Source organism: Bolinopsis microptera, chromosome 7, assembly GCF_026151205.1.
Source record: "Bolinopsis microptera isolate Bmic1 chromosome 7, MBARI_Bmic_1.0, whole genome shotgun sequence".
Taxonomy (NCBI): Eukaryota; Metazoa; Ctenophora; class Tentaculata; order Lobata; family Bolinopsidae; genus Bolinopsis; species Bolinopsis microptera.
This window is the reverse complement of record NC_087078.1, coordinates 3,079,878-3,140,062: the sequence shown is the minus strand read 5'-3', so window position 1 is coordinate 3,140,062 and position 60,185 is coordinate 3,079,878. Positions and strand designations below refer to the sequence as shown.

At 38.9% G+C, this 60,185-nt stretch overlaps 6 protein-coding genes and 1 long non-coding RNA gene across 7 annotated transcripts; 4 read left to right on the top strand and 3 right to left on the bottom strand.

Moving 5' to 3' along the window:
- Positions 1–4,304: 4,304 nt before the first annotated feature.
- Positions 4,305–7,163, bottom strand: LOC134818147 (uncharacterized). Its single transcript, XM_063827580.1, has one exon. It carries the CDS (start codon positions 7,161–7,163, stop codon positions 4,305–4,307), a length of 2,859 nt encoding a protein of 952 aa, XP_063683650.1.
- A 1,349-nt stretch (positions 7,164–8,512) lies between these two features.
- On the bottom strand, positions 8,513–11,956 carry LOC134818282 (uncharacterized). The gene is made up of 4 exons (XR_010160623.1): positions 11,870–11,956; positions 10,381–10,477; positions 9,982–10,193; positions 8,513–9,581 (listed from the first exon to the last, which is right to left on the bottom strand). It is a non-coding gene; the product is annotated as an uncharacterized LOC134818282 (long non-coding RNA).
- Positions 11,957–28,696: 16,740 nt separating this feature from the next.
- LOC134818146 (uncharacterized) lies at positions 28,697–30,166 on the top strand. The gene has a single exon (XM_063827579.1). It carries the CDS (start codon positions 28,697–28,699, stop codon positions 30,164–30,166), a length of 1,470 nt encoding a protein of 489 aa, XP_063683649.1.
- Positions 30,167–32,572: 2,406 nt separating this feature from the next.
- LOC134818523 (probable tRNA(His) guanylyltransferase) lies at positions 32,573–33,460 on the top strand. Its single transcript, XM_063828136.1, has one exon. It carries the CDS (start codon positions 32,581–32,583, stop codon positions 33,340–33,342), a length of 762 nt encoding a protein of 253 aa, XP_063684206.1. The 5' UTR covers positions 32,573–32,580; the 3' UTR covers positions 33,343–33,460.
- A 390-nt stretch (positions 33,461–33,850) lies between these two features.
- On the top strand, positions 33,851–38,861 carry LOC134818251 (PIH1 domain-containing protein 1-like). Its single transcript, XM_063827739.1, has 6 exons — positions 33,851–34,064; positions 35,903–36,000; positions 36,333–36,438; positions 36,570–36,707; positions 36,907–37,101; positions 38,095–38,861. Exons 1-6 carry the CDS (start codon positions 33,942–33,944, stop codon positions 38,410–38,412), a joined length of 978 nt encoding a protein of 325 aa, XP_063683809.1. The 5' UTR covers positions 33,851–33,941; the 3' UTR covers positions 38,413–38,861.
- Positions 38,862–41,717: 2,856 nt separating this feature from the next.
- Positions 41,718–49,793, top strand: LOC134817905 (coiled-coil domain-containing protein 15-like). Its single transcript, XM_063827275.1, has 7 exons — positions 41,718–41,832; positions 42,295–42,397; positions 42,537–42,734; positions 44,835–45,070; positions 45,201–45,357; positions 48,316–48,434; positions 48,988–49,793. The coding sequence occupies exons 1-7, from the start codon at positions 41,750–41,752 to the stop codon at positions 49,154–49,156; spliced, it is 1,065 nt and encodes a 354-aa protein (XP_063683345.1). The 5' UTR covers positions 41,718–41,749; the 3' UTR covers positions 49,157–49,793.
- Positions 49,794–55,919: 6,126 nt separating this feature from the next.
- Positions 55,920–57,769, bottom strand: LOC134818144 (uncharacterized). Its single transcript, XM_063827576.1, has 4 exons — positions 57,590–57,769; positions 57,376–57,477; positions 56,607–57,219; positions 55,920–56,401 (listed from the first exon to the last, which is right to left on the bottom strand). Exons 1-4 carry the CDS (start codon positions 57,767–57,769, stop codon positions 55,920–55,922), a joined length of 1,377 nt encoding a protein of 458 aa, XP_063683646.1.
- Between the last annotated feature and the right edge of the window lie 2,416 nt (positions 57,770–60,185).

Below are 60,185 nucleotides of genomic sequence, written 5' to 3'. Positions count from 1 at the left end.
CTTCGTGGAACAAGGAAATTAATGAGGTCTTCGTTGATTTCTTCATAACTCGTCACTGACAGGATGAGTATTGACGAGATCCACTGATTACTTCATAGCTCGTCATTGATAGGATCAGTATTAATGAGATCGAATGATTACTTGATAGCTCGTAACTAACTGGATCAGCATAACATGACTAACGACTAACGAGGTCTAGTGATATCTTGCTGATTCGTCAAGGTCAGTAAATAACTATAAATATCGAAAAAAATTTGCTTACAAATTACAGAGTGCAAATGCCTTCTTCACAACTATCGGCTATGAACGGAACAGATGAATCTCTTCTTTGGCTTCATCTTTTAAAATGACTCAGTCCCTCTGAAACAAGATAATGCTTAGGACTAGGAGGAACTTAGTTAAGTTCTCGTAGGATTCGCTAAGAGGAAAATTACTTAGTAAGCTAACATTCTTTTGTAGGATGTTACCACTCATCATATCTGTTATCCAGTATAATCCCACAACTAGACCCTCTCTTTTTTGACTCTCGACAATGACTGCAGCAATGTGTACTATTTTGATGCTCGGTCCAGGTAGTCTCCAAGAAAGCCTCCTTTTTGTATACTCTCATATTGTGTGTTAGTTTGGTGTGAAGTAAATTATTTCCTATTTAAAAGCTAACAGTGTTAAACTAAATTGATATCAGTTAAAGATGATATATTTTAACAGGTAAAATTCATATAATTGACGATTAAGTGATATAGGAATGTGTTCAGGACTCTGAAAGTGTCACACTCCTATAGTAATGGTATGAAAAGGTTAACTTTAGTCAAGGTCTCATGTCTCTACGACCTTCACTTTTGGCGCAGTGAATCCTGCGCTTCAGCGCAATGCGCAAACTCCTGCAGGAACTTCCCGACATTGTAGAGACCTGAGACCTCGACTAAAGTTAACCATTTTCTACTGTTTATATTAGAGGAGCACACATTCAGAACTCCTTCCATACTCCTTCATGACTAAATTGACGATTTAGACAATTTTACCTGTATAAGAAACGCTATAAAAATGGGCGTGGCATGTGCGGACCATATCCGGAACACTAGAGTCAAAAATTTTTTTTTGGTCGTTCCTGACCCTATAGAGCAACTAATAAGATATGATTTCTAATTATTTGAACAACTTTTGGTAAAATGAACCACTCTAATATAAATAGCACGAGCCGCTTTATTTTTGAAATAGTACTTAAGGCAAAGCAAAGTGCTGCAAAAAAGTTAAAACGCAAACCGCGGGTCTGCAGTCCATTCACCATTAATAGTGGACAGTTCAAATATAAAATCGTTAATAAGGTTCGCATTGGATATATAGATAACCAATGATATCGTGGTTTAAAGTCATGTGATACCGCGATGAGCTAGCTGGCGTCTGCCTAAGATCATATAATATCGATGCTTTCTCCTCGTTTATCACTCGATAGCGGTAACTCTTTACACATGCTTTTTGTTCAACCTGTTGTTCAATTTGTTTAACATCTCTCTGGTTATTTCAAACCACTTCAATCCCCAAATTTATACATCTAACCATCTCTCTGGTTGCTTTCATCTCGTTAAAGCCAAGGCTCGACCGGGACCCGCTTTTTTATCCGGGACTGGGAAAAAGTGCCAGGACCGGGATTAAGACCGGGAACGGGATTAGGGATCAGGATTAAGCCGGGATCCTGGTCTAGCTTACCACAAGTTGGGCTCTCTCCAGTACTGTTTGGCTATTATGGCTAATCACCTCCAATCCAACCTCATGTAGTAGAATCTACTTCTAGTTTTCTTCAATTCTGCTACCTCCATTCTAGCTCTTTCTAGCAATCTCTGAATGCTACTTCCTGCTCTATCTAGCTTCCACCAACGCTCAATAATTGTTGTATTGCTACCACTAGCACTTGTAAATGTAAGCCCTATCCAGCAACCTCAGACTTATTCCTACTCTGTCCAGCTATCACCAGCACCAGCAAATTACAAAAATCATATTTTTGCACCTGAGGGTAATTTAGAAATTTCCCCCCTTGGGTTGGAACTACTGATAAAATTTGCGTACATTATCAATTCTGATCCAGAATGACCATACATTGTAATATACTCGCCTTGAAAGCACTGAAAATGAACTTCTCTCCGCTTCATTTCACGAGCAGATTATGCTGGGCCTTCCTTGGTACACCAACATCTCTAATCTTCTCACCAAATATAACTTCCCCCACTCATCCTCTTCAAAATCCAAGCTCTCTACCCAAATCAGTCACAACATGAGGGAAGAATTTGTGGATACCTGGAAATCTGCCAAGGCATCCTCACCTAAATTAGAATTCTACAATCAAATTAAACATGATTTTGAACCAGAAACATACTTAGGAGTGGTTAAGATCCCCGATGCTCGGAAAAGCTTAACAAGGTTTCGTATTAGCTGCCACAATCTTTACATTGAGAGGGGCCGTTACGAAACCCCCCTAGTTCCAAGAGAACATCGATGGTGCACTTTTTGCTTTTTCAGCAAGGGGCTTAAGCCTATTGAGGACGAAATTCATGTTCTAACTGACTGTTTACTCTACTCCTCAGTTAGAGAAAAATTTAACTTCCATCCCAAAAATATTACTGACCTAGCCGGTTTGCTATCCGATAAAACACTAGACCCTACAAAATTTACTGCCACAGCAAGAGCAATCCATTCAATTCTCTCTGTGAACGAAAATTTTACAGCCTACTATAAGAGCCCAGATTTCCACTCAAATACTGGCCAATGCATAATGCTATAGGACCTCAAAAATAGTATTATATTAAACATTTCTATTTTATCCCTACACATCTGTAAATAACTAGAATTGTGTAACCTTAAATTATTTCAGAATTATAACTATTGTGAATTCAATAAAATAATTATCACTTTTGTATCCTTGTATCCTTGTATCCTTGTATCCTACAAAGGACCTGGTTTCTAGAAAAGTTGTAGACACTAAACTGCATACTTGATTTCAATTAGCTTCTAGAGTAGATTTTTTTTCACTTTCGCTCGAATGTTAAGGCCACTAAGTATTCCGAGTTGTGTTCTATGAGTAAGCTAGATGGTAGCATATTTATTTTAAAGGGATTAAATTTATTTATGTTTTGTTTTAGAACCATCTACTTCTGAGCTGCCCTGTCAAAACTAAAAGGGCATATAGGTTGTCCCGGCAAAAGCCTCGTTAAATTATTAATATCGATCCTAAAGACCGTAATATGGTCATGAACACTTCAGAAGAATTGAATGAAATAAAGGATATTGCCTTTAAACTTGTCATACGTTGTATGACCCGCCGCGCACGAAGTGCGCGGCTCCCCCTGCAGCGACCCTGGGGGTCGCAACGTGATACAACTGTACAGTGGCGTAACGTTGCCTGTTGGCGCCCCCCTGCCGAAAAGGCGCCCCCCTGTTGGCGCCCCCTCTCCTTTTGGTGCCCCTCCCTAAAATTGAACAAATTAGGCGATTTAAGAGGATACGCCGGTAAAATCTCTAAAAAAGTGTGTATCTAGAGCAAAACGCGCAGTTTTGCTAGTACTTTAGTTAAGTTTTCGAAATTGTCCCACATTCAAACGACGATTTGGCGCCCCCCTAAGACGGCGCCCCCCTGCACAGCGGGGTCAGCAGGGCCCTTCGTTACGCCACTGCAACTGTAGCGACCCTGGGGGTCGCAACGTGATACAACTGTAAACAATGTTGGAGGAACCGTTTGAAGCTTTTGCACATTTTACGGTGTGAAGATGTTTTTACCATGGTAAATTCGGTACACGTACTCAAGTTCGACGAGAACTCTAGTTCGTCACCTACTGTAGTTCGACAAACCCTGAGGTTCGACTCTGTCGAGCTAAAGTGCTCTATCTGGACTCAAGTTCGACACGCACTAAAGTTAGACAAGAGAACTTTGACTGTCGGACTACAGTTTTGAAATATCCAATATCAAGCAACGATCCTTTATGAGCTTGAAATCTATTCGTTTGTTTGTTTTCCACTTGTCTCATGCTGTTCAATTATGTGTTTATATAATTTCTATAATCCATATTTATGGACATTTAATTTTTTTTTTTTTTTTTTTAAAAAAGGAAGCAACTCACGGTATCACTCTCATAAGAGACATGTTTCATCATTTACCGGAGTTGCAACCAAATATACACAATAAGGTTTGGTACTTTATCCGTACCTCCCCTTCATAGAAATAATAGCAAAAATATACACCTATCTTTAAGAAATCAACATCTGATATAAAACATTCGCTCAACCAAAATTAAAACAATTTTCCTGTTAATAATTTAACGGCACTCATAAGAGGTCATACTAGGTATAAGTCCAAATGCTGTGTCAGCAACCGTTTTTGTTACTTTCTTTTCTTCTTGACTCCTCACACCATGAACTGATACCACTATGCTTTTAAGCATAGCAAAGCATATCTTGGTCCTGATGTAGTTGATAACATCTGTGTAGCTCTCCTTTCTCTTCTTTGATATCAATCTAGCAAGACGTTTGTGAAATCTGTCACATTCTGGTGCTGTAGTCCCTGCTGTAGAAAATACTAGAGGAATGAAAGACGCTCTTTCAGTGTTGATGACTCGTGAGTTATACTTAGTTTTTTTTTCTTCCTCATTTCTCTTGTACAACTTGTCCAGGGGAACATTAAGGTTTGATGGTGCATTTGGGTGTGTTATTCTTACATCCATGAAAGTCCTGGCATTCCTGCCATATAATGCAGTTGCAACAATATCTAGCCTTGCTCCGCTGTCAGTAGTAGTTCCTTTGGGATGAAGTTCTGGAGACGTTGGTAAGAGAGCTGGCTCAGTATAAACGTTTCTACATTTAGCCTCACGTAGTAGATCTGCTTCGGTTTCTACAAGCACTGTATGTCTAAAGGAAACGTACCCTCCTTTTTTACAAGAAAGGGCATGATCGACGGAGTTTCTTTCTCCACACGCACAGTGTTTAGCAATATCTTGTATAGGCCAGCCATATCGTAAACATATACCATCTCTAAAGTCCTTCTTGTTCAAGCAGTAACCATAAGACTGCATTGGGAGGGCTGACAGCCAGGATGAACTGCCTTTTTGTGTAGCCAGTGAAAACGATCTTTTCTTTGCTGGAGAACTTATTGCGTTTTCTATTCTGAGTCTCTCTGCTGCAAAATCTTTTTCTTTTTCAGCTTTCAGTGCTGCTTTGGTGTTTGCAATAGCTGTGAGGTCAAGTTTGCCTAGATCATGATCTTGGTTATAGATAAGATTAGCCAGAGGTTTTGTGATTTTCTGTGACGCCTCATATTCTCTGTCTGCTGTATGAACAGGATTTTGAATTCCTAAGCCACCGTGTCTAAGAGGTAGTGCGACCATGTCTCTCTCTAGGTCTGTTACTGGGCGATTGAATATAGAAGGAAGAAGTATTGTTCTAATTGCTTCTTCAGGGGGTCTAAACAGCTCTGATATCCCTCCAATTGTTCTTTGAACAAAAGACCATCTATGACTCAACCCTTTAGTGTAAGCAGAATATGCTATTTGAGGTTCTTCTTTGGCAATCTCAGCCAGTTGTTTAACATCTTCAATCCAGGATGAAACTTTATTTTTCACATAAAGGTCTCTGTAGTTTTCTGATCCAATAACAGCCCCAAGGTGTCTCTCTCCGTCCCTCTTTATGTGAACCCCTGAATCTTTGAAGATAGCATTAGCTGCAGGAAGATTTACTAGGTCCTTGACTATTAACACAGTCTTTGTAGCATTTGGGAAATAACCATACTTTGGTCCTAACTGTTGTAAGGTGTCCCAGAGCTTCTTAAGCTGAAGAAGTTTTCCCCCTGCTGTTCCATCATCTGCAAACCAGGCTTGTTTTGCTAAGGGTAACACATGGTCTTGGTTTCTGGTGATGTCATCCATTAATGGTCTTATTGATATTGCATATTTAGCCATGGCTGCTGGGTCGCCTTGGGTTGAACCATCTTCTCCCTTGATGATTTCAAGCTGTCCCTTTTCATCCACTATGTATAGATCTGTTGAATCTTGATAACAGTTTTGGAGGAAGCAATGAAGAGATGGACACAGTTCTCTTATGTTGTTTAGTGCTACCTTTCTATTGAGGGAGTTAAAAGCATTCTTGGCATCGATCAACAACACTGCTTCGCAGTCTTCGTCCTCGAAAACTGCTTTCATTCCGTGAATAGCAGCTTCTATGCCCGACTCTGTCCCTGAACATGTTTGAAGACTCCCAGCAGCCATTTGGATGTCCAACTTGAGTATTCTTGTGACTGCTTTGGCAACGATTCTTCGAAGGACTTCTCCAATTCCTATTGGTCTTATGGCAGGAACTATAGAGCCAGGCTCTTTGTCCAGGGGTATAAGTCTTCCTGCAACAAACTCTTTTAGGTAGCTAGATGGAGTTTGTTCTGTGCAGAGCTTTTTAGTCAGATCAGCTACTGTCTGGGCAAGCTTATCTGATTCAGTGCTGTGGAATCTTGAGCATATCATATGCTTGAAAATATGGGCACTTATCTTTGTTGGACCTCCTGCCCCATCTAGATCTTTTGCCACTTTCTGAATCAGGTCAGCATCAATACTTTCATAAATTACTTGATCAGGAAGCTCTGATTTGACCTCTAGCATGACCTCCGGATGTTCAGGGCTAGCTTCTGGGTGCTTTTTCTTAAGCTCATCAATAACTGCTTGTGTAAGATTATGTACACCACTGCTAAGTTTTTCTTCATCATTGATGTACTTAAGGGCTTTCTGGACTCGCCCTTGTAGCATCAATCTGCAGAAATCTTTCTTATGATTCATGACCCTGTCTTTTTGCTTTTTGTCCAGATGAGCCTGAATTTGACGGCATTGTTTCATAATTGCATCAATTTCACCGTCTGCCCACAACTTAAGCCTTTCCTTTAGATATTTGGTGTTCTGCTTGGGTTTCGATTTTGGTGTTGGGCGCTGGAGCATCAAGGGCATGAACACATGGACGAGCTTTAAGGAAAAAGGTTTCCATTTTGTGTTATATGTAAACTCACTGAGAATCCTAGACACCTCCTCAATGTAGTCTTTCCCGGCTCTGCCCCTTGGAACTTCAAATAAATTGCTGCGCCAAGTTATCATCTCAGTATAGACTTCATCTAGTTTTGCTCCTATCTCCTCTTCCCCTATCATCTTGCCCCATCTTATAGATTCTTGAAGTCTGTGTACACATTCTTTGCAATGCCATGGTTCTGTTGACTGGTCCTCAAAAAACTTAAGTTGTTCCTCTTCACTTAGCACACATCGATCATGGAACCATCTGGAACACATACCTTCACAACCAATAGCCTTATCCTTCCCCTTAAGGACTTTTGTACACTTCCCACATAACCATTTGCCTTCAGCATTTTCTGAACATTTAATTGACCTCATGACATTTAATTGACCTCATGGACATTTAATTGACCTCATGATACTCAATTGTTAGTTATTAGAATTTTAGACAGAGGTGCGAGAAAAAACATTATTGATATAAACAGTCTAGGTCTAAACTTGGAGCCACAAGGCCAAGGGTAATTTTTGATTGTTAAGGGAATTTTTTGAATTCTTAAAGGGTTGATTTTATATAGGGTCATTGCTATATTATGTGTATATTGTTTGAATAATTTTATATTTAAAAAAAGAATTGTAGGCTTAACGTTACTGGGCCACGCTCAGCCTGTCATTCCGCCAAATCTTTATGTTAATGAACATAATAGCCTGGGGTCCTCAGGTAAGCTTAACGGAGAAATAAAAGAGTAACGTGGTAACTCTTACTTCCTATTATAGATATAGATTGTAGATTATGCTAGTTAAGTAGTAAAATAATTAATGATTCACTCCCGGCGCGAGAACAAAGCACCAGGAAAACAACACAATTTTTCGCGCGAACTTGTAAATTTACTTACGCCGCGCAGAAATGTGCCTTCCTGGTGTATCCATAATATCTCTGATATTTGGGATACGAAACATGTATCAATGAAATTTTGTAGGTTTACAACCTACCAGGACGCGCACCGAGTTGAACTCGTCGACGGTCCAATATATGGAACAAATATTTTACGAGTATCACCCGTTAAATGAAATTCACAGCCGAATTTTCATTGACAATCGTGATGCCAATGGGTCGCGCGCGATTAAATTCAAAATTATGACTGTTTTCCTTGTATCATGTCGAGACCCCCAATGTCGTTTCACTTCACCTAACCATGTGCTTTCGCGCCACTTCGGGCGCGCTTGTTTCACAAGTCAAGAGGCGGGCGAGCGCTACTGCAAGCGCAAGGGCTCTGGATAGAATAATCGTTTCATTATAATAAATTGACACACGCTGTAACCCCTTTTGAGCGCGCGCCGGCCGGACGGCGTGCACGCTTTGCGGGTAAACGTTAAATACTAGTGGAGCCGCGGCAAAGTACTAAAATGCGCGGGCAATTCTAAAATTTATAATGTCGCCGCGCCTCACGTCTTGTATTATTAGACAACAACATCAAATTCACTGTCCATATTTTGTAACAAAATCTAAAATTTCATAATACATGGTGTTGTATATGTTTTAATATCACTATAACTAAAGCGGACAAGCTTTTTATTTTACAACAATATCATTCGGTCTCCTTGTCACTGTAACACTTTGAAAGAAACACGAAGATTGAACAGCGAGACAGAGAATGGACAGTGAGACAGAAATTGAACAGTCAGACAGGGAATGAACACCGAGAAAGATTGATAGGTAAGACAGGGAATTGACTCTAAAATAGAGAATGAACACTGATGCAGAGATTGAATAATGAGACGGAGAATTAACGTCGAGACAGAGAATGAACATTGAGACAGATTGAATAGTGAGACGGAGAATGAACGTCGAGACAGAGAATGAACATTGAGACAGATTGAATAGTGAGACGGAGAATGAACGTCGAGACAGAGAATGAACATTGAGACAGATTGAATAGTGAGACGGAGAATGAACGTCGAGACAGAGAATGAACATTGAGACAGATTAAATAGTCAGACGGAGAATAAATGTCGAGACAGAGAATGAACGCTGAGACAAAGATTGAATAGTTAAACAAGAAAATGAACACTGAGACAGAGATTGAATAGTTAAACAGAGAATGAACGTTGAGACCGATTGAATAGTGAGATGGAGACAGATCGAATAGTTAGACGGAGAATATCATAATATGGTTAGTTTAATATCTAATATCTAAAATGATTGCACGGCTTTTAAAGTAATATATTATCAAACATTATCTTATCTATGTTATCTAATTTAGTTTCTTTTGTAAATATAGGATGCCACATCATTGACGGTATCTGACAGTTTCTTATATAATAATGCACGGACATCATCGTCCATCACGTCAAACTCAGGATCATTAACGAAGGAAGTTATTCTGTTTGAAAGCTCCCGCCAATCTCCTTTATAGTCTATGTCCCGTTTCTTCTTTCTTTTATCCCCATTTCCTCCAACCTCATCATCTTCTACTTCTTCATCCTCGTCTTCTGATGCTGGATAATCGCAGCATTTGTTTACATCTGCATCAGCTGGCCATATCCCAATATCACTTCCTGCAAAAATAATATCGGATTTTATATTTTGACTATTATAAGAATTGGAAGCAAAGCAATAGGGAAAACCTGGCAAACCCTGCGGAGATGTGATTTATGAGTCTGATGGCAGAGAGTGATAACCCACTTTAACAGACAAAATTATCTTTGTCTTTCCAACCCTGATAACAACCAGGGTCCACACGGATACCTCGCCTCGGAGGTCGAAGTAATGCCCTGCCTTTGATATTGATAATAATATTTACTGTTGGAAACTTCATATTTTCTCTACTAGCAGGCTCCACACCTCCTACATCGACGCGGACGCACTGCCATAGCACATGAACGAGTTATGAACCTCAATTTTGTCTTGTCTATTCAAATTGGAATGTAAACATGCATACAGATCAATTTAACAGACCTTTATCTTTTACGAAGAACAGTATGTTTCTGTAATCTTCAGGTAGGTCCTCCCATTGCATTTCATTAAACCATCATCAATAGCTTGAAAAATATGTCTGCAGGTGCAAGTTGGTCCTCTGATGTTCAGTTGGTGGGGCTCAGACCGGTGAGAGGATTTCACATAGAATACTCCATCAACGACCTTGCACACTTTGCTTGACCGTTTACCTTCTAAAATTACTGGCTGTTGTTCAAAAAATCAAACCAAGAGAGAACACATAATATTTTGTCGCTTTATAATTCAAATTATTACAAAAAAATACTCGATTCTCCAGAAATTTGCCTTGCACATATTATGTAGTGATATAGCACCAAGTTAGTGTCGTCGTTTTAAGCGGGTTTGAAACTTTTAACTCACCCTTATCGTATTTCAGTCGAAGTTTTCTCTTCTTTTTCCACCAATCCCAGAGAAGTTTGAGTGGAAGAGTAATTAATGAGGGAAACGTAGAGTAACACTGATGAAGACAGAGAGTTACCACTAAATGGGAGAGTAACTACTGAGCATGAGGGAAATGTATCTAGTATCACTGACGAAGATAGAGAGTTAATACTGAGTGGGAGAATAACTTCTGAAGGAAATGTCTAGAGTAACACTGATGAAGATAGAGAGTTAACACTGATTGGGAGAATAACTACTGAGGGAAAGACAGAGAAGTTAACAGAGAGTTAACTCTCAGTGTGAGAGTAACTACTGAGTACTGAGGGAAATGTAGAATAACACTGATGAAGACAGAGAGTTAATACTGAGTGGGAGAGTAGCTACTGAGGGAAATATAGAATAACACTGACGAAGACAGAGAGTTAATACTTAGTGGGAGAATAACTACTGAGCATGAGGGAAATGTAGAGTATCACTGACAAAGACAGAGAGTTAATACTGAGTGAGGGAATAACTTCTGAAGGAAATGTCTAGAGTAACACTGATGAAGATAGAGAGTTAACACTGATTGGGAGAATAACTACTGAGGGAAAGACAGAGAAGTTAACAGAGAGTTAACTCTCAGTGTGAGAGTAACTACTGAGTACTGAGGGAAATGTAGAATAACACTGATGAAGACAGAGAGTTAATACTGAGTGGGAGAGTAGCTACTGAGGGAAATATAATAGAGTAACACTCACGAAGACAGAGAGTTAATACTGAGTGGGAGAATAACTACTGAGGGAAATGTAGAGTAATACTGACGAAGACAGAGAGTTAATACTGAGTGGGAGAATAACTACTGAGCAAAATATAGAGTAACACTGACAAAGACAGAGAGTTAACTCTCAGTGTGATAGTAACTACTGAGGGAAATATAGAGTAACACTGACGAAGACAGAGAGTTAATACTGAGTGGGAGAATAACTAAGATGAGAGAAATGTAGAGTAACACTGATGACGACAGAGAGTTAAAACTGAGTGAAAGAGTAACTACTGAGAGAAATGTAGAGTTACACTGATAGAGACAGAGAGTTAACTCTCAGTGTGAGAGTAACTATACTGAGGGAAATGTAGAATAACACTGATGAAGACAGAGAGTTAATACTGAGTGGGAGAGTAGCTACTGAGGGAAATATAATAGAGTAACACTCACGAAGACAGAGAGTTAATACTGAGTCGAGTGGGAGATTAACTTCTGAAGGAAATGTCTAGAGTAACACTGATGAAGATAGAGAGTTAACACTGATTGGGAGAATAACTACTGAGGGAAATATAGAGTAACACTGACGAAGACAGAGAGCTAGAGTTAATACTGAGTGGAAGAATAACTGCTGAGAGAAATGTAGAGTAACACTGATGAAGACAGAGAGTGAACAATGAGTAGGGGGACATAAAATATGAAGTGCATGATAGTTGAATTACTCACACTGTAACTTTGATGTTATTCGATGAACCAACAAATCTCACATAGGCACAGAATTTAGTGATCGTTACATCGTTTGCAACACCAATAAAAACCTGAAAAATGGAAGTAATGATGTACTATTATCTCTACTATAGTTCAGAGAATTGTTTCTGTCTGTACGACCGCCCACGTGCAAATTAGATGAGAAATAGGAAGTTGCATAGTAACCATGGTAACGAAGATTGTTGTTCCCACGTGCACGTGCAAGGATTTGAGAGAGGCATTTTGATCGGTTTTTGTTATTACGTGGTGTTAAGTGCGAGCTATATTTTAATTGGCTGTATCTTCGGTTGTGATGAATATTTTTTTGATGCGATAGAAACTGACTACCAAAGAATAGTATTAGCTTCCTCCCTGTGACCACGGGTTTTCTAGTATAATTATGTAGGGGACAAGGTTACAACGAAACAGAACATCTTACAATCATCAAAAAGCGAAGATTTTATATCAAGATTAATATACAATGTAATATATTATATTTTATATAATATATTGATATTATATAAAGGATCATAGCAAGTATGTTGAACCTGATCATAACAATTTGAGGTTTCAATACTTACGTCTCACATACCTAAAGCCAGTCAATATTTGTTTCAATGTTTCTATCATGGCAGTCCAGAGTAACTATAGCTGTATTCTCTTGCATGTTTATTATCAGTTTCGCATCAATGAGGCAGAAGGAAGTCACTGACGAAACGTATGCATTCAGCATTGCACAACTTGCAATGCACCTATTATGTTGGTAACCGTTGATGCTGTCTGCCAATTCATCACAGCAGATGAAAAAGCACTCGAAACAACAACCATGTAGCTCTTTCAAATTCAAGCTGTATAACTATAGTCTATAATGCATATTATAATATGATCTACTGATGCAGGCGAAGCTAGGTCAGGAACGCAGCAATGTGAAGTGTGAACCGACGAAACCGGAAACAGGTAACCAAAGATCTCTGAATTCTCTGGTCCATTATTCAGTTCTGATGTTTCACACACACATACCTAAAATGAAGTAAATGTTATGAACGGCTATTTTTAAAAGAATACTAGAACTTGTATTATTTTTCTTCCCAATATAAAGATATACCAGTAGTTTGGCTGTTCAATATATTTTCATATTATATAAGATACCCAGTGACATAAAGTGAGGAATCTAAGAATCTAATTCCTAGCCATATTAATTTCCATAGCCACGCCGACTAATTTTTGTCAACAAAATTATTAAATCAACTTTAAAATAGTCGCTCTCGGTTGTTACACACTGTAACGCCGCGCACTGTACTTTAATTCTATATTTATCCGAGAAGATGTTCGAATCAAGCGCAAATGCCAGATTCCCAGCAGATTCCTAGTTCTTGCGCTTAACTTGCGCGTTACCAAATAATCCAAGATATTCCTGTCAGGATCCAAGATTTTCCTACTACCAGTATGGTAGTATGGACTGTTTGGTAGTATGGTAGTATGGTAGTTGCAGGAACGCGCGAAGATCTATATGTAAATATTACAAAAGCGTACATGGAATCGTAGCCTAGTCGGTTAAACCGTCGGTACTACATTAGCAGATCGCGAGTTCGAGACCCGGAAAGGAATTTTTTCACAATCTTTTGGCAATTATGAATAACTATACTAATGAATTAATAACTATACTAATGAATAACTAAACCTCTGTAATATAACTAGCAAAGTAAAATGAAATCGTTATCCGGCCGCGGAGCGGCCGAAAAATTTATGGTAGTCGTTTTAAAAATATATGGTAGCCGTTTTTTCTTTCCAGACTGGATTCCTAGTCCCTTTTTAAATTTATGTCACTGGGATAAGATAACTGTATCGAGTGTACTTCTATATAACAAGAATCAGCTCTACAAAAGAGAATTGGAGTTGCTAAAAATAGTAAAAAAAACAAATACATCTAAGTTGAGGTCAAACACAATGAAAAGTTTTCCAATGTGAAATTAATAGAAACATTTCCAACGGAAGTTTTTTAGAGGGTGAGACCTTTTTTAAATAAATTGACTGTCTAAAACAGAATTGCATATACTGCATAGGCTCAATAAAATGTGACCTCCAGATCAGTAAAATTAGGGGTGCTGGGAGAGCTGCATAGAGCCCACTAGTATTTAATATTAGCCTGTACTGGCTCAATAAAATGTGACCTCCAGATCAGTAAAATTAGGGGCGCTGGGAGAGCTGCATAGAGTCCACTAGTATTTAATATTAGCCTGTACTGGCTCAATAAAATGTGACCTCCAGATCAGTAAAATTAGGGGCGCTGGGAGAGCTGCATAGAGTCCACTAGTATTTAATATTAGCCTGTACTGGCTCAATAAAATGTGACCTCCAGATCAGTAAAATTAGGGGTGCTGGGAGAGCTGCATAGAGTCCACTAGTATTTAATATTAGCCTGTACTGGCTCAATAAAATGTGACCTCCAGATCAGTAAAATTAGGGGCGCTGGGAGAGCTGCATAGAGTCCACTAGTATTTAATATTAGCCTGTACTGGCTCAATAAAATGTGACCTCCAGATCAGTAAAATTAGGGGTGCTGGGAGAGCTGCATAGAGTCCACTAGTATTTAATATTAGCCTGTACTGGCTCAATAAAATGTGACCTCCAGATCAGTAAAATTAGGGGCGCTGGGAGAGCTGCATAGAGTCCACTAGTATTTAATATTAGCCTGTACTGGCTCAATAAAATGTGACCTCCAGATCAGTAAAATTAGGGGCGCTGGGAGAGCTGCATAGAGTCCACTAGTATTTAATATTAGCCTGTACTGGCTCAATAAAATGTGACCTCCAGATCAGTAAAATTAGGGGTGCTGGGAGAGCTGCATAGAGTCCACTAGTATTTAATATTAGCCTGTACTGGCTCAATAAAATGTGACCTCCAGATCAGTAAAATTAGGGGTGCTGGGAGAGCTGCATAGAGTCCACTAGTATTTAATATTAGCCTGTACTGGCTCAATAAAATGTGACCTCCAGATCAGTAAAATTAGGGGCGCTGGGAGAGCTGCATAGAGTCCACTAGTATTTAATATTAGCCTGTACTGGCTCAATAAAATGTGACCTCCAGATCAGTAAAATTAGGGGTGCTGGGAGAGCTGCACAGAGTCCACTAGTATTTAATATTAGCCTGTACTGGCTCAATAAAATGTGACCTCCAGATCAGTAAAATTAGGGGTGCTGGGAGAGCTGCATAGAGTCCACTAGTATTTAATATTAGCCTGTACTGGCTCAATAAAATGTGACCTCCACATCAGTAAAATTAGGGGTGCTGGGAGAGCTGCATAGAGTCCACTAGTATTTAAAATTAGCCTGTACTGGCTCAATAAAATGTGACCTCCAGATCAGTAAAATTAGGGGCGCTGGGAGAGCTGCATAGAGTCCACTAGTATTTAATATTAGCCTGTACTGGCTCAATAAAATGTGACCTCCAGATCAGTAAAATTAGGGGTGCTGGGAGAGCTGCATAGAGTCCACTAGTATTTAATATTAGCCCGCTTTGCGTGCACGAGAGGTATACAACGTGTAGCAAATAATAAAGTTTTTACGATACAGGGGGAGTTGCCCACTCGTCACAGGAGGAGCTAAGTGCAAAGAAACTGTCACTAACTGCTACAAACTGCCACTAACTGCCACAAACTGCCACTAACTGCCACAAACTGCCACTAACTGCCACAAACTGCCACTAACTGCTACAAACTGCCACAAACTGCCACTAACTGCCACTAACTGCTACAATCGCGCCCACGCATTTGCGCGCGACAGCAGCAGTTAGTGGCAGTTAGTGGCAGTTAGTGGCAGTTAGTAGCAGTTAGTGGCAGTTTTTATGCGCGTCGGGATTTCAAATCGAGCGCTCATCAATTTTTATAATAGCAAGTCCGCAGCGTTTAGAGCTGCATTGTTGATTATAGGGCAGCGCTCAGCCTGTCATTCCGCCGAATCTCTATTCATTAATGAACATGATGGCCTGAGGTTCCCAGGTAACATTGTTGACTAAACCAGACTGTGCACGTTGTGCTTTTTTATAGATGTCAAATGTTGCAGATAGCGTATACGTTTTTTAAAACTATGTTTTGATTTGATTTGACTTGACTTAACTTGTAGTAAACGGTCGGCCGTTTTACAACACGGCAATATGACTGCTTGTGTTAGTTTCGACACTAAATATTTTGTTCTCGCTGCATGAGTATATAAATGTTTGATATGAATTATGAAATGAGAAGTCGTGTATTATGTAATATAATAGATTCAGAAGACTCGTAAATGTGCAAGTATATGAATATTTATATTATATCATATCCATTGAATTATATTCATGGGACCAGCAAAAGCTCACAGCTAACAGCATTTATTTTTATTTATGCATTATGATAAGATGATAAGTTCATTATGAGCGATTTTTAATTTAGTTCGTATCAGGCTAGGAGTCTAGTAATCGAGTTTTATTTGTTAATAAAAAAAACTTCTCTACGGTATTAGGAAAACTGCTGTGATAGACCGGAGCGCAGCAAAAAATTTAATAGCTTGTCCTGGACCGAATTCTACCAAATATTTACTACAAGTATGACACTTTTCGGATTTAGAAGGGTGCTGTCCAGACTATGAGTATGTTAACGGTGCGCGGTGATATCATTGAAGCTAAAGTCGGCACTAAAAATTAAAGTAAATATACCTCACGCCACACACTAATTGCATACGTTTGTAATTTTATTGTCTCTTATCAGCTTGCTTATTTCTCCTACCCGAACGCCTAACGGAGAGATTACTTTGTTATTTTACGTATCTGACAGGTAAAAATTAATAACAATAAATTTCACCTACTGAACGTATTCATAATAGAAAAGTTGCTAGTTTGGTTCTCCACCGTGCAATAGGATCTGTTTCACGTTCCGGTTCACTCTTTAAGATAAAAGCCTCTAATCGATGATTTTGCCCTTATAGCTTAGTTGTACTTGTAGTGAATTCGTACGGAACGTTCACTAAAAATAGTTTGTGAACGCGTTCGCTAAAAGATTTTAACGCTTGGAACATAAGGAACGTTAAAACAGGGCCTCCCACGGATTAAACAGTTTTGTGCGGAGAAAGAAGTGAAGAGAGAACGAAGCCAAAGAGTTCTCCGACAATTGTTCCAGCCAGCCTCACCGCAGCAACGCCAACAGCAAGCAGGAACTTATCCTAATCCATGCAACCTATACAACGCTGACCAAGAATGGACATGCCACGGTACCACTATAATATTTGCTTTGATTCTCCGTGATAGCACTAGCAGTAGCAGAATTTGCTGCTTATAATTCCTGGGCGTTGCTAAACCTGTCATTCCGCCCTATCTGCTATAGACATATTTTTAATCGCCATAATATGTTCAATGTTAAATCAATGTGTTTAACTTAATAAATGCAAAAGCCTGAGCGAGGTACCGTACCCAGGTAAATTGATCTTTGCAAGTTGAATTTGCGTTTCTGAAACCACTCTCTGCACTGGTAATTGTATTTAAAAGGGAACACAAAATGATGAACGTGACCAAAATTATTCCCCGCGCGACGCGATAGCCGATAACTGATAAGATTCTCTTTCAGCATTCAGTTTCAGTTAATTCTGGGTAATTCGCGCGTAAAATCATATTGGCACGTGTGCGTTCCATGTTCTCAGAATTAGGCAACGGTAAGTTTATAATCTTTAACTTTAACTGTTTGGAAACAGGTGTTGTTATTTTATGCTGGGAATCCCAAAAAGTGCTTGATCGGCCAGTTCATCATTTGTCTCGCTAAATACTTGGCTAGTTTCATTATGCTTCGACTAATCATCACTGTTGGCTTGGGGATGGTATTCAACTGTTGAGGACCTACTGTAACAACCATTGATACGCTTATAGTTATCAAACAGCAACTAACCGATATCCAATGGGTCTCAGCCATAGATTTAGAACAATATAGGCTCAACGGTGGCTCGGAAAAGTATAATCTTCATGGTATGGTCTTATATAATTATATGATTTTGGTCTATTAGAACGAGTTTTAAGTGAAATATATCCTCCAGAGATGATTATGAATAAAAATAATACTTCAGTTCGTGAAACTGACTTTTTAGATATTAGTCTTACTATCACTATCAATATTTATAAGGGAAAATTTTTTTTAAAACTTTACGACAAGAGGAACGATTATAATTTTGATGTCATTAATTATCCCTATTAGATGGGAATAATCCCAAAAGCCAGTATTATGGTAAATTTATTAGTCAGTTAGTTCGTTTAGCTCGTATTAATAGTTCTTATAACAGTTTTATTTTGGATTGTAAAAATTTAGTTCGTAAACTTGCACGACAAAGTTTTAATATTGCTGCACCTTGCGCAAACGGTTTGAAATCTTTGTCGACAAGTATTTTAACATTTGGGGAAAATTTGGGATTAATTTTACTTCGGAATATGTATTTTAGCATGACGTGTCATTCTTTTTTTTAGTTCAGTTCGTTTTCAATTTTTAATCTTAATTTTAATTTTCAGTACGTTTTACCTAACAAAATCATTTTTTACTTTTAGCTAGCAGAATGGTTTTCAGACTGCATTAATGAACTGTGCTATGAGCTGGTCCCAAGTCCAGACGCCATTTTATTCTTTGTAATTTTCAATAACCCTGTCTAGTCATTGACTACTGATTTATGAAATCACTAATCCTTTCGTGCCACTAACTGCCTTGATTTCATCAGTCCCTATATTGATAGGTTCATGCGCAAATTTACCTAGTTTAGCCGTCATTAATTAGGTACAGACCACTAAAAATAGTTTGTGAACGCGTTCGCTAAAAGATTTTAACGTTCGCAACATCATAGATGCGGAGTTCGTTGATTTTTGGCGTAGAGTTCGTGGAGTTCGTTCAAAATTTGGAGTTCGTTAGAGTTCGTTGGAGTTCGTTAGTCAATTTTTCAAAAAAAAACATGGAAAATGTTTTTTTAAAAAAGTAATCAGCTCAGGATTTCTCGCATGATCTCAGATATTTATTGGATTTGGGGTAAAGATAAAGAATAAAACTATAATATTTTTGTATAAATAAATAAATAACGAGCAATACAGAATGTTAAATTTTACTAACTTTCAGCAGACATAACATCGGAAATATACTTCAACAGACTTGTTGAAGCATGTTTATGGGAACAGCGAACTTCCTGTTTTGACTTACAATAACGTAGATTTCCATGAACAGTCCTTGTACTGTGAAATGTACAGTGTACACGCGACGCGTGGTAGAAGTTTCGAGTACCAATATATTTAGTTGTTTTACAATCGTATTTTTTTTTTTTTTTTTTTTAAGAGAGGCTGGGCCAAGATAGCCCACGAGAGGATAGCATTGAGATGCTCTGCCTACCTCTGGGTTGTGGCAACCTTGGGGAAGGTTGCCGGTGAAATCAGAGTGATTGGTGGAGGATGGTGTAAGATGATATATGAGTCAAAATGATACGCTTAAATGCCAGCTGGGTTTGGAAAAGTAAAACGAGACGAGACAGCATATGAGCTAATACTTTAAGTCACCCCGGTCTGATCCAGCTCTTCCGGCACAATTAAGCGTTTGGTGCGGTTTGCGAAATTGACAATTGTGGTGATGTGTTGGTTGTCGAATATGTCATTGACAGAGAGGTAGTAGTCCTGGAAATATTGACCTCTAATTTGGGCAATAGCTGGACACTGTCCAAGGAAGTGTGAGACAGTTTCCTCTCCATCGCCGCACATAGGACAAGCACTGGTGTTTGATTTGCAAATGGTGTGAAGGTGTTTGTTTAAGCCGCAGTGACCCGTGATGAGGTGAACTGCAGTTCTGTAATCTTGTCTGTTTTTGCTGAGTGTAGTGTTGAGGTTTTTGATGATTTTGGCATGCTTGTGGCCGAGTGTCAGTTTGGTGTGTCTGGGACCGTCAGTTAACCAAGTTTCCTGATTCAGTCTGTTGACTTTGTTGTCGATTTGACGCTTGATGTAGGATTGTGGAATTGGACACTTCAAAGTGGATTCACTGGTTGTACCAAGCTTGGCCAGCTCATCTGCTTTTTCGTTCCCCCACAATCCGATGTGTGCTGCAATCCATCGTATCTCTAGCGTGTTGTTGGATCCGAGTGCATTAAGAGAGTCGTAACAGTCTCTTGTAGTTCTACTTCGCGTTGAAAGCGCAGAGATAGCTTGTATAGATGAGAGACTGTCAGACCATATGATGATATGTGTGTTGGTATAGGTAGAAAGATATTTGCAAGCTTCAATGATGGCGGTAAGCTCTGTTTGGTAAACAGTGCAATAATCAGGGAGCTTGAATGATCTTTCTTCAAGGGTGGTGTTATTGTTGTCAGTTGTGATGATATAGCCAACCCCGCATCCTGAGTCTGTGAGTGACCCGTCAGTGTAGCAGGTGATCGTTTCACTGGTAATGTTGTCGATGGTGTTTTTAAGTGAATTTCTATATTCAGTGGTATCGGTAGGGCCTGTCGTGATATCATGGATCGCTTAGGTTCCACCAGGATCTGGTAGTCCTCATAATTCTGCGGCCTCTATGTGTCGTCATCTCGCACAACTCCGAAAAACCGTTGTGAGTTTGGCATGTGAAAATTTGCAGCCTTCCAGACATCGATTGGGTTAACGAGTTGCCGTACGTCACCTCAAGATCGGGTGACAGGGGGCTGAACAGGCCAGAACCCAATTGATTGGGTCTGAGGTCACGTGATTATGAGCCTGAGGTCACGTGACTATGACGTCATCAGAGCTCGTTCTCCGTTTCCCGCTCTTTGGACCAGGTGAGCTTGCATGCTTGTGAAAGTGGGTGTAAGTACAGCTGTACTGTAGTTACATCCAATTACCCCTAATAGAACGAAGATTTATTTTCTGACAGAAAGCTAGAAATTTACCAAAATATCGACTTTGTTCAAAATTTATTTTGATGACCACTCCTGACCTAAAATTGCACGAGAAATCGATTAAACTTGGTTTCAGAACTCAACAATGCTTCCTTATGCCTTAAAATCCATTTTTATCGATACAATAAACATTTTGATCCTGTGGATTAATTAGTAACAGGTAACAAATGCACAGAAAAAACCATCGCACTTACATTGCATTCTTAACGGGTCTATTTCGAGTGACCAATAATCGTCGTGATGATATTTATACGTCATGCGTTCCTGATCATCATCAGCAATCAAGAGACAGGAGCGGCGATTGCTTTAAATCAACCTGGTTTGGAGCATGGTGCTGTGCACCTGTTCAAACACCTGCAATACGCCACCGAGATACAACTGACCCGGAAGGAGCGTGAAGTTGTTTATGCCCGGATCAGTCATAACAGCTATTTCGGGCACCCTGAATCGGTCATTCTGGCTAAACTAGGTATTTATTTAACACCATAGTACAGCCTTTAAATGGTGTTTTATAAAAAACACCGGTACTCTTTAAAATATTCATGAAACTTATATATGATAATATACAAAAACATATATAATATTGTATAATTATATACATCAGATTTCCATTTTGTGTCCTACGTAGCACTTTATCAGTTTATGTATTTGAGAATCGTGCAGCTATGAAATTTAGAACAATAAGCATATTATTCATATTATTCGAAATCTTTTAAATTTGATTGAATGATGAATTTCAGCCGATGATGAACAAGATGTGCGGAGGGAGGGTGTGGCCGATTGTCTGAAAATCCTTGACTGGGAGGAGAAGGTGCCACCCTCCCGACGTGTGAGGGTTTTTTACAAGCCAGATTTGAACATGACCGCAAGGAAGTTCACCGAGCTCCCCATCTATAAGGAGGATTCTTGTGGATGGTGGTTTAAAACGGGAGTTGGTAATAATAATTATTTTCAAAGATACCTTTTTTGCATAATTTATATCATATGTTAACGAGCTTAATCAATCATTTATTCAACATATTATACTCGTACTAATGTGTTCGAGTTAAGTTATAGTTGCTTCAGTCTCAGTACATGATTTAAATACAAAATAACACAATTATCCTCAGCAAAGAAGGAGTATGCTCGGGTAACCCTACCTCCCTTGCTACGTGGTCTGACGAGAGCCGCTATCATCTCCTATATAAGAATGCCTCTCAAAACGGCATTTGTCAACAACAATCAAGCCGTTGAGAGGCAAGTGGCTCTTATGTCAACCTGTGGTAAGAAAGTGGTAGGGGAGGATAGGAAGTCTGGGCAACAAATTGCTGTCGCAGAGCACAGACAGGAAACGAAAAAGCAGAAGAACTAACTGCTGATGGAATTTCATACGATTCGTTGATTTTTTGTAAAAATTGAACTTACATTTTATAAAATTCCGATATTCTTCAACGGTTGAAAAATTCCGAATCTCATGGTTAAGTAAGAATTTTCATTGTGTCTTATCGAAAGTGAGTGAGAGAAACACTTGTGGCAATTTTATTTACTGGTCCTCTTATTTGTAAAGCTATCATCAATACATTCAATTACAAAGTGTAATAACCGTTAAAACAGGGGTCGAATTCACAAAATTAACGTAAACCGTTGATTTAAAGCAATCGCCGCTCCTGTCTCTTGATTGCTGATGATGATCAGGAACGCATGACGTATAAATATCATCACGACGATTATTGGTCACTCGAAATAGACCCGTTAAGAATGCAATGTAAGTGCGATGGTTTTTTCTGTGCATTTGTTACCTGTTACTAATTAATCCACAGGATCAAAATGTTTATTGTATCGATAAAAATGGATTTTAAGGCATAAGGAAGCATTGTTGAGTTCTGAAACCAAGTTTAATCGATTTCTCGTGCAATTTTAGGTCAGGAGTGGTCATCAAAATAAATTTTGAACAAAGTCGATATTTTGGTAAATTTCTAGCTTTCTGTCAGAAAATAAATCTTCGTTCTATTAGGGGTAATTGGATGTAACTACAGTACAGCTGTACTTACACCCACTTTCACAAGCATGCAAGCTCACCTGGTCCAAAGAGCGGGAAACGGAGAACGAGCTCTGATGACGTCATAGTCACGTGACCTCAGGCTCATAATCACGTGACCTCAGACCCAATCAATTGGGTTCTGGCCTGTTCAGCCCCCTGTCACCCGATCTTGAGGTGACGTACGGCAACTCGTTAACCCAATCGATGTCTGGAAGGCTGCAAATTTTCACATGCCAAACTCACAACGGTTTTTCGGAGTTGTGCGAGATGACGACACATAGAGGCCGCAGAATTATGAGGACTACCAGATCCTGGTGGAACCTAAGCGATCCATGATATCACGACAGGCCCTATGGTATCGGCTCCAGGAGTTGTGACGGTGAAGTGCCGTCCCAGCATCATGGTTGGTGTTGTTAGGTCTCTCGTTGCTCTAGGTGGGATAATGAGGTCTGCCATGAATTGTTTGTTGATAGTGGTATGATTTTTGATAGTTCCCTTCCTGAAAGCGATAGTTTCAAGAGTGAGGCTGCCATAAGCTTCTATGTGCGGCGATGGAGAGGAAACTGTCTCACACTTCCTTGGACAGTGTCCAGCTATTGCCCAAATTAGAGGTCAATATTTCCAGGACTACTACCTCTCTGTCAATGACATATTCGACAACCAACACATCACCACAATTGTCAATTTCGCAAACCGCACCAAACGCTTAATTGTGCCGGAAGAGCTGGATCAGACCGGGGTGACTTAAAGTATTAGCTCATATGCTGTCTCGTCTCGTTTTACTTTTCCAAACCCAGCTGGCATTTAAGCGTATCATTTTGACTCATATATCATCTTACACCATCCTCCACCAATCACTCTGATTTCACCGGCAACCTTCCCCAAGGTTGCCACAACCCAGAGGTAGGCAGAGCATCTCAATGCTATCCTCTCGTGGGCTATCTTGGCCCAGCCTCTCTTAAAAAAAAAAAAAAAAAAAAAATACGATTGTAAAACAACTAAATATATTGGTACTCGAAACTTCTACCACGCGTCGCGTGTACACTGTACATTTCACAGTACAAGGACTGTTCATGGAAATCTACGTTATTGTAAGTCAAAACAGGAAGTTCGCTGTTCCCATAAACATGCTTCAACAAGTCTGTTGAAGTATATTTCCGATGTTATGTCTGCTGAAAGTTAGTAAAATTTAACATTCTGTATTGCTCGTTATTTATTTATTTATACAAAAATATTATAGTTTTATTCTTTATTTTTACCCCAATAAATATCTGAGATCATGCGAGAAATCCTGAGCTGATTACTTTTTTTAAAAAACATTTTCCATGTTTTTTTTTGAAAAATTGACTAACGAACTCCAACGAACTCTAACGAACTCCAAATTTTGAACGAACTCCACGAACTCTACGCCAAAAATCAACGAACTCCGCATCTATGCCTTACCCCGAAATACTAGGTATCGACCCGAACGCAACCCAAAGAGATTTTTTACAGCATCTGATTGATGTAATCAATCGAAACTTATTTATACAATTCGTAAGCCGTGAATGAATGGGAAAAGCGAGCGACCGATTTCATTCTCGGTATCATTTTGCATTTGAGAACGGTCAATCAAATTAATATCATTTCCTTTTGTTTGGGAAAGAGAGACACTGGCAGCGGTCCACTCTACCCATGATTATGGGTTTTGGTAAAATAACATAAATATAATAACATAAATAATAATATTAATAAGGTCTCGCTGCTTGTTAACTGTGAGGCGGTTTCTTTTTTTGTTTATCACCCAGTCGTACAAGCTCCAATTCGTCTCACAGGGTGAGGCTGATGTCGATTGCGACAGCGCTTTCATTGAAAAACTCTGTAGTTCGGGTACCTCTCAACCGAAGTTGCTCCACCAAGAGACTGGACCGTCAGAATCTTGGCTAAAACTTGAGGCAGCGTCAGTAGAGAATAAGCCTCTTTTCTCTCGGTAGAACGTGTACTGCGAAATTAAAGTATCTTCTTCTTTGTTGCGCCGTCACACCACGTGTCCATGACATCTAGAAACTCCTTCCAGAGATCCTGATTCGTGTGTTTATCATATCCCTGATATATAAGCCGGGTGAACACAAAACCCTACTGAATGTTTATGTAGGGGGGAATGGAGCTCGAGCCACCTTTTGTTGGCAAGACTAATCATATCGCTTTTATAGTTTCAATTGCGAAAAGCAAAATTTGCTAACTTTAAGGTGAACAGATAATATTTGTAATAAATTACACCGATGAAACCAACAGGAATCTTAAGACTATTGTCTGAAAATCTAAGCAAGACTATTATCGGCTCGAGAATTGAGCATAAATAGTCGACTTCTATCCAGAAACCTAGGAGAATCAGGGGACATCCTGTTGTCAATTTATGGGAGGTCGACTTTACTGCTTTGATCACAGACGTCCGATACAGCAGCGGAAGCGCAAGATCTGCTGATGAGCAATTCCGTCGGTCTGTACCTAATCAATGACGGCTAAACTAGGTAAATTTGCGCATGAACCTTTCAATATTATAGATTATACTTTTCCGAGCCACCGAATTGAGCCTGTATTGTTCTATGGCTGAGACCCATTGGATATCGGTTAGTAGCTGTCTGAAAACTATAAGCGTATTAATGGCTGTTACAGTAGGCCCTCAACAGTTGAATACCATCCCCAAGCCAACAGTGATGATTAGTCGAAGCATAATGAAACTAGCCAAGTATTTAGCGAGACACAATGATGAACTGGCCGATCAAGCACTTTTTGGGATTCCCAGCATAAAATAACAACACCTGTTTCCAAACAGTTAAAGTTAAAGATTATAAACTTACCGTTGCCTAATTCTGAGAACATGGAACGCACACGTGCCAATATGATTTTACGCGCGAATTACCCAGAATTAACTGAAACTGAATGCCGAAAGAGAATCTTATCGCGTCGCGCGGGGAATAATTTTGGTCACGTACATCATTTTGTGTTCCCTTTTAAATACAATTACCAGTGCAGAGAGTAGTTTCAGAAACGCAAATTCAACTTGCAAAGATTAATTTACCTGGGTAACCTCGCTCAGGCTTTTGCATTTATTAAGTTAAACACATTGATTTAACATTGAACATATTATGGCGATTAAAAATATGTCTATAGCAGATAGGGCGGAATGACAGGTTCAGCAACGCCCAGGAATTACAAGCAGCAAATTCTGCTACTGCTAGTGCTATCAGTATCACGGAGAATCGAAGCAAATATTATAGTGGTACCGTGGCATGTCCATTCTGGGTCAGCGTTGTATATACTTATAGTTATATATGTTGCATGGATAAGTCCCTGCTTGCTGTTGGCGTTGCTGCGGCGAGGCTGGCTGGAATAATTGTCGGAGAACTCTTTGGCTTCGTACTCTCTTCACTTCTTTCTCCGCACAAAACTGTTCAATCCGTGGGAGGCCCTGTTATTCAAATAAAGTTCTGAACCCTCAATCAAGCGTTTAGTTCTAAAACTTTGGTAATGGAAATTGTAGTTTTGTAGCTTTTCTCATAACTACCGTCCTATCGAACTGATGATCAATAAACATCACGCGGTTTGCTACAATCAAGTTAGTATAAGGAGTCGTTTACATATCAGCAGAGGAGTCTTCCAAATTGCAAATGATTACGATTGACCATATAATATTGTAATTTTGGCACAATAGCACAATACTAATAGCGATACCCGGATTTAACATTTAAACAATTTGTAATCGTATTGCCATGCAGTGTTTGTGTAACTGTAGTACTAGTTGGTAATCGCTTTTCTTGTCAAAAAGTTAATATTTGTTTCCTTCGATAGTAAATTATTTTGTCCCAAATTCATATATTTTTCTAATAATACAAAATTGTTTTTAGACCAATTATACAATGTCAATAAGTCATGTGGCATGTAACTGTAAGGCGCCAAAGACAAATTGCTAAAAGGCTCGGCGCAACTGCAGAAAACTGCCACTAACTGCCACAAACTGCCACTAACTGCTACAAACTGCCACTAACTGCTACAAACTGCCACTAACTGCTGCAAACTGCGCGCGCAGTGCGTGGGCGCGATTGTAGCAGTTAGTGGCAGTTAGTGCCAGTGGCAGTTAGTGGCAGTTTGTAGCAGTTAGTGGCAGTTTGTAACAGTTAGTGGCAGTTTGTGGCAGTTAGTGGCAGTTTGTGGCAGTTTGTGGCAGTTTGTAGCAGTTAGTGACAGTTTCTTTGCACTTTGCTCCTCCTGTGTCGTGTGTGGCGGGTCATACAACGTATGACAACGTTTTCCTACATGCTTATACGTTTTTGTTTTATGAGTAAGCGGTGGGATTGTAAACGTAAACTATATCATTGTATTTTGTACGCTAATTTCGAATCAGACCTATTACATACATAGTATAGTGAAACAAATTTTAGTGAAACAAATTTAAAATTTTATCCTTTATTTTACAATCATAGTATAATAATATTTATAAGCCTCCGTTTTGAAAGTTTTAAATTTTAATACATTCACATTTCTATTTAAAATTCAATTTTATGTACAAGTCAATAACTGGCCGCCAAAGCCGCGCATTCTTGAAAACAGGATTAACTTGATTATAGTTATACGACTATGTAAATTTACAACTATCCGTGGTTTTTTCTTTTAAATAAATACGTTATTATTTTACCTAAGTCCAAAGCCAGCTTTGAAAAATTTACTATTAAATCATAATATATCGTCAACTTTAAATATTTACAATGCAAAATTCATTAATCTGTAAACACGCTACTCCAGCCCCTAAACGCATAAATTGTTATGCGGCGCGGCTCAAGCCGCGCACGCACGTATTATTTTATACTGTTTGCTTTCTAATAAATATCGTGCCAATGTGTACGTCTAAATTGTAAACGTTCATGTTTTGTGTAAAGTGAATCCAATTGGGACTAGTGACAAGGATAAGGACCCAAGTGCCTGTACGGCTTTTTCGGACCCCTGTGGACCACTACTCTTGAAATCACTCTACAACATTGAACATCTATATCTACTACGTCATTTGGCAATTATTGTCATTAATCTAACTTTCTAATTAATTGCCGAGGGGGAAGAGTAAACGCTTCACATTAAAATTCAATATACAAAATTCAAAACCATCAATACGGTATTAAATATTATGGACAAATCTATAGATCTATTTCGTAGTCATATATTCACATGATTTGCTTTATATTATCTTAATACTGTAATGAAGTACAGTAGGATTTGTGTTTCGAGAAAGAAAGGTTGCGGTCAAATTATTAACAAAAGTAAACAAAAGTCCATCAGGGACTCCGTGGAGTCGAAAAAGGTACACGGCTGCTGTCTGGTGCTGCTAGGCATTTATTGATCAAGATGTTTTGTTGTATTGATTTATAATGATTCTATTGTTCGTGACTAATCAAGTTCTAAGTGGAGGTATAAAGTGCTGCTCAAGATACTTCGTCATCTCATGTCCAGTATAATGATTAAGATAGTATACAATGCAGTTTTAGTAGTTGACCCATACAGTTAAGTCCGTCATAACTCACAATCGTTAAGTCGTCGGTCAACATATATAACATAAAAATCATTTCTCGACAAGTTGTGAGCAAATAAGCATTTTCTGAGACGCGCACACGTGACAGGCTTGTAAAACGATATTTGAGCTGCTTTTGCTGTACATCACAATTTAATTACGTTTTCTTATCCTTCAAAATGAAAAATCATTAAAGTAAAGTAAAGTAAAGTAAAAATTATGACGTAATATCATCACTAATATTTACAAAGTATCATCGCACTACATAAAAAATAACTATTTCTCCATCAAATTTAAACGTAATAATTTATCAAATATTAATCATGAATAAAATTCGGTCCATGATCAAGAAGAAGTTAGAGGACCTTTTGGAAACAACGTCTAATGATGAAATCACCGGTCCAATGAAGGCGTGGGTGTATAACCACCTCATCATTAGTAAGATGTCATGGGGGTTTACTGTTTATAACCTACCCATCACATTTGTGAGAGAGCTTGAGGCACTGTGTAACAGATACCTTAAGAAGTGGCTAGGGATTGCGCATCCTTGTACCACCACCGTCCTCTACAGGAGTAGAGACCAGAAAGGATTGCAGCTGAAAAACATCTGCACTGAGTACAAAGTCATCCAACTTATTAAGGGACACCAACTTTGTAACTCAAGTGACCCCTACATCAAAAAAGTGTACTCTAACCATAAGGCTATTGCAGACACACAGAAGATGTGGTCTTATCCCAAAGAGCTGAAAGACCGTCAGCGCCAACTTTACTTCCAAGAGTTAGTTGGAAAACCTGCAGTTGGTACAACTGGCCTCGGGTATGGGACAAGATATGAGGACACATCAGAGAGGAAACTGCTAACCAACATGGTGAGGACCTTTGATGAAGAGACACTTATTTGTTCACTTTTTGACAAAAAGCGGCAAAACCTCTTTCTCACATGGGAAAATACAATGACATTTGACACCACGTGGAATAACTTGATCTATCAACTTAGTCCGGAACTGTTAAAGTTTCATGTCAATGCTATTCATGACACTGCGTCAACACCTAGCAACCTAAAGCTTTGGAATAAAGCCGTTTTAGGAAACTGTAAACTCTGCAGCAAACAAGGGACACTCAATCATATCCTGACGTTCTGCAAGGTTGCACTAAGACAGGGACGTTTCAACTGGCGCCATGATCAGGTCCTACGTGAAATCATGAAGACCGTTTCATCACAGATTGAAGAGTTTAATTCCGACATCGCCAAGGAATCGAAGAGGGCACCGTCGGTCTTTCACAAGGCAGGCAATAAGCGCGAGAAGGTTACCTTAGCTGACCCAACTCATCATAAGACCCAAAGATATTTCTTTTCAGATGCCAACGACTGGAAGATAATATTTGATGAGGATGAGAGACAGAGGAACTTCCCGCAGCACATTGCAGCTACACCACTAAGACCTGATGTAGTGATCTATTCAGATAAAGCAAAGAAGGTTTATCTAATGGAGCTGACTTGTGGAAATGAGCAGAACTTTGCTGATCAAGAGAAGCGAAAGATGAAGAGATATCAGCAGCTGACAGAAGAGATAGAAGCCAACGGATGGGCTTGCAAGCTCCAGACAGTAGAAGTGGGAGCTCGAGGCATTTACAACTATAGCCTCCCAACCTTTATGAACCACCTGAACGTAAACAACAAAGAGAAGAAGAAGGCCTGCATGAAGATCGCTGAGATCAGCCTGAGGGCATCGTATACCATCTATTTGTCCAGAAACAATACCATATGGACAGATGATTGGGAGTTAGTCAAGAGACCAGTAATAGCATAGTAGGAGCGTAGAATGTTTGGGCCCAGAAAAACATGTTTAATACCGCTATGAACCCGTCATAAGCCGGGGACTACTATGAAAGTGATGATGCTGTGTTGTTGAAAGACCTTCGACCAATCAAAGATGTACCTCATCACGCCAAGCAGTTATGCTTGTAGGTGAATATACACTTATAGAGTACAACAACTTTATAACACTCCCCAACATTAAAAATTTTAATTTATTCATACTTTCCAGTGGAGTAAAGATTTATAAAACATTCCAAAAATGAAAGTCATTTACAATACATTTAGAAATCATATTCTTTTTAAAACTTTCCAATCCAATTTTGAAACTCAAAACTGTAAGCAGTTCTTCACCTCTGAAGGGAGTTTGTTTCAACAACTATATAAACTTGAATTTAAATTGATAAACAATTACTAAATGACACATTTAAAATTGTGTGATGTTTACAATTTATAAAATTTGTTGTGTTGTCATTTAAATGTTTAAAAAAAGTTCAAATATAATTATACATGAATTGATTGCCATATCCTTCAACATCATCACTCAAAAGCTAAAACGAGCTTTTAGGTCTCCTAGATTTGTTAATAGTTTATTTGTTATTGTAGTTTTTATGTTGTATGCAAATATTTGCTCTAACCAGAGCCCTCTCGCTTGCAGTAGCGACTCATGGCAATACACATTTTACGGATGGAATGATTGCAGGGGGACTCCCAACCCACTGCTTCGACGGGTTACACTCCATCCATAATATAATCAACTGATGGGAGAAGTGCTTTAATTTCATTTTGCACGAAAAATCTCCCAGTACAGTAGGATGTATTCTGTGTGACATCTTCTCAATAATTTGGACTCGATGGTAGACAACCCTCGGGATGTCGCAGTCCATAATAATACAAGACTGAATCCAAAAAACTGAACTTAATCCAGAATATATGTTCAGTTATAAGCTTGATCAATGGATCAGAGGGATCCCATTAGACCTCAGCCAAGTAGGTGGACGTAACATTCTCCCTTAGCCCTTAGTTATTGAGTTAGAGCCACCGACCAACAATCATATAATAGAGTGTACTTTACAATAATAATAATACATTAATGTTATCTTTATACAACACCCAAAAGGTTAGATAATTTAAATTTAATCCTTATGCTCAGCTGTAAATGACACTATGTATGTACTACGATTAACAGTAAATTGCATGTCAATGATTTCTCAATCAAATATTTCCCAAACATTCGGCCAAGCCGACTGCAGCATAAAAATTAGAAGTCCAGAGAGCACCCATAAAATATTCTTAATGTCTTACACAAATCGGACGTTTTTTCTTTGATCAGACTCCTTTTACATATAAGAGTTATTTGAAGTAAAGTAAAAAGAGAGGAGCTCCTCAAATTCTGTGTCCTCATCTCTTCTTTTCTTTATGTTGCATGTCTTTCTTAAAGTTAACAAGTTAAGGGGGCAGGGGGGGTCTTTATGAAATTTCTCTCGAAATTGATTTTATAGTTGTTTCTGATAGAGGGGAGTGATATCTATATGCTGCTTTTGGTCCCATGGAAAAATATTTTTCCTAGCTGAATATATTGCCGGTCAAAGGTCAGCGTTCATGTGTAATTATATTGCGTGAGCAATTTTCAATCGCGCGCCCTGAAAATCGAGTCTAAAATTCTATCTTCTCCTACATTTTTCGGTTAATCACCTTGAAACTTTCAGGATACGTTCTAAGGACCATTAAGAAGATTCCATTCGATCAGAATTTTAAGATAGGCCTTAGAAATTTTTTTATTCGATTTTGAAAATCTTAGACCTGGAAAAATCGTCAAAAAACGAGGTCCAAGATTTTCAAAATCGAATAAAAATGTTTCTAAGGCCTATCTTAAAATTCTGATCGAATGGAATCTTCTAAATGGTCCTTAGAACATATCCTAAAAGTTTCAAGGTGATTGCTTAAAAAATGTAGGAGAAGATAGAATTTTGGACTCGATTTTCAGGGCACGCGATTGAAAATTGCTCGCGCAATACAATTACACATCAGCGCTGACCTTTGACCGACAATAAATTCGGCTAGGAACAATGTTTTTCCATGGGACCAAAAGCAGCAGATAGATATTACTCCCCTCTATCAGAAACAACTATAAAATCAATTTCGAGAGAAATTTCATAAAGACCCCCCCTGCCCCCTTAATAGTAAGAATATAGTTCCGTGTCAGGGTAGATAAATAGATTTTTAGATAAATAAGTCACGGGAGAGGAAAAGAATAAAACTTCTATGTACATTTCTTAGTTCAAGGTTCGCCAAATTGTTTAAATTTAGCTATTTTTATTTTTTTAAATAGCTGCAAGGAATTTGATCTGTCCAATATCGATTAATTTATGCGTGATACTCAAAATAAATATGCTTTAGTGATCAATAATGGCTAAAAGTAAGTTTGAATATGTTCGACTGTACGAGCTGGATGATAAACTGTTAAAAAACGTGTGGATGGTTGTGAGAGTTGATGGAAAAGGATTTCACAAGTTCACCAACGACCACAACTTTGAGAAACCCAACGACTTGGCTGCTCTGAACTTAATGAACGATGCTGCTAAAGGGGTTATGTCAGAGCTACAAGACATTTTCATGGCATATGGACAAAGTGATGAATACAGTTTCATTTTCAAACGGTCCTCAACGCTGTATGGACGTCGGAGCAGCAAGATTCTATCTACAGTTTGTTCCATGTTCACATCACATTATTTGTTTAATTGGAGCAAGCATTTCAATGATCGATTGTTGTATCCCCCTAGTTTTGATGCTCGGGTTGTTCTTTATCCAACAGTAAGAGATGTTAGGAACTATTTCAATTGGAGGCAAGCGGATTGTCACATCAATAATTTATACAACACTTGCTTTTGGGCACTTGTTCAAGACGGTAATTTGTCTAACTCTGAGGCTGAGAAGCGTCTTAAAGGCACATTTTCTGCAGATAAAAATGAAATACTTTTTGCAGAGTTTGGAGTAAATTACAATGAACTTTCTGAAATTTACAGAAAGGGATCAACTATAATTTGGAATGAGAATAAAAGTGAAGATGGTAGAAAGAGAAAAGTTTTGAAGTTGTTGACTTGTGATATTATTGGAGATTCTTTTTGGGAAGATCATGCTTCATATCTTGATACTTCTATTACTGATTAGATCTTTAATCATTAGTGATATTTTAGGTTGTCTAATGTATTGAATTATTAAGATATGTAATCTTTTAAGAAAGGCCAGGGTTTAATCGTTTTATTGCTATTAATTCCTTTGGAATATCAATTATTAGTGGTGTCAAGATTTTATGACGTAGCATAGTTAATGAAAATATTAATAAGTATTGGGTTCCCAAAGCAGTAGTATCTGTTTAAATTAAATTTCCACCACAGATTTTCATCTAGAAAATCTAGAATACTCAGCTCTATTAATTAAATTAAATTTCCACCACAGATTTTCATCTAGAAAATCTAGAATACTCAGCTCTATTTTTTAACAGAAAATTTAAAGAACACTTAATTTACAGAAATCAAGAGTTTCTCTGTCGACTAAATCACAATAATCCTGAGTTTTAAACCTCCAACCCAGCAGCTGTAACCTAGCAACTGTAACCTAGCAACTGTAACCCAGCAGCTGTAACCCAGCAACTGTAACCTAGCAACTGTAACCCAGCAGCTCATGACCTCCCAACTGTAACCTAGCAACTGTAACCCAGCAGCTCATGACCTCCCAACTGTAACCTAGCAACTGTAACCCAGCAGCTCATGACCTCCCAAGTATTACTACACCCGGATGATGACTTGACCCAGGACGATGAGCAGATCTGGAGCTCACTCATTGACCAGGTCAAGGTCGGGGATACTCCTCGCAAATCTCAGGAGCTCGAGGTGTGTGTAATTATAATTCTATTGCATACTATAATTATATTGCATACTATAAGGTCAAGTTCGGAGACAACCTGTACATAAAATCAGTCACTAATTACACTCATTTCACTGCCATAAACGGTAAAATTAATTATAATTCCTCTGAAAGTCCAAGGGGTACAGGCTCTTCAGATATTATACTACAAACCTTTCTATAATGATATCTGGGTTCAAGATTTAAATAACTCAACCTTGGTGGAGACAGTGCCCACCTGAAAATTACAATAATAAAGGAGCTGTAGATCACTTATGAAAAAAATATTTACTCCAAATTTCACAATTTAAAGTTACGTAAGACAGGTGGGTACTCAAAAAGTGCCGGTTGAGCAGGTTTGTCTGCTCAACACAGGTGGAGCAGCTCACTGACTACATGAGCTAATATAAGTGACTAGAACTAACCCTCTCATGCTTTTTAATTGCTCCAAAGTCCTAATATTTAATATTATGGGTTAAACCAATCATATTTCATAGAATAGGATCCTCAGAATCGGCTCAACCGAGGTGGAGACAGCATAACATGCAGTTCAAAATCTGGTATTCTGTAGTTTAGGAGCTGTAGAGTGACTGTGGCAGTCCATTTGCAATACCAATGATTCTAAATCATCTACCAACTCATATTACAAGGCATCCTTGCTGAAAAGTACACTCAACATAGGTGGAGACTCAAATTTGGCAAATTTGGGCGTAAATTTGACCTCAGAAGTCAAGGTTCTCCACCGCGGTTGAGTGGTTGATGGCTAGTTTGATGAGTTGTATACATGCTAAAGGGTCACCCAATGTTATTTCTTCCAAAAATCAACTGCCAAAGCTCAACTCAACCCGGTGGGGCCAGTTTTAATGCATTTTTTAATGTTTTAATGTTTAATCAACAATTTCTCCACCTTGTTGAGTACCTTTACACAACTTTGATAATTTTTTCATTTGCTAGAACACTTTGCTTTAAGACAGAAGGGGTAACAGTTTTATGATCCCCTACAGTAGCAGTTAACAGAGCAGATTAGAATTAGTGATAAAACCAATGAATTTAGGCATGTTTGACAGGCTTTTTACTGTTTCTTAATGAAAGATCTCCACCCTGTTGAGCGTCAATGGAAAAAACAAAATTTAACGGGAAGTAGAAAAGGCCGAGACGCAACTTTCTAGCCAACCTAGAACTCTCTAAACCTTTCTCCACCCCCGGTTGAGCAGCTTTGAAAAGTGCATTTAATTTCTCCACCTCGGTTGAGCACTTAAATAAAATATTGATAAAACCATCAGATTGCAAATTTGATGTAGTTTGTGTTACCAATAACCTTTTCCACCTTAATCAAAAGTTTCTTCAACCAGAGCCAGTCTCCACCTTAAATCTCCACCTTTTAAGGGTTTGTTTAATACCACCTGTATCTGCTCAACCGTTCAACCTTTTAATTTTAATTTTTTACTCAGAGAAAGTCCTGAAAAATGTCTTGTCAGCCATATAATCAAGGAGTTTCAGTCTGTGTTGAGCTGGCTCCACCACACACTTCTAAAAAAGTAAAAAATGTACAGGTTGTCTCCGAACTTGACCATAATCATTTTGCATATTATAATTATAAATTGCATATTATAATTAGATTGCATACTATAATTATATTGCATATTATAATTATATTGTTTATCATATATGTATATTGGACATGTGCATTGTGTGAACGTGAAGCATTTTTATCATTGATTCTCTGGTTTGATTGGTCAATTGTATATGCTGATTGGTTAATTGTATATTCTGATTGGTTAATTGTATTATATGCTGATTGGTTAATTATATCAATATTTTGTAGGTAGCCCCAAAGCCTACCTTTTGTGTAAAGACCAAGGACAAAGAAGGAAACAAAGTTTTCATCAACATTTGCACCACCGACTCTATTCCAGAGCCCAAGTGAGCTTTTAACTTTATACACATGATACATATTATATACACATTATTACATAATATTTATAATACTTGTGAAAAATAAAACCATTGGTCAGAATGAATTAATGGCGGAGAGGCCCTGTTTTAACTTTTATATGAGCGTTTTCTGTACTCAGCTTTAAATTGGAGCAATATTGTCTCTTCTGTAGCACTATGATCGTTACTCTTACTTGCTCTACTTACTAATAGTATCAGTGATCGTTACTTAAATCAAAATAGCAATTTTATTTTACGAAATATCGATTTATGTTTCACAGTGTCACAAAATATCGGCACTGAACAGAAAGTTGTCTCAGGAAGAAAACTGTAGACGACTTGGTGAAAATGTTGGATAGTGAAGAGGAAATGTTAGCGGCTGACTACAGAATACCAATGAGTATTGGGGAGACTCCGCATGCAGAGGTTTAGTTCCCCCTTTAAAGAATATTTTAATATCTTTCTAATAAATTATTTTGGAAATTGAAATTGAAATCTGATTTATTCATTACAATTGTCACAATTACTAATTAAAATAACAATTAATGTTTCTTCAGGTGGACAAGAAAGGCCAGGGTTGCAGTGTGCACGATATAGCTATAAACCCTAACTACGTAAAGACCATCAAGGAGGAACCAGCCTTTATGAACTTCTTCCTTCAAGTTGTATTTGAAGGTCTTACTGCTAAGTTTAATGTAAGATCAAAGTTTTCAATGCAGCTATAGCTTTTCTCTGGATTAATAATATTCCACTTCAATATAATAGTGGTCTGTTTACGGTTTGAAAGTTTAAAGCCAAAAATTCCTAATTTGTTAACTTAAGCAACTGATTTCTTGCGATTTTTTTTTAAAAAAGCAAGTAATAAAAGCTGTTGACCTTATTTACTTCCCACAGATTGAACTAGAGTGGGACTGGTTGATACTGAAGAACCGAACGCACGTGGGCCGTGTTAAACCGCACATGATCAGAACTTACCGTAAACCAGTTATACAGGAGATGGAGAAGACGGAGAGTACAAGTAAGAGACCTGTCAAGAAAACCAGTAAACACACTCAACCCGCTCCTAAACCCGACTACATCCTCCTTCAGGTTAGTAAAACATACATCCTCTTTCAGGTTAGTAAAACATACATCCTCTTTCAGGTTAGTAAAACATACATCCTCCTTCAGATTCAGGTTAGTAAAACATACATCCTCCTTCAGGTTAGTAAAACATACATCCTCCTTCAGGTTAGTAAAACATACGTCCTCCTTCAGGTTAATAAAACATACATCCTCCTTCAGGTTAGTAAAACATACATCCTCCTTCAGGTTAGTAAAACATACATCCTCCTTCAGGTTAGTAAAACATACATCCTCCTTCAGGTTAGTAAAACATACGTCCTCCTTCAGGTTAATAAAACATACATCCTCCTTCAGGTTAGTAAAACATACATCCTCCTTCAGGTTAGTAAAACATACATCCTCCTTCGGGTTAGTAAAACATACATCCTCCTTCAGGTTAGTAAAACATACGTCCTCCTTCAGGTTAATAAAACATACATCCTCCTTCAGGTTAGTAAAACATACGTCCTCCTTCAGGTTAGTAAAACATACATCCTTTTTCAGGTTAGGGGTGTTCAGTAAAACATACATCCTCCTTCACTCTTCAGGTTAGTAAAACATACATCCTCCTTCAGGTTAGGGGTGTTCAGTAAAACATACATCCTCCTTCAGGTTAGTAAAACATACATCCTCCTTCGGGTTAGTAAAACATACATCCTCCTTCAGGTTAGTAAAACATACATCCTCCTTCAGGTTAGTAAAACATACATCCTCCTTCAGGTTAGGGGTGTTCAGTAAAACATACATCCTCCTTCAGGTTAGGGGTGTTTACTGTTTAGTAAAACCCCAATTTACCGTGCCCCGATTTAAATCTGCATGTACTTAGATATTGAGATTAATTTTTTCTGTTTTGATCAGGCTAGAATCAGTACACAATATCAAGGGAATCTGTATAATTATTCTGAGGGGTTCTTATTTTTGTTCAAGCCTGATTTTAGCAATTATAAAAGATTACAATTTAAATAATGATACTTTCAGGAGCCGATAGAAGGAACTCCAAACTACCTGATAATAGAAGTGTGGCTACCAGGAATAGAGTCCTCTTCTAAACTAACTCTAGATGTAGGAGAAGACAGACTGACCCTGCATGCCCACCCTGCCAAGTACTTCCTGGACATTGAGCTGCCCTACGATGTGGTTCCCATGGAGAGTGGTGCTCAGTATGATACAGAGGTTCAGCTGCTTACTGTGGCTTTAATGACCACGTGTGCTGTGGAGCTACCCAGCAAGCCTGATAGAGTTATTTCTCTTGATAGAGAGAGGTTCTTACGGGATTTGAACAAGAATGATAATTGAGAAGGGTGTGTGTTACAGGAGATTTTCTCAGCTTTGAAGCATTTTTTACCCGAAGGGTTGACTCAAAGAGTTTTATAACTGTCAAGTATTTGTAAATAGGCGTTGTAACATTTTCAGATATTTATTATTTATCTTTACAGAAAATAAGCCGCTTTTAATCTCATTTCCAAATCGGCACCTGTAACGTTAGCAGCATCTTCGACTACGCATACTATTGAGTTTTTAAAGTTTCCCTCGTGCCCATAGTTGTTCATGCTAGCCCAGATAAACTTCCCGCTCAATTCCAGTTACATCTAATAACATAATTACTAAACCCTAAATGGCTCTGTTTAGTTATATAATCGATTGATGATATTGGTTTAATAATTAACGACTAATTGGCCAATTAATTGATTATTGAATTAATATATAATTAGCCATTTAATCAATCAATTTGCCAATCCATAACGAATCAGACAGGCTATTCAATCAATTGATTGAAATTTTATTTGAATAGAAGATGCACGATGAATCTTTGATTCTTGTAATAATAATAATTAAGAATACGGATGGGGCAGGATACAACTCATTGGAAAACATCCTCTGAAATTTTACGACAAAAGGTCTGGGGGGGGTGTAACCCAAAAAAACCCAACTCCTACCCAAGAAAAGGTAATACTGGGATTGGGTTTTTTTGGGTTTTTTTGGGTTTTTTAAACAAAATTTAAACAAAATTCTAGCCATTTCATTTATTGTATTGAATGTGAATTATTTCCCACTGAGTCTTACCTACGTGTTGTTCTCATGTCTTAACTTAATACATAGTTTACATAGTATATAAGTGTGTTTATAATAAAATTATGTTATCACGATAGCAAAGAGGATGTCTAGTTCATCGAGATATAATCCATATGAATGCAGAAAGTGGACATTTGCAAATGTGTTCTCCTGTCATTGAAAGAGGCTATGACGAAGGTCAAGGGCAAGTCAAAGCACATGACTTAAATTACTTGACTTAAGGCGGCTTCAGAGTCCGAGTCTCAATGATGTGTCTCTAAAGTTTTCTGTCCGCCATAAGCTCCTTAATCTCCCCAGTGTTCTTGAGTACGGTGTCACTTATTAGGTTATCGACGAAGGTGAGCGGTGGTCTGCCCCTCCCTCTGGTCCCATGGCTAGGTTCCCGAAGGAGAAGTTGGTGTACTGCCAGGTCATCATATCGCTGGATCTCTGGATGTGCCCAGCCAACCTCATTCTTCTGGCCTGTATCTTCGAACTAACTCTTGGGAGTGATCCAAAGACCTCTTTGTTGGTGCGATGTTCTCTCCAGTCCACGTTTAGGGCCATCCAAAGCATTCTACTGTAACATCCGTCTATTCTTTTCAAAGATTATGTCATTGTCCACGTTTCTGTTCCATACAGGAAGATTGATTCAACTGTAGCCTTGAAACAGACGGATCTTTAAATCTCGGCGCAAATTGGACCTCCATGTAGCCTTCATTTTGTGGTAGGCAGCCCATGCCTTGGCATAGGGAGCCGTATCCTGACTATCAGAGTGTGGTCATAGTAGACTAGGTTGAACAGGGTAACAGCCAACACCTCTAGCTACTGTGCAATCCACAGTAAAGATTTACGACTCTCAAAGCCTCTTGTAGACCAAGAGTCAAAAGATCAAATTATTGAACTTCCGGGGCTCAATGTCTCCCGTCGACCGTCCTGCCTTTAGCCTGGACCCCCTGTCCATTATCCAGTCTTCACCACGCAGAGGTATAGTAGTGGCTTCCATCATGCTTTCCGATGAGTGTCTGGAAGAGGGCACCAGCAGAATACCCCTTTTCAAAGTTCTGGGAGCCTCACATCAGATCAGGGCTTCCACCCAGCTTCTATCCAGCGTTGACGCCTTGGGCCACCTAAGCTTCACACAACCATTGAAAGACCACCTGCCTACTTGTAAAAATGTTGATGATGCGATTATTACAGTCGAGGGTCTGATGCTGTACATTCTCAGTGTAACAGCTGACAACAGTTATCAACACTTTATGCCCTGGCTGTTTACATCTGATGCCTGCGAGCAAACTTTATGCTTTCCTGCGCATAGGCCTCCATGCAGGCATTAGAACTAATCTGTGTTCTAAGGATATGTTGGTTGGCATGGGCAAATCAAACCGTTCCCTCGAGCTTGATGCACTCGGCAAAAGTTTGATCCCTGTAACAGTTGCCCACTCTCACAACAAGCTTGTTATACCGCATCCGAAAGCAGAGAAACTATTTAGAGGTAAAGATACTTCAATCCCAAGATTGTTCCAAGCTATGAAGAAGGGAGTCTCAAGGGGTAGAGAACTCCTTCAAGAACACTGTAACTTTGAAGGAGAGGCTTTCCAACCATCTTCTGACGGAGCAGAGAGTGACGAAGCGGAAACAGATGATGAAGAAGAGGAAGTGGAGGATATTGACTCATCAGAGGAATGGGCGAAAATAGTAACTGTGTAGTGTGTATGGTGATGCTCTGCATCATGATACGGCTGTTGAGGTTTGCCTCAATGGAGAACGAGATCGAATGCCATCCCAGTCAAGATTTTAGCGACTCCAGGGCCATAAACAAGCGAAGATATCACTTAATATCACATGTGATCATGCTGCTGATAGTAACTGCAAGATTCTTTCAGTTGGAGATAGAGCATGGTTTCTCGTTAAGCGGATGATCAGGAAAACGGAAACAGAGATCGTGAAGGTGAGAAGAAAGGCTTTATTCCTCTCGTACCGGTTGCGGTCAGGGTTGGGGTCATCAGTGAGTTGCGTCCCTACTAACTCAATTTGCCATGGCCATCGAAATGAGCATTACATATGGCTGATATCATATTATCTGGATGGCCAACTTCTTCTGAGCACATCAGTGAATAAAATACTGCTTTTGTGTGATATTTAAGCGATTATATCTATTGTGATGTTGTAGTGATGAACCACAACAGTGATGTTGTACTGATAATTGTTTTGCTAGGTGCCTACATGATTTTATTTCCTTCAAATGAAAAATTTGTAAAAAACCCAAAAAAACCCAACTCCTACCCTGAAAAAGGTAATACTGGGATTGGGTTTTTTTGGGTTTTTTTGGGTTGCACCCCCCCCCCCCCCAGGTCTACTGAAATTTCTGTTGGAACGCGCCAAGAGACTATTGATGATACCGTTTATTTTGGCGCGCTATTTATTGTTTAACGATCTAATCGAGAGTGATCTGACGACGAAATTTTCATTTTAATATTACAAGTATCCAGTTTAAAAGCATCAGTAGTCACATAATATTATTCAAACTAACGATATCACCTAGGATATGGCTCTTGAGAACATCTCCACCCCACGTCTGATGACAGATTTACACGGTGTCACGGGGAAAATAGAACTCCCTCGTGGACAGAGACATATCGCTACTTGTAACCTTCCTGTCAGGTTTATATAACCATGCTTCAATTTATCTAGACTAACTCCTTTCAATAAAATCAATGCAAATTTTTTCGATCTTTGATTCCTTTAAATAATGTTAAAAAGAGGAATTTTAGGGGGCCGAGTTATGTCACAATGAGCGACTGGTAGGTTTTATATAGCCTCTAACTGCTGATGCTACAATATTTACAGCACAGGCCAAAATTGCTGACTATCCCATACAAAGCATTTAGACTTTTAAACTTACGGTAATTTTCGCACTGCAGTCTGCACGTATTACGTACTTTGAAACAAGTTTACAGTTTAGCAAAGAGGCAATTTTAGAAGAAGTGAAAATTGTTGGAAATATTTGACACTTATCCTTTATCATAAATAAAATGGTCATATTTGTTGGCAAACCTGAAAAACAAGATCAAGGTTTAATCAAGATTTGATAACATTCACTAATACAATTAACCGAATTATCAGGAGTGGCTTCTCGGAGCCGTTACCGTTAGCAGAACAGTACTGTGGAGATAGTGATGCCGTACTTCAGGCTCAGTACCAACGCATTGCGTACCAGAAATACCAAGTTAGTCAACAAACATTCAGAGTTCATTAGGATCGAAAATATTATATTATTTTTTAGTCTGCATCATATTGTATGTCTCTAGAATCACGATTGTTTTAGGAGGAAAAATATGTTGATCATGAACAAGGTTATATTTCAGGCGGAAAAAGAGAGGAAAATAGCGGAATTCCAACTGAAAGTGAAAGAACGGTTGAGGGTAATGAAGGTGCGGGAACAACAAGACATGGTAGACAGAACCCTGCAACTCACTGAGTCTGAGAACCTGTTGATGAAAAGTGTTGACCCGGTTAAGAAGCCTCCTATCGTAGCTTCACCTTTTGTGGCCATCAACTCTCAGGTAACAGTCTGCTAATTAAGTCTCTTTTTTTCGTTTTGGTTAAAGTCTCTTCAGAATAAGGGGAATAATCAATTGATTTTTTCCAATTTCTTTAAAAGTTGAGCAATCTGCAAATCTTTTCGGGTAATTTGCAAATCTTTTTGGTCAATCTGAGAGTTCTTCTTCACCAAAAGAAAAACTAAAACGGTACAAGCTAAAATCAAGATCGCTATGGCCAGATTCTCACCAGCCTCCAACTTTTCCTCTTCACCCCTCCGATCTATAGTTTTGCTGCTTCCGCTACTATCTTGTCTTGATTTACAAGAGATGTATATATCCTTACCGTGAACACAATTGTGAGACGTAGTGTATCCACACGTCCTCCACTCCCCTCCAGTGCAGTTCATATCATCTAGTGCTATACGGTAGTTGCCCCAAGACAGGGCAACTCGCCAACTCTCAGCTGCAGAATAACCCATGTCCCGACAGGCTGCATCAGCCGAGTTGTTGGAGAATTGGTCCCCGCAAACTGTCCCCCCGTTATAAAGCAGTAAAAACTCCTGGCTACCTGGAATATGGATAATGGCTGACTCAATCCATGGGCAATTTCAACAATCTTCAATTCTTAAATCTTATCTTTTTCTAATCTCAAACTTGAAACCCATACTGTCATTGATAAAACGTTAATAAGAACCAATTACCTGACACAGTGTACCCTCCTTTGTTGACTAAAGAGAACGAACTGCGGGACCCCGAACATGTTATAAACACGTCTCTATCATGACCGTGGTAGTGAGAATCAGAGAGGTTGCAGGTTGACCAATCAGCCAAGGAACACTGAACAGTGTCAGTTAACACTGGGTAGGTTGTTTGGATATGCCACTTCTGTCCAGATGTCCACTGGAGCGCTCCTGTAAAGCCCATAACTTTGCAGATAGCATGAGCTGCAGTTGAGTTGAAGTTATTGCTACCAACAGTACCCTCGTTGTGCAGAAGTAGGCCTTCTTGTTCTCCGGTTGTGATGTAGTTACCGGACGAGTCTACCAGTTGGAACACTGATGCTACCCCTGAAGGTGGTAGATGTGTTAACTCTTTTGGTAGATGTGGTAGATGTGGTAGATGTGTTAACTCTTTACTTAATTTTTCTAGTCTCCGCTCAAGAGGCTTGGAAATTGCGTAGGCTTAATCTTTCTTCAAAAGAAAAGATGTTGTTTTTTGGTGATATCTGCGTATTCTGATATCGGCCTAATTTGGCAGTGAGACTCACTTGGTAAACAGGTCACAAAAACATCCCCCCCATGATTACAACGGTTTGGTGTATTGATGTAGCTGCAAGATGACCAATAGGGCAGTCGACAAATAACGTCGTCTAATAATACGGTAAAACTATTCTGAATCTGCCATTTCATTCCAAATGTCCACTCAAGGGCACCTCCAAATCCCATTTCTTTGCAAATAGCATGAGCGGCAGTAATGTTGAAGAGATCACGACAGACGGTCCCTCCGTTGTACAATAGTAACCCTTCCTGTCTTCCGTAAGTAATAGTGTTCCCTGAGATATCTATACGCCGGAATTCCGCATCTGAAATACTCGTCCGTTATCTTAATAAGTTTATACTTAATTAGTTTCTACTTTAATAGTTTATACTTAAGGGGTACTGGTAGCAGGTAGCAGCTGACCAACCTGACTGGAAGTTTTGTGCAAATTGTATTATCTTGTTGAAAAATTACCACATAGTTCAGTTATCTTGATGTCATAATATTAACGAAGCAAATCATATTGTCATAATTCATATCAGTGATCTGCAGTTAAAAAAGGTATCTTAAACTAAAAAACAAACCTGCCCGTGTCAGAATGAGAAAGGTAATAATCAAGATAGACCCTCTAAACATCAGGCACTAAGCAACAAACTGCAGAACGAATATGGGAGTTTGAATTATCAGTAAGGTAGCTGGTGGTTTAAAGTATCCTGTTACACAATCTGATACTGCTGTAATACAACTCAATATTAAAGGTTCAGACTTCAGGTTATCATTCATATTATGTATGTAATACTTTATTAAAAGCCAAAATACTCATGTTGTTAATGTTATTTGGCAAGTCAGTTTAACGTTTTTAAGGGAACAAAGAGTAGAATCGCAGCACAAAAACAAGAAACGGACATGCTGGTTAAAAGCAATAAGTTAGCAAGAAGTAAGCTGGCTGGGGAGAAGACAGAAGTAGTCACCATATCCTGCACAGCCTCAGACAATGGTGAAAGTGAAAGTGAAAGTGAAAGTGAAGCTGCTGTTGACAGTAGAGATGGTGATAAGGAAAATGCGGTTTCTAGAGCTAAACCCAGTTCCGAGGCCGTGAGGTTCGTTTAGAGTTTAGACAGTAAAATACACTGACAAATTTGTTTATAATTTCGACTTGATCTGGATTTTTTTTTTATTGATTGAATCGACTGTCAATTAAAAAAGTAAACTTTATGTAATGAACTGTAGGATACACCGACTGAAGGAAAGCCGGAGAGCGTATAGTATTCTAGAGAGACAGCGTATGAAGGAGAGAGTCAGAGAACTGGAACACAAAGCTGCTGCCAACAAACTGAGACAACAATCAGAGAGAGATCGGACTATTGCGGAGCAGCTCGTTAACCAGGTCAGAAGAAGCGAGATAGGGGAGGCTATACTAAAATGGAGAATAACGGAAGGGTTTTTTCATTTTCTCCATAGAAAAAGTCTCAATTTTATTATTAATCAACTATATACAGCAAACACAAGATAATAGAAAATAAATCATAAAATCGAGTGGCCGAGTAGTCTCGACTCACCCATAGCTTCTCCATAAGCGTCTATCATGAGCTTTGTACACTAAATCGTTGAAATTACTTAAACTAAATCTTTTATTTACAATCACAATAATGTTCTTTGTCATAATGTCTTTTAATAATAAATCAAATAAATTTGAACGAGGTCTGCCCCTCCTTCCTTTGTAGTCAAGACATCCTAAACATGCAAATCTGAAAGATAAGAAGGCGGGAGTGTCATCACCGCTTCTGAGAACGTGCCCAAGCATCTTCCATCTTGCTTTCTTGATCCTTTCAGTAAGGGGTCTGATGTTACATCTCTTATATAAATTCTCGTTACTGATAACCGTAGGCCAATAGGTGTTGATTATCTGTCTCAGATGCTTCCTTTGAAGAACGTCGACAGATGCCATTACGGTTTCAGGAGCAGCCCAGCTGCTACAGTTATACAACAACACTGAAGTGACAAGAGCTTCGTACAGCTTCAGCTTTCTACTCTCACTGATCTGAACAGAACTATTCAACCAGACTTTCTTGTAGGTGTAGAGGGCAACATTGGCTTTGTTGCGTCTGTTGACAATATCTCTTTCTGAACAGAGCTTTGATCCTAATAGCACTGACTCTCGCCACTCTTCATCTCCTCTAATTTTATTGCCATGGGCATCTAAAGCATCTGTATCTGCCAAATACACTCTTGTAAACACCGTCTTTGATTCGTTAACAAAGAGACTCCAATCCTTTAGTATATCACTGGCAATCTCTAGTATCTTCACCAGGCTCTGACCATCTTCACTCAGAAGCTCAGCATCGTCAGCATAGGCGGACTCTAACGGGAGGCCTCTATCAGAGACTGGGGGGTTCGGTCTAGGAATCGTGACACTGATCACGGCTCTGATGTGATTCAGGGCACCGGCAAGGGTCAATGTAAACACTTTACCAGCCAGACTGTCTCCCTGGTAAGCGCCAATATTAATCACAAATTCACCAGACTCAGATCTGTTGACCGTCACCTTGAGCTTTGTATTTGAGAGGAGGTACTGAACTAGGCGAATGTCGTCTCTAGAGCATCCTGCATCAATGAGGAGGTTGATGATGGTCTGTCTGCGGATAGTATTAAACGCAGCGGTCATGTCAATGTTGATTTTACTATACTCAAACTTGCGCCTGGTAACCACTGATGTCAACATTCTCTGAGACCATACCAGGTCAGCACAGCTGCGACCCTGCTTGTATGCCGCCTGCCAAGGTCCAGTGTACATATCGACGTGGTAATTGATTCTGTTCAAGGCTACGAGGGATAGGACTTTTCTAGTTCCATTTAGCAATGTGAGGGGCCGGATAGACTTTATCGGACCTCGGGGTTTTCCTGGCTTCTGAAGGGGTGTCAGGATACCTTCTCCAATAGCTGGGATGTATGTGTTGGTCTCAAAGGAGAGATTATAGATCCTAGCCAACTCACAGTGGAGGGGATATCCAGCAGCTTTCATTAGCTCATTAGGTATACCGTCAGGGCCACACGCTCTACCGGATTTCAGCTTCATAACAGCACGGCCAACTTCTTCAGGTGTTATGGGACAGAGGAGGCTTCCAGGATCGAGGGTCTATGAATGCTGGGAGGTGGGGTTCATCTTTATCATTGAACTCATTATTAAAGTATTCTTTAATAGCTTCTGCTTTTAATGAGTCAGAACCTAAGGTGTTCCCGTCTGCATCGTGGACAGTCACTCCGTCTTTCTTCATCCTACACTGGGCCAATGTTCTATTCGCTTCAAACATGCTTCTGCAGCTGTCAGTGTTGTTGATGACATCTACTAGGGCGTTAGCAGTGGCCTCGTTGATGGATTTCAACCTCTTTTTGATGGTACGTTTGAGATGGTTGATTCTTTTTCTGAGGTCACTCCTGTCGCTTGTCCCTGTGAGGCTACATTCTTGCTGAAGGGACTTTCTCTCTGCTGAAAGTTTAACGACAGTTGGATCGTCGCTGTACTGATGAGGCTTCCCCGGGGGCACTTTACCAACCACCTGGACGGCACATTTACTCAATATACCAAATATATCAGAATTTTCAGAAATAGCATTATTAGTTAAAACTCTACAATCAATATTACTTTTAAAAGAATCAAAAAATTTAGACTTAATATCAGAATCATTAAGGCGATTGTCAATTTTATGCTATTTAAATTTGGTACTAATTGCCTTTCCAAGCTAAAAACAATCCTGTAAAAATAATTTCCGCGATTTATAAGTTTTCATGTTTTCTATCCCGATTTCGAAGTCCTCAAATCACTCTCGATATACGATCTTAGAGTCGAGGCTTCCCCTTTGAAATGTAATGCGATCTCGAAGGGCAGGCCTACCGGCCCTACCCTATGCAATACGAATTCGGAAGCGGGAGCCCTGCCTTCAGAGGAACGTATCGAGGATGACTCGGACCGAACATTTTTTAAGTCAAAATCTTTTCAAAGTTTTTCTGGAAACTGCTTTTGTTCACGATTCATGCTACCCTGATCATTATTAGCCCAAAATACTTTTTCGATTTTCAAAGTCCGCACCTACCCTTCAATGTACGATTTTGGACTCGACGGTTCCCCCTTCTAATGCAATCTCGGAAGGCAGGCATCCCCTTTGCAATACGAGCTCGGAAGCGGGAGCTCTGCCTTACATACCGAGAATGACTCGGGCCGAAAATTTTCTTTAAACAAAAATGTATGCCATTCCCCCCCTCCCTCCCCCCCCCCCCCCCCCCCCCCGGCCCCTCCCCTTCGGGTGTTTCAATTTACTTGCGAAGTTTTTCATGAAAGTGTTTTCAGGCTATCATCAAATGTAAAGCAGAATCCCCGGCCAAGGAAGTCTCCTTAGAAAAGCGAATTCAGCGAACCGTACAGAAAAACAAGAAAATCTCATCTCAGAGTGACCGCCTTATAAAACGGTAAGTCTTTATGTTCATCTAATTTTAGAATAGTCCTAATGTCCTAGAATGCCAAAGAATAATAATCATTTCCGTAAAACTATGGTATCGAAATTATGACGTACAAAAATAACTTTTAATAAATTATCAACGAATTTACGTTCGCTCAAATCCTGTCACGTTAATAGCACTATCCTGCTAATAATTACTTGCGCTGTTGATGCAGGTCACTAGTTTATGAGGCAGGTTTTGCCATTAATAATTAAGATAAAAACCTACGAATTTATTGATAAACACTCTGATCTGCACTGGGAAGATTAGATAATCAGGCGGGAGTGATAATATCACAGACTTCACAATTAAGTAGGCAGGATTTTAGGTTAAATTCGCAGTGGCAATGGCTGGAAGGGGCCTTATTAAGTAAACAAACTAACCAAAATGGAAGTGTTGGCTTTATAATGATTATGATATGAAGAACTTGTTTAAATTCTAAATAAAAAGTTATAATATAATAATACTTCTAATATAATATTTTAACTTAATAATATAATAATACTTAATAACAATACTTCAGGTTGCGGAGTAAGATATCAGTGATGTCCCCCCGACCTCCGTCCCTGTGTCCATGTGACCCGGACGTTATGAGCACAGGGCCTGGGTTGTGTGCTACAAACTGTACCTTCAGTGATAACTCTAAAGCTTTCGCTCACGCTCTGTCTTCCCTCGTTAATTGTTATCAGTAGAGTTTCGTTACTTACTATTATTAACTGTTACATAACTTAATGTTACATATTATATGAACTATAGTGGATACTGGCAGTTGCATTGTATGTATTGTAAATTGATTAGAATTTTAACTGTTTATACTTACTGTTTATATTAGACTTGACCTCTATATCTCCAGCAGGACTGGAGTTTAAGTTTATTTTTCAGAAACGATCAGATTAGTATAAAAATATTGTTAAATATTTGCATACCCGGGTTCACGGTAAATAATCCAATTTTTTTATTCTATCAACAAATATCCCTTAATTAGCTTAGTTGTTAATGTTAAATTAAATACAGATATGTATCATATATATATATAATATTTCGGAGAGAATACAATTTACAGTTTATACAATAAAATTCCTTGATATTCGTTGTCACTTGTTTTACGGCCAGGTAGCGCAGTTGGTTAGAACGCCTGTCTTACAATCGTTAGGTTGCGAGTTCGAGACCCACTGACTGCCTGGTCGTGGGGTGAGCGTCGTCGACGTTCAGCTAAGGATCATGAGTGGTCTATGCAGCCCCCCGGTCTACTCAGCCGAATACTCGAGAAATCGGGTGTGAGGGTTAAATGAGGAGCTGCACATTGCAGCAAAGTCTCGGACGAAGAAAGTATGGTACACACTACCTTAACCGTCACTGGCCAAAAAGATCCTTCGGCTTCCTGTAATTGGCTGGTTGCACTTGTGTAACATTGTGGCTGTTGGAATACACCGAAGTAAAATAAGTGTCTAGATAAAAAAAATTGGTGATCAGAAATCAGAATCAGCAGTGAACTTGAATTTATTGTTAGAGTGTTTACCAGATAATGAGATAACTTTACTTATACATATATACAACTTTATTTGCAGATTTTCTTTCTACTAATATTACAACGGCCAGTCAAATTGAAATACTGTGGTTAACATTAAATTGTATTTATATTTATTGACTAATTATCTTAATTGAAATGAATTTTCTGCTTTTATTTTGTATTATACAATCATTAAAATTGATTGACGATGTCAATCTGTTCCAGCTCGTACGTAGGTCCGGTACGATCTCGTCACGAGAAGTTAAGCAAGCATGACAGTGCGCGCGGCATGTCGAAGCGGCGAAGTCCTCCAAGTCCAACTCTTCGCATTCACATATTTTATCAATATATCATCATCATATAGAAAAAGGTGGTTTTGAGATGATTACACTAATTTAATGTCTAGTTTCTATATGATAGTTATGATCTGTGATACGACACTAGTATAACCTACCATGAAGACGCGCGCCGGATTGGACTCTTCGACGGTATTTTATTTTTGATTTTTACGACTATAAGTATAACGAGTATCAGTATCCTGCATTGTTTGCTACACGTTGTATACCTCTCGTGCACGGCCGGCCGCTCAAAAGGGGTTACAGCGTGTGTTAATGTATTATGTATCAGTATCACCCGTTAGCACATAACCCGATATTTATAACGCAGTTGTAATTGTATTGATATTGATAATGATAACGATAACACTAACAGTATAAACATTAGACCGGAATTATGAACCAGGGAATAACCAAATTTTGTGATTGTTTAGTTCAAGCTGTATCAATATCATTATCAATAATGGAACATTATTTAACCTTTTTTTTTAAAGTGCTCCAAGTGCTCCATTATACATTTATAGTGTTTTGAAGTCTGAACGATCATATTAAAACTTTGATTTAAACAGAACACAATAAATATTAATTATTCTTATAGAATTACAAAAAGAACTAAGTCAAACTTGACTTGATTATAACTTTGATATGTGATAGCTAAGGACAAAAGAAAATCGCAATTATTTAGGCCAAAAATCGCGGCGCCGCGATAAGTTTGGCAACTAGGCAAAATCGCGGCAAAAACTTCAAAAATCGCGGCGAATTCAAAGAAACTTTCACAGTTCTTCAAATGAACAAGTTGTTCTTATATTAGGCACGTGGTTCTGGAACAAGTAGACCTATGGCATACGCATGAGTTTTTGTCCATATTGTGCTCACAAATGCAAAGGTATTAAATTTAATGCTTTTCATACAAAGTTACAACATGAAACTGAAAGTCTTCATATCATGTTATTGTTAATGTTATGTATTCTGAGTTTGGACCAGATAATACCCGCTTAAAATATTTCCATCGCGTTACACTTACATACAGTTACATAATACTGAAATATAATATATTTACAATTTGACCAGAACCCATAATCATGGGTAGAGTGAACCGCTGCCAGTCTCTCTCTCTTTTTCCAAACAAAAGAAAATGATATTAATTTGAGGAACCGTCCGCAAATGCAAATTGATACCGAGAATGAAATCGGTCGCTTGCTTTTCCCATTCAATAAGCTTTATTACAATTCGTAAGCCGTGATCAATGAATGCGAGCGACCGATTTCATCGATTTCACTCTACCCATGATAAGGCTCATGGTAGTCGGGTGGCGCGCACGGCTCATGGTTTTGGTCAAATATCATCTCTTTTTGATTATAATGTCAGGATAATTTACACAGTCGAAACTTCATTAATAAGGAGGTAATTTCAACGATTTCGAAATTTTACCTTTGAAAACGTTTCCTTGTTTTAGGTATGCATATCTGTCGATAACAGACTGAATATGGCACTTTTTACTTATTCAAGTTGGCATTAAATTCATATATAATGCCATTTAAATATCGTGGGAAAGAAGAATATATTCGAAATCACGAATGAGCAAAATTCTCACCTTTCGCACGTGCAAACTTTGAGCGGACGTTGCGTGCGCATACAATATTGAATCACCGTACATTTTTGCATAGTGGTATTTAATATATAGTTTGATAAGCATGCAAAGTTTCAGAAGATTTCAAAAAGAACTTGGATCACAGCGGGACTCAAAAGTTGATAAAAATCGTGAAAATAACAATTTTCAGTGATTTTAGCAATTTTAGATCAATTTGGGCGTGTCCCCACGTGTGCAACTATTCGATTTTCAACTTTAAAACTAGCCTATAACACAATTTAGACCTTAAACAGCTGATAAGTGTAGGCCCATGATAGGCCCACACTGGCTCCAACTGTCTACTAGTGAGGGACCGCAACACAATAGATTAATTAATAGTCAACATAATCTCAAGATTATGTACAATTGGTTATTTGCGTTATATTCAAGTATATTCAACAAAGTTACAAGATAATGAGCGGACTATGCACATAATTACTTCGGTTTCTTTTCGTGTGTTCATTTATGTTCCTTAGTCGTATTCTTGATAGGTACTAATTTCTGTCTTCTAGGTAAATCGACTTTTTGATTAACTTTGACTCCAGATTTAACAAGTCTATCAGGTCTGTTAATCCTATAACTACAATAACTGTAAGTTCGCTTTAGGTTGACTAAGCGTGAGTTGGGTACATTCTTCAGATTGATAATTTGACATCAGCTGTGTAAAAGAAAAATTTGCTGATTCTACCGTAACAAGCGGAAATATTTTATGTTGGGTCCTTATAACATTTATTGCTCACGAACTTGTAAGTAATTTTTGAATTATATTTGAATAATAACGTCTATCAAAGTATCCTCTGAGCTAAAATACATGAGATGGATCTATTTTTAAAGCTTCTTCAGGCTTTCCGATGTGATGTCAGTCTTTTATTTTTTAAGAAGAACTTTTTTTTCCTTAATACCTTAGACCTGATTTGACGTTATTTGACCGGACATTGCGTGTGCGGACATATTCATAATTTTGAACGGACATTAAAATGATTATATTTTGCTATTGAATCAGATAATTTAATCATTGGAAGATTGGGGAGACCAAGAATGAACTTGTTATCGGTTTTAAGAAGTGATTTAAATAGTAGAAATCTGCAAATGGACAGCTCTCATGAATTGAACGAAATTAGAGACATAGCTGCATGCAACAGATGTTGGGAAAATCTTTTTCAAGGGTACAGTTTACCGCATTAAGGTATTTTTAAGAATCATTTTTGTCGGTAAGATCCTGTTTTATAATAATAATAATGATTAAAATGAACGCTTGAAGGCATTCAAAATCGAACCCAATAAAAATCCAAAAGTGTTACCATTTTTTACGCTTTTTTTCAACATTAACGATAATTTTCCAATTGATTTTTAATACAGCAAGCAAGAAAAGACTCTATACTTGTAGCACAATTGAATATTATCAATTATGCGGGGACCCCGAGACCTTATCTTGGAGCCCCCGGTAACTCGCGTACTCCGTTTTATAGATTTAGATTGTAGAGCACCCTTTATTTTCCACATTGAACATAATAACTTACATAAGTAGTGATAATGTGCTTAATATTATTATTAATACGTATAGTTATTAATAATAACTATACGTACCTCTAGATTAGGTATTAGAATTATAGTAGAGTAGTAAATGTTAATTTAACCGCATGTCACGCAGTTTTATAATTATAAATATAATATAATTTCGTCATACATGCATTTTTGGTACCAACACTTTTTACAGAATATACCACATACTAGCTAAATTACAATACCATGATAGTGATACCCCACGCGATAATGCTCGCGACGAACGTAAATGAGGGCTAGCACGCCGTGCCATTTTACTGACACCACGGCATCAACTTTAACGCGACTTTCCGCAAAAACCGTAAAAGATATACAACTGAAACTTTTTTGACTGGGTCAAATGCTTTAATGGCCTCCAAATCAGCATGAAAAAACAAAAAGTCGGCCAAGGAATAGGAATTTTAGAGCCCAAAATTTGGACCCCTAAGTGGTGTCAAAAACGCGAATTAAATAGGTAATAATTATTTTAGTCTCTTGAGTCTTGACACCATTTTAGGGTTATACGGGTTCCTGCTAGTACTTGCTAAATTACAATACCATGATAGTGATACCCCACGCGATAATCATAATGCCCGCGACGAACGTAAATGAGGGCTAGCACGCCGCACGAAATAAAGCCATATTGTTAATTTTACTGTTTTCCGAGAATTTTATCCGATCCCTGTCTCAGTGTAATCGTGAACACTGAGAGCTGATGATTACCCGTGAACGTGTGTTGAGCGCGGCGTTCAAGAACTTTGGAGTTCATAATGTCCTGAGAACATAATAAATTTTATAAATACAACAGAAACCGAGTTCATATCATGAAAATATTCATATCAGGTAACTCGGTAATCTGCCGATGCACATCTGGGGCACACCTCGGGCACACCTGGGGCGCAAACTCGGGCACACCTCGGGCACACCTCGGGCACACCTGGGGCACAAAGCACACCTCGGGCAGAACCACCTCGGGCACACCTCGGGCACACCTCGGGCACATCTCGGGCAAAATTACCTATTTTGTTACCTTATACATTCCAGTTTTCGTTCTACTACCACAACATATCTACTACTACCCCCCAGGTGTGCCCGAGGTGTGCCCCAGTAAACGGTAACTCGGTAATCTGCCGATGCACATCTGGGGCACACCTCGGGCACACCTGGGTGCCCGAGGTGTGCCCGAGGTGTGCCCCAGATGTGCATCGGCAGATTAACGAGTTACCATTGATTTGGACGGACTTTGATTTGGACGGAACTTATTTGAACAGACATAATACTGTAGTATGAAGTATCTAATATATAATCTACAGGTCAGGTAATTAATCACATTCTCGCTAGGTATGTAAGTTATTATGTTCAATGTGGTAAATAAAACGTACTCTACAATCTAGACGTAGCTAGAACAGAGTACGAGTTACCGGGGGCTACAATAATTAAGCAACCTTTATCCGAAATTTCGAGTACTCCTCGATTGTGATACAATAGAGTATGGGCACACCAACTTGTACTGATTTATTGTCTTCAAGACAATAAATGTCTTGACCAGCTCTTGAGCTCTCTATACGATTACATAACACATACGAACAGCATGAGATAAGTGCAAAAACATATTAAGTAAGCAACCGATGTAAAATTATGAAGCAAATATGATAATTACGGGGGTAGTACCTTAAAAAGTACCTTGAAAAGTACGACTAGTACCACTTACTTTTCACTCAAAATTCTAAACGCTTTGAATTATCTTTGCAATGTGAAATAGTTAACGCTATAGATTGAAACTTCAAATTCATAGCTCGTTAACTATTACTAAGCAGACTGTTTGAAAATAAAAACACGTGTTTATGAAAACGATCGACGTTCATATTAAGTCGTCTGTTACTATATAAATACTCAATCACAGGTTTGACACACATTTTTCGCACTCAGCTGTACTTTTTAATAAACATTTAAACGTACTTATGATACCGTCGAATTTAAATGTAGGACTATAGTCCGAACTTCTCATTTTAGGTTTGAAAAAAGTCTTTTTAGACTGAAATTTTGATTTATTATTGTCAGCCGTTTGCCCGTTTTCTTGATTTAGTAAATCAATTATTAATAAAACAATTATTTATTTTGACGGCACAATCAAACAATATCATTATCAATACAAAACAAATTATTATCGGGAAGATGTGTTGTACTTTTTTTATAAACACGGTAATTGCGAACATTCTACACTCACTGTAAAGTATTTACGAGTGCGACCTGTTAGCCCAATTTACCAGGTATCCAGAGAAAAATCAACAATAAACTATTACAGGTTAGATGTTTACCTGAGTTCTATATCTTTCGATAGCAACTCCATCTATAAATCTGATCAGCAAGTCATTCTGTATTCCACCAGTACTTGTGATCCTGGTTGCAGCTTTCAACATGTTTTATGGGCCCAACACTCAGCTTTCACAGTTTATGACTTCTGGCCTCCTTGCGATGTCGTAGCAGGTAGACCATTTCTTGTTGTCGCGGGCTAACCAGATTGTATAGGAACATCGAAGAGCGACCAAAGCAGCCTCATTCAGGGCTTTATTCTTCGTTCTCTTCGCCAATCCAAAGTAGTTGAATAGAGCTGGTACAGTATGGTGCCAGAAGCCCCTACACCCAATCTCTACCGTAAAAAGCAGAGCTTTCCAACCGCACCCGTCGATGCCAGGAATCAGCTCTCTGTTGTAGCGTGCTTCTTTACGTGCTACTTGGTCACTGAAGTTACTCTCGTCACCACAAGTCAGTTCAATCAGAACTACTTCTCTCAAACTATCCGACCATACTACAATGTCGGGTCTCTCCGCTGTGTTGTAGATGTGCTGTGGGAACTGGGCAGGTAGTGTATCCTCGTCCCATATCAGCTTCCAGTCTTTCACTCTCTCAAAGGGCCTCTCTGACACCTACAACTGGAGGGACCCCAATAGACGTTAGTCACCAGACGGACGTAGCCTTCCGAAAGGAAGGTAAAGTGGGTGCCCCAACCCAAAAAAAAAAAGAAAAAAAAAAGGGCCTCTCCTTCCTCAACTTTGGCTTTGGGTGTTCATACTTCCCATCCTTCGACTTGAACCGTATCCATTCTTTGTCGGAGGTCGTGGAACCTGAGGAATTGTACATCTTGAGTTGGTCAAGCAAGGCTCCGGCTATAACACGTAGGACGTTGTCATGTCTCCAGTTGTACCTTTTGGATTTTCTTGCTACACTGCAGACGGCTAGGATGTGCTTGATGTTGCACGTCTTCCAACCACAAAGTGTACAATTTCCTGTACTCGAGTAGTTCCACAATTTCATGTTTGCAGGGGTATTAGCCACGTCGTGTGTCGAGTTTAGGTGGAACTTAAGGAGAGCCGGGCTCATCTTGTAATTGTAGATAAGGCTGTTCCATCCTAAGTCTAACTGCATCGTGTTCTCCCATGTCAAGAACTTGCCCTGTACTCCCTTGTTTACCAGGGTGACTAGCATGTCGTTCTCTGACACCGATTCTACCAGTTGTCTTAGCTTCTGCCTCTCAGTCAACTTTGGTTTGTATCCGAGTCCTACTCGGTCTTTAGTCACTACTCCAACCAACTCCTGGAAGTAAAGATCTCGCTCTCTTGCCGTCAGCTCCGTTGTATAAGACCATCTCGGGCTGTTCTCCTGTTTCTCTCTCTTGTTATTATAGGCTTCTACAACTTTGGTGTCATCACTGTTCTTCAGGGCGTGTCCCTTTGATACCTGAAGAGACTTGTATAAGTCACTTAGCTTCTTTAAGTTTAGCCCGAAGTAATCCTTGCTCCTGTACAGGACTGTCACAGTAATTGATCTAGTAACACCCAACCACTTTTTTAAGAATCTGGTGCAGATAGCATCCAGTTCGTACACAAAACTTACAGGAAGGTTGTAAATCATCAGATCCCAGGACATCTTGCTAGTCAGCATGTTATTGTAGATCCAACACTTCATGACACCGTTGAGACCACACTCATCCACTGTCTGAAACAGAGTCTTTAGTTTGTCTTCAATCCGTTGTTTAGTGTCATTTAACCCTAGATCGACATAGATCCAGTGGCCCAGGAACTTAATCGGGTTGTTTCCTACGACCTACATAGCTGATTATCTGGCCGTCAATCAATATCTCTGGGTCATAAGCCTGGTACGTACCATCTATCACCTTCATTCCCAAGGAGACACACTTGCTAGGCTTGGCCTTCATTTTCCTACTCCAATCCAAAAACTGCTCCATCAACTCTATCTGCTTCTTTACCTTCTCTAGTCTGGAGGACATAAGTGTTTGGTCATCTGCAAAAGCCCGATTCGATGTAGGTTTCGAGCTAAAGGAGGGATTATAACCCAGTTCTTTTTGATCAAATTTTTTTCAATTTTATATGATTTGTCATTTGTGTAACCGAAATTCAGGTTTTTGTCAATTTCTCAAAGCATTTTAAGGTATATGTTTCTTTTCGAGTTATATATAAATATGTCAGTTGCGGTTTTAATGAATTTCTGATGGTAAACTGTAGTTTCCATGCCTTCAATATGTTAATAAACACAAATAATCAATATTTTAGTGATGGCCAATTTGGAAACTGCACCCCCATTGACAGAGGAGGAATATGCACGTGTATTTTCCAACTTCAAGGATATCTCAACTGAGTACGACGTCATGTCCCGCATAGCTAGTACATTTATAACAGAAAACAAATTCAACGAGAACCCAGTTAAAATGCTGAGCGTGGGAGCAGGGAGAGGGAACTTTGAGTTGAAAATGGTACGGGAACTTGGACTCAAGATAGAATACATTTATGCTGTTGAGCCGAACGCCAAGCACGTGAGTGAATTACACTCTGTACTGGGGGGTGATCTTGGATTGGAATACAAAGTCTGCTCATCATTCTTCGACACTGAGTTCCAGCTTGAGGACAGCAAGTGTGATATGTTCGACTTCATTTTGTTTTCTCACAGTCTCTACGGCTTTGACGACTCTCGTGGATCTGTCCTTCATGCCATTAAATTCCTTAAACCAGGAGGAAAGATTCTCATCTTTAACCAAGGAGAAGGTGCTACAGCAGCGATATTCACTTATTTGGTGGATAGAAGTGACCCAGAGATCTTCTCTCCAGACAAATGTATCGGAGACCATTCTTTGACCGCAGAGAAGATAATATTTCAGTTGGAGGAGGACTCCTCTAACCTAACAATATCAGCCATGCGAGAGCGCTGCCACGTGGACGTAGACGACTTTGTTCGGAGAGTTGACACCCCGCAGACGAACTACCAGATAGACTTCTCGTTGCAAGCAGAATATGAGAGACTAAGCGAGGAAATGCAAAACCATATCTACAAGATGGTGGCTGAGAATTGTGATGTGATTGAGGGGCGTTTCCAGTGGCGTCATTGGACCATTGGAATTGTTGCTTCTGTTGAAGTTTAATATGTAACAATTTGTTTAATTGTCATTCTCTATCGAATAAAATGTGCGTTTTTATCGTTATTTTTCCGTAAAATAGCCAGAAACAGTTTTGAAAGGTTTTACCAACAATAATCTTTCTCAAGTCCAGTTTGAAGAAGAAATGAATCAGTCCTGTGTTAGCTGAGGAATATTCCGATAAATAACTACAATTCTTACAGATTGGATATAACTCTGTTCATCAGAATAACATTATAAACATACAATAAAGTTTACAAATTTGCGCGTTTAAAAATACGAGTGTGCTAAATCACTTTACATTGGGATTTCGAGATTATTCTAAAAGACTCGAGTGTTCCCCTTTGTAATGCGATCTCGGAAGGCAGGCCTCCCCTTCGCAATATGAGCTCGGAAGCGGGAGCTCTGCTTTCAGACTCAAAGGTACGTATCGAGAATGACTCGGACTGAAAATTTTGTAAGTCAAAATTTTTCAAAGTTTTTCTGGAAACTACTTTTGTTCATGTTTCATGCTACCCTGATCATCAGTCCGCACCTACCCTTCGATATACGATTTTGGACTCGAGGGTTCCCCTTTGTAATGCGATCTCGGAAGGCAGGCCTCCTCTTTCTGTCTGCTAAGTAAATTTACCTTTTGATTAAGTTTGACACCAAATCTAACAAGTCTATGACCAGGCCCATTATTATTATTAATCCTTTTTAGATATGGTTTATTAATTCACTATATAGTTTTGAATTTTCGCCCTGACCTCGATAAAAAGAAACATCCCTATAACTGAAAGCTATAAGTATAACTTTAACTTCGTTTTAGGTTGACCGTAGCCCGTAGGAATAATAGTAATATATGATAATAAATAAGTGTAAGTTGAGGACATTCTTCAGAGCGATTTCATCACTGAAACAAATTAAACAAAGAGTAAGATTTTTGAACCAACTTTAAAAGCTGGCATTTCCTGAGCTGAAAATAGCTAACTAATTAATTTTAATAAATTAACTTGAAACCCGATTGTAATGTAATTATGTTCGTACCGCCTCGGGCCTGGTTTTATAAAATTATAAAACCTAAAGCCCAGTATTTCACTGGATGGGTGGTCGCCCACTCATGGTCTAACATAACGTGATCTTTCCTTTGGACCAGCAGAGTTTTTATTAGCACGAAGTGCTCTGGGCCAATTGCATAATTGCATTGCGGCCGCCCTTATAGATCTCACAAGAGAGGGTCGCTCTGCAGTCCTACTTCCGACCTTCACCGACCTTCACCGGCCTACAGTCCACC

Bases quoted from the DNA above. Each gene is read 5' to 3' on its own strand.
- LOC134818147 (XM_063827580.1), bottom strand. From the start codon at position 7,163: ATGATAGGGGAAGAGGAGATAGGAGCAAAACTAGATGAAGTCTATACT.
- LOC134818146 (XM_063827579.1), top strand. From the start codon at position 28,697: ATGATCAAGAAGAAGTTAGAGGACCTTTTGGAAACAACGTCTAATGAT.
- LOC134818523 (XM_063828136.1), top strand. From the start codon at position 32,581: ATGGCTAAAAGTAAGTTTGAATATGTTCGACTGTACGAGCTGGATGAT.
- LOC134818251 (XM_063827739.1), top strand. From the start codon at position 33,942: ATGACCTCCCAAGTATTACTACACCCGGATGATGACTTGACCCAGGAC. The intron at 36,708-36,906 runs GTAAGATCAAAG...TACTTCCCACAG, and splicing joins GTCTTACTGCTAAGTTTAAT to ATTGAACTAGAGTGGGACTG. The intron at 37,102-38,094 runs GTTAGTAAAACA...TGATACTTTCAG, and splicing joins CCGACTACATCCTCCTTCAG to GAGCCGATAGAAGGAACTCC.
- LOC134817905 (XM_063827275.1), top strand. From the start codon at position 41,750: ATGACAGATTTACACGGTGTCACGGGGAAAATAGAACTCCCTCGTGGA. The intron at 41,833-42,294 runs GTTTATATAACC...CCGAATTATCAG, and splicing joins ACTTGTAACCTTCCTGTCAG to GAGTGGCTTCTCGGAGCCGT. The intron at 45,358-48,315 runs GTCAGAAGAAGC...AAGTGTTTTCAG, and splicing joins CGGAGCAGCTCGTTAACCAG to GCTATCATCAAATGTAAAGC.
- LOC134818144 (XM_063827576.1), bottom strand. From the start codon at position 57,769: ATGTCCTCCAGACTAGAGAAGGTAAAGAAGCAGATAGAGTTGATGGAG. The intron at 57,478-57,589 runs GTAGGTCGTAGG...ACTCTGTTTCAG, and splicing joins ACGGCCAGATAATCAGCTAT to ACAGTGGATGAGTGTGGTCT. The intron at 57,220-57,375 runs GTAAGTTTTGTG...AAGTCTCTTCAG, and splicing joins TGATGATTTACAACCTTCCT to GTATCAAAGGGACACGCCCT.